Below are 72,089 nucleotides of genomic sequence, written 5' to 3'. Positions count from 1 at the left end.
GTTTCAAGTTGCCCTGGCTATGTATGTTCCCCACACATGCGCCTCATTCCTATGTTACACTAACTTTGTGCGCTCCCTCACCCATGGACAGTGTGCATTGGTGGAAAGATACACTCCATACTTATGCCAGGTAGGTGGAATAGCACTGCACTTGGAGTAGGGAAGACCTGAGTTCAAATATGCCTGAGATACTTCCTAGCTGTACGTCCCAGGCAAGTCACAATCTTTATCGGCCTCAGTTTCCTCATCTGTAAAATGGAAGTAACAACAGAAAAAGCACAAAGTTATTGTGAGGAAATGAGATAATAAGTATACAAGCTGTGCAAATGTTGAAATGCTATATAAATGCTAGCTATTATTATGAGTCGAACAGTATGTAATTGTTATTCTTGCTTTGTCTTCTGTTTAATAAATGTTTTGTTTAAAAGTTAAAAAAACTCAATTGTCCCTAGCACAGGAATGATCACCAACCTGACAACTAGGTCTTTGCCCTTTCTAAAGGAGAAGGGAAAAGGCTGAGGAGTGCCTGCTAAGTGCAGAAAAGGTCTTGCATATCAACCCAGAGCTGAGGCATCATTCACTGACTGTTCACCTTACAAAAAAGGACCAAGCCCAGAAGAAAGTGAAAACAGCCAAGCAGATATGGATTTTCACTATGTCAATGACATCTCTGTAGCTTTTAGAGTTTGCAAAGGCTTTGCATACATTATCTCATTTGAACCTCCTTGACTGAGAATTTTGGACAAGAGACTGGAAGAATTAAAAATGGTTGGATCTCTCAGATCCCAAGCACACTATAATGCCTTATGATAGCCAAGGGTAGAAGGTGGAGAGGAGGTTCCTGGAAAATTAATGAAGAGATCATTATGGAATAAGGCTAAGTCCAGTAACTCTTGCTTCTCTGAGTGTGGGCAGCAGCTACAATAAGCGTATTCTTATTTCCATAATTCTCTGTCGAGTCTCTTATAGGCATGGGGGAAAAATGAAACAGAAAATGGAAACACAATGACTGGCCACTTCAACAGGCCAGAGCTGGTTGTTCTGAATCGTGAAATAACACATTTGTAAACATGTTGAGAGAGAGAGGAGTTTTAAAAGGAGACCTTTTATAGTATCATCAACAAATAAATACCCATGGAATTGACTAAGGAATCAAGTCCTCAGGAAGATTCTCTCAGCATTCTTCTAAATCAATAAAGGAGATAAGAAAATTCACTGGATATGATTTCTAATATCAAGAACTAAGCAAGTCTGAAGGCTCCGCTTGCTGTTTCTCCATCTATCTCCCCAACCTCTCCCTACCACCCTGAGAATCCCACTTTCTGAATTCAGTTTTAAATCCCTCTATCTATATTTCCTTGCTTTACTATTCTTATTCCCTCATCTCTTTTACTTCATTCCACAATTCTATCTGCCCTCTTCCTACCTCCCTACCCCCCCACCCCCACCCCCACCCCAGTTAGATCACAGAATTTAGGAGAATTTAAAAACCATCTAATCCTTCATTTTACAGCTGAAGAGATTAAGGCCGAGTTAAGTGACTTGCCCAAGGTTAAACAGGTGGTAAGATTCAAGGCCAAACTCAGTGTTCTTTCTAAGCTGCTTCTTCTGTCCATCATCACCCTACAGTTACCAAGGGATCGGTTGGAGCAACTAGAACTGACATGCTCTCCACCTCCATTCCAATAATGCTGGATTTTGGTACTTGGTGGTGACATGAGGTTATCTCATCTGGGGTTTTTAATAGACCCCAAACTCCAATGAGTCAACATCATGGCATAGCAACTCCAAACCCCACAGAATGAATGTGATCTTAAGCAGCATTAAGAAAGCCCAGGACTAGGGAGAATTCCTGGTCACTACACACCTAGAACACTCATTCCGGGTAGCACAGTTTAAGGAGGACATTTAAGAGCTGTAGAACATTCTTCAGAAGAAAACCAGGGTGGGAAGGCGCTTGAGTTCATGCCATATGGGGATGGGTGGCAGGATCTGGGCATGTTTAGTTTTGAGAGGAGGGAAATGATAGCCATCATCAGGTGTTTAAAGAATTATCACATGGGAGTAGATTAGCTCTGTTCTTTTTGGCCTCACACAGCAGAACTAGGAGCATTGGGCAGAATTGCAGGAAGCAGATTTAGGCTTAAGGAAAGTAAAACCTGAAAATGAAGTGAGAGGCCAACTGATGTAGGGGAGAGTCCTATGTGGTCCCTAACTGAGCACCAGATGTGGAACCAGCCTTGAATTAAGCCTTTAGTGCAAAGTCTGTGCAAAGGAAGGAACATCACATCTGTAAAAGAGAAAGAAAGACAAGTTTGGCCAGACCACAGAGGGTGTAAGGGAGAATAGTAAGCCTGGGAAGGTAGACAGGAGCCATAATCATTTTTAATGACAAATGACAATTTAAATGACAAATGGAAGCATAGGGCAATGGGTCCCATTTAGCGATTCAAATGATATTCTAAGGAGAGCATGCCAAAAATTCTGTAATGGCACCTTAATATGTAAATAGTTGACCCATTATGTTGCAAATATATTTTTTTTCCTTTATGACCATAAGCATTTGCAAGAAGCAAACATATTCAATGTTCAAGATAAAATTCAATAGTATTACTAAGAAACTCAATTTTGTGATTCCAAAATTTTAGAAAGTACTGAATACTTTGCGATGTTATTTAATTTCTTATCAGAAAATGAACTATCTTTGGAGCAGGCTGTCAAGAATTGTATCAGTGACCATCAGAAATTTTTAGAAGTGACTTTCAATGAATATTTTCCTGAAATTTCCAATAAATGTAATTGGATTCACAAGTCATTCAATACATCTTTTATATCTCTGTTGTTGAATTGACAATGGATGGCAAACAAAATTTAACTGATGTATCAGCAGATTTAGGATGACATCATCCTAAAATGATAGCCTTATAAATATTTAACAAAAAATAAAAAGATGAATCTCCAACTCTCAGCAATAGATCTTGTAAAATTCTTCTACCATTTCCACCACATATTTATGCAAGCAAGCATTTTCTCTTCACTCTTGCTTTTAATCAAAACAGCAAAATAAACAGTGCAGAATTAGAATTGACTATGTTCTTCTGGTATTGAGCCAAATATTTCAAATCTTTGCTCAAATAGAATAATCTGACATTGAAATTCAGTATATATGTTATTATATCATGTCAAACATCTTTCCAAGTTGTAACATTTCATTTAAATTATTATTTATGTTCAACAAAATATCTAGCAAATGAAGAATTGATGTAACATGTCTTTTGGTTCTGATGAATTGCCCCACATTAAATATTTGTAACTATCTTATAATTAGAGTTTTGTCGTTTCAAAGTTTAGAGTTTTCATAATGAAAGACATAATAAAGTTTTATATTTACAAGTATATAATGCAAATCATAAATTGGAGTTTGGAGGGGAAAATGTTATTGTGGTTATAAGCACTTAATAAATAAATCTAAGAGAATCTTATTAGTATATTAAATTACCCTGTGATTTCAGAACATTTTTTTTTGTTGTTATTGTTGAAAAGAGTTCACAGAACAAAAAAGTTTGGAATAACTGGCATAGTAGATAGAGTGCTGAGCCTGGACTCAGAACAATCTGAGTTCAAATTCTGCCTCAGACACTTACTTAACTGTGTGACCCTGGGAAAATCATTTGACCTCTCTTATCCTGTTTCTTCATCTGCAAAATGAAGATAATAATTTCGTTGACCTCACAGAGTTATCATGAGGATCAAATCAGATAGTATTGGATGAAAAAGCATTTATTAAGCACTCACTATATACAAAGAGCTAAAATACAAATAGAGAAGTAAGATAGGCCCTGCCTCTAAAGGAGCTCACACTCTAATGGGGAGGGGGGTGCGGGGTAGAGGTGAAAATAATACTTTAAACTTATTTAAGAGTCTAAAAACTGCACCAAGACTTTTGGGACACCCTATATAGAAAGTTTCAGCTACAAGTCAAATGGAAAGACCCCATGGTGTTTAGGATGCAGCCACAAAGCAGGTGGTCATGTGTCTTCTTTAATGTCACTTATTTCCACTGATAAAATCATGCTGGCTCTTGAAGTTGAGCCATTTGATAATGCCAAGGATTTGGGTGATGAGAATTTATTTTTTTCTCCTGGATTTTTTAGTAGCTGTGTTTGTACACTCATCTAGAGAGAGCTTTGCACATTTTAAAGAGCTATATAAATGTTAGCAATTAATTATTTGATCCCATTGGTAATTGGTGGCTGTTGGAGTTTATTTAGCAAAGGAGTGATATGGTCAACCTTGAACTGAAAGGCCCTGTACCCCACTGGATCCAAGTTGTCTCATTTCTAGTGAGTTACAAGGTGTCACCCCCCGCCTTCAGACTGGGGTTCCTATCTTGGCAGCTATTTCCAAGGAAGGGATCAGAAGAAAAGAACCACAATACACTGAGACGTCAGTCAGTTCTATCCCCAAGGATTTCAATGGCACACCATCACTCCAAGAGCCTCAAGGCCATGTCATTGCTGATTATTTGTGACAATCAGAGCCAGGTTTGAGGGACATCAATAATGCAATACAAGTTTCTCCTTATAACCTCTTATTGCACCTGGTACCTGGCTTCTCTTTTTGGTCTTTGCCTAGTTCTTCTGGTCTCAGATCAGCAGCAAGATGAGAAAATGAGTAATAGGATCTAAAAGCCACAAACGGGGATGATTGGCCAGCAGTCACATCACAGAGTACTAAGTGCAGTGCATACCACAGAGGGCTTCCCAGGTTCCAAAAATCTTGGGTTAGGTTTTCTCCAGGCTTCCTGACTCTATTTAGTCTATATTTATTAGAAAATTGCAGTAGGGCAGGTGTGATCTAACCACTCCAAAAACAAAAAGAAACAAAAACCTTCCAAGATATCCCTGAACAGTATTCAACAGGCATTGTTTGAAGTGCTCTGCTAAGGAACTCACTACCACTCAACGCAGCACATTTCACTGCTGAACAGAACCAAGTAATTCATTTTGCTACTTAGGTCTTGATGGCTTAGAATGCATGTAAATAGCAAGTGTTTTCTGTTCTGGCCAGAAATGTTGACAGTCTTCCCTTCCCAGACTGAGATCTTTGTGTTGGTACATTGCATCCTCTTTTGTCTCAATTCTTACCTATCCCTTAGTCATTGAATGGGTGTTGCCTCAGACCAACTGAGACCCAGAAAAGACCTTAGTTTGGAAGTGCCAAGGTCACCTCCTGCATCCTGTCTATCACCAGTCTTGCCACTGGACTTCAGTGACTCTGGAAGAGAGAGTGAGGCGGATAACTTTGTGCAGCTCTGCCTCACAAATGCAATTCGTGAGCAGGTCAGGACATCACCCTCCTGATCACATTGGTCCTCTTTAAGAACAAATAATACTTATAGAATCCCATTGACTTAATAGTTGACATGAAAGCTTTGATTTAAATGAAAGCCTATCCTTCAATGACCGCAGATGATGTTTTTGTATAAGCATGTCCACTGAGGTGGGCAATGAAAAAAAGATGTTTCTTTGGTCCTGGGTAGATGAAAGGAATCTTCTAATCAGCCTGGCTTAAAGTCTTTTTGGATTCAGCAACATTTACAATGTACAGTCCTACTAACATCAGAGAATTTTGGCTATAGTGTTCTTTTGGGGTATCATCTTTTCTAGAAAAGTCAGTCTAAGGCCTTAAGCGGAATCCATTGGTCAGACTTTTCAATTTCCCTCCCTGTACCAGGCCACAGACTGGATCTTTGAGAAAGATCCCAGCTATGTCATTAACTGACTCTATGATCTTGTGGAAAATTACTTCCCCCTTTGGGGCCTCAGTTTCCTCATTTGTTAAATGAGATTAGCTGAGATAGTTTCTAAATTTCTACCATCTCTCACCTTCTGTGCCTGGGATGGGAAAAGAGAGCTAAAGCTATCATCAGAAAAGACTCAATAAAATTTTTAAAGCTGGGAAAAAAACCCATAATCAGTGCATCAGAGTTCAAATCCTGACTGTGACAATTAATGGTATGGACCCAGGATGGCCTTTGAGATCCCCTTCTCCCTCTGGATCTACGATCCCATGACAAGTCACTTCTCTGCCCTTAATGGGCCTCTGCTTCCTCAACTGTAAAATAAAGGACTTGGACTAAATGATCTCCGAGAGCCCTGCCCGCTCTAAGTATATGATCCTGAGATTCTACGGAGCCTGTTGAGACAGCTAACATAAGAATGCTATCTTCCGACTTACAGTTGAAGAAAACTGAGGGGGGGCTCAGAAACAAGATACTTTTCTAAGCTACTGCTGGTGTCAAAAAATTGATGCTTGAGGTTGGGTTGGCATCTAGTACTCTATACTATGTGTTCTGTGGTTCTACACCTACCTTGCCAACTGCCCAGACACCGAAAAGGATATTTAAAGAATAAAAGCGTACTATATTGCTTTGAATAGGGGTAGAGGGAAGAGGATTCTGTGAAAGGGAGAAAATATTTAAGCATGAGACACTCAGATGTGACAATTTCCATTTGGAACCTTCTATCCAATGGCTCCTCATAAAGAGGTCTCCTGCCTTCAGAGACCTAGGCTGTGATGTTTGGCACCCTCACAGCTCAGGACTGACACCAGGCATTGGGATGCCACTGCATCTGAGCACTTACCCCAGAACCATGCTAGGCATGGGGTTAGACTGTCATCGCAGACCCTCCACAGGCACATCTAGGAAAGTCTGCATTTAATGAAGTCGCATACCCAGGCACCAAGTCGCTAGGCATATGACTCATATTACTCTGCAGAAAAGAGGAATTCTGATAAAAGAGGAACTTTATCTTTGTTGCATTACATTCTTTCTACCAAAGTGCCAGCTTCATCAAAAGGGCCACAGCTTCCTTTTTTAAAAATTAGCTTTAAGAATTTTTGCTTTCACATGCAAAGCTTGAAGCAGAAATGATGGGAAGCTTGCAAGAAAAGCAACTGTTCTACTGACAGAAAAATTGGCAAAATAATGACAGAAATGTTATGCCAAATGTATTATAGACTGCCATTCCCTTAAAGATCCTAATAGTGATGGAAGTTGAGGAATGGCTACTCTTAAGATCTTTACTCTTTTAAAATTTTATTTGTAATATAGAATTAAATTTTATACATATATCAAACATAGATATAATATACACATATTAACATATATGACATATATAATATATTTTGTTATTACATTTAGATATACCTAGATACATTATAGTGAATATAATTTAGTATTTTAAATCCTTCCTCTTCTTTTTTTTAATAAACAGGCAGTTTTTCTTTTTTTATATAGGTAAATAACTGTTTTACAAATAACATATACATATCAATTTATATAAATAATGTAGATGACAAATTTGTTTTAAACATAATTACTATATAAATAAGAAGTGAATTCTACTAAACATTTAAAGAACAATTAATCCCAATACCATAAAAATCATTTGAAAAAATAAGTGGAGTCCCACCAAACTCCTTTTATGAGACAAATATGGTGCTGATACCCAAACCAGGAAAAACCAAAACAGAGAAAGAAAATTATAGACAAATTTCACTAATGAATATTGATGCAAAAATTCTAATAAAATACTAGCATATTGATTACATAAATATATTACAAAGATCATACACTATGACCAGGTAGGAATTTATACCAGGAATGCAGGGCTAGATCAATATTAGGAAAACAATCAGCATAATTAACCATATCAGTAACAAAAGCAACAGAAATCATATGATTATCTCAATAGATGCAGAAAAGGCCTTTGACAAAATACAGCACCCATTCCTATTGAAAACACTAGAGAACATAGGAATAAAAGGAGCTTAACTTAAAATGATAAGTACTATTTACCTAAGACCATCAGCAAGCATTATCTGCAATGGGGATAACCTAAAAGCCTTTCCAATACAATCAGGGATGAAGCAAGGATGCCCATTAATCACCTCTATTATTTAATATTGTATTAGAAATGTTAGCTATAGCAATAAGAGAAGAAAATGAAATTAAGGAATTAGAATAGGTAATGAGGGAAACAAAACTATCACTTTTTTGCAGATGATATGATGTTATACTTAGAAAATCTTAGAGAATCAACTAAAAAACCTACTTTAAATTATTAACAACTTTACCAGAGTTGCAGGATATAAAATAAATCCATGTAAATCATCAGTATTTGTATATATGACTAATAAAGTTCAGTAGCAACAGATAGAAAGAGAAATTTCATTTAAAATAACTATGGCCAATATAAAATATTTGTAGTCTACCTCCCAAGACAAACACAGCAACTATATGACCAGAACTACAAAGTACTTTTTTATAAAAATAAAGTCAGATCTAAATAATTGGAAAAATATTAATTGCTGTGGGTAGACAGAGTGAATTATAATAAAATGACAATCCTACCTAAGTCAATTTATATATTTAGTGCCATACCAATCAAACTATCAAAATATATTTATAGAGCTAGAAAAAATAATAACAAAATTCATCTTGAAAAAACAAAAGTTCAAGGATATCATGGAATCAATTAAAAAAATACAAAGAAGGTGGTATAGCAGTACCATATCTCAAACTGTACTATAAAGCAGTAATTATCAAAACAATCTGGTACTGACTAAGAAATAGAGCAAGTAGATCAGTGGAACAGAATTGATAGGAACAACACTATAGTAAATGACTATAGTACTCTAGTACATGATAAATCCAAAGATTCAAGCTTTTGGAACAAAAAACTCATTATTTAACAAAAACTACGGGGAAAACTGGAAAATAGTATGGCAGAAATTAGGTATAGACCAACATCTCACACTGTATACTAAAATATGGTCAAAATGGGCACATGATTTACAAATAAAGGATGATAGATGATACTATAAGAAAATTAAAGGAGTGTAGAATTGTCTATCTGTCACATTTATGGACAAGGGAAGAATTTAGGATCAAAGAAGATGGTGGTGGTGGTGGTGGCAGTAGGAGGAGGAGGAGTAGCAGCAACAGCAGCAATGGTAATAGTAGTAGCAGCAGTGGTGGTGGTGGTGGTGGGTAGTGATGATGTTAGCACCTACCCCTCAGGGTTGTTGTGAAGATCAAATAAAATAAAATATATAAAACAGTGTATAAACTATAAAGCACTATCTAAGTGCTAGTAAATGATTATTAATGACATAAAGACAGAAGCAAAACAGTCCTTTCTCTCAAGGTGTTTATGTTTTAACAGGGAACCAAAACTCCCTAATGAATGAGAAGATGGCAATGGATGCCCCTATCATAGCAAGTCTTCACACCTAGATGGACTTCATCACAGGATATTGAAAGAAACAGGTAAAAATATTTCTAGGCAATTGTTGGTGATCTTTGAAAAACTGTGGTGAAGGAAAGATCTCGAGATGAGTAAAGGTCACAATTTTCAAAATAAGGGTGTGGGCTCCCCAAACTATAGGTCAGAGAGCTTGACTTTGATTTCTGAAAACATTTTAGGCCATAATGAAGGCAATTACGATTACTAAGACCCAGAATGGACTCATAAAGCAAGCCATAGCAGATTAACCTATTCCTTTTTGATAACAGCTTCTAAGGTCTCAGGAGAATGTAACAGAGATTCTTTACTTGGATTTCAGCAAGAAATATGAAAAAGGATTTTGCTATGGGGGGAGGAGAGGAGGATCACAGGACAGATATAGGACAATTAGGTAGATCCAGAATGATTGAATGAGCAAATTTAAAGAGCCAATATCAGTTTGGATAGAAATCTCAGTGGAAGGCCTCAAGGATCTATCCATGGTGCTGTGCTATTGGACATTTTTATTAATGACTTGGCTGATGGGATAGTTGATGTGCCTATTCTTATAATGACACAAATCTTGGAGGACTATTTGGGGTGGTGATATATAGAAATATTCTAGACAGGATAGAACAACGAATGAAGTGAGAAGGTGAAATTCATTAGAGACAGAGTGAAGTCCTACCCTTTGCTTTGAAAAATCAACTGCACAAGGTCCAAGGGGGGAGGCTTGGCTAGAACAGGGCTCCTTAAATTTTTCTACTCATGATCCTTTTTGCCTGTGAAATGTTTATGCAACCCCAAGTATATAGGTATACAAAATAGATGTACATAACCTTTTTACGCATTGCCAATGTTTTTGTGACCCTTCTGTTCAGTTACATGACCCCATACGTGGCCAAACCCACAGTTTAAGGAGCTTTGGGCTAGAAAACAATTTCATGGGGAAATGATCAGAAATTTTGGCCGACCTGAAAATGCTAGCATGTGAAAGGATGACATGGAAGCTCCCCAGAGTTAACACAGTCTGAATCTGAACTAGAGGAAGTCATCATATACAGAATGAGGGATATCCGAGGAGCACAACTTCTATAGGGAAGGAATCTCAGACGTCAGCAAAGTAATCCTTCTATTTCTCCTTAACTAGTTCTTTATCGTATTTACCACAATCAGTCAATCACAAGAACAGTTAGACTCTACAGTGCCAGGGACTGAAACTTAGTTCTGAGGAATGCAGAGAAAGGTAAGAGACAGTCCCCATTCATCACTTTCCTTACTCCTTTCCTTACCTCATACTTCTCTGAAAAAAACTGAGGCTGTTAGCCTGAGGCCTTCCCTTCTCCCTTGAACCCTTATCTCATATTCTTCACTATCTCTTCTTTACCAAGACTCTGGAGAGCCTCTGTTCAGTTGCCAAAGCATTTTTCCTAGAACTCAGGTCTGACCATGTCACCTTCCTTCTCAATCAATTCCAAGGGCTCCCTATTACTCCAGGAATCAGGTAGGTATAAGGTCTTTACTACTTAAAGCTCTTCCATGACCCATTCCCTTCCTCTGTTTCCAGTTATGTTTTATACTTTTCTCCCCTCCTTACTTGATGTTCATCAAACATGGTACTCCAGTTTCAATATCTGTACCTTTGAACTGGCTATTCCTGCAGTCTAGAATGTTCTCTCTCTGATCTCTCTACCTCTTAGAAACTGCCTGTCTTCCTTAAAGAGAATGCCTTTCTCAGTCCTCTGGATGCTAGTCTCCCCTCTGTGATTTCCTTCCCTCTGTTTTGGATGTGTCTTGTATTAATTATTTATATGCCCTTCCCCCCCCTCCCCCAACTTGACTGAAAGCTCATTGAAGGAAAGGACCATTTTTTACCTTTTTCTGTATCCTGAGTGCTTAGCATATAATAAGGGTTAATTAAAAATAGTGTGTTGGGGCAGCTAGGTGATGCAGTGATAGAGGGTTGGCCCTGGATTCAGGAGGACCTGAGTTCAAATACAGCCTCAGACACTTGACACTTACTAGCTGTGTGACCCTGGGCAAGTCACTTAACCCCAATTGTCTCACCAATAATAATAATAATAAAAAGGTGTTAGGCTGAATTTGGCTTCAAGCCCTTGCCTTAAACAATGCTATTATAGTGCTTATTCCATTATTATTAGTTATGATAATTGTTACCGTAATAGCTAAAATTTCTTTTGCCTGTTAAAGTTTACAAAGTGCTTTAACATCCATATGTGGAAATCTCACTGCTCCCTAGATTGGACGAGCTGCCCCCCCAAAAGCATCTTTTAAAACTCTTAAAGACCATAAAAAGGGAGGAGAAATTGTGGTGCTCTCACTTCACCTTATGCCCCCATACAATAGTCATATTTGGACAGTTAGCAGTATCTGTCAAAGACACACAATGTCTCCCAGTGGAATTAGGGAGGCTTAAAAATTAGGAGTTTAAAATCTTTGAGCTCTTGGAAGAAGGATGTCAATATCAAATTATCTTGAGACTTTGGTTCCTGGTGGAATGTGGAAGGTTTATTTGTATGGGGACCAGAAGAGAACTGCGGAAATTCAAGAGGCTTTCCATTTAAAAGTCGACTTTCGATTCCAGTTATGCAAATTGATTTGAAAAGCATCTGGTCTAGAAATACCCTCCTTCAGCCACAGAATGTGGAAAATCACAGATCCAGCCAAAGGGCAGGATGAGAGGCTTCTTTATGATATTTTCATTCAGGAAACATCTCCCAATTTAGAAGAATCCCAGCATTTTAGACCTGTTGATGCTTGTGGGTGTTGTTCAGAGTCATTTCCCTGACTACAGAGAGGGCTGAGTTGGCGCCTGCTATACCTGCCTGCTATGGTGATGACTGAGAAAGGTGAGGGGATTGCCTGATTCTTATCCCAACCACCAACCCAGGTTATCTTCCCCACACATATACCATCTCTGACTGTACCTGAAATTCCCCCGTTCTTCATTCCCATAGGTTTAAGTCTTGAAGGTCCCTTGTTAAAGAAATTAAAATACTAAATTAAGGTTAAGATGGGGATTCCTAATTTTTTATTATTATTTCTTATTATTTATTTTTATTATTTTATAATTTTTAACCCCCTTTGGCAATCTGGCAAAGCCTATGGGCCCTTTCTCAGAATAATGTTTGATAATGCCTAAAATATGTAGGACTACAAAGAGAACCAATTATACTGAAACAGAGATGCATTTTTTCCCCATCAAGGTAATGACTCCTTGAAATCTATCATGAGCCTTTTGGGAGTCCCAGGACCCCAGGTTAGGTATGAATGCCAGGGTTAAGACATTAACTCCACCTAAGGAGTTAATTGTTTAGCTTATTGATCTGGGTTGTCATTTGCTAGCTTCTATTTTACCTAGCAGAGTCCTGATGGAACAGAGATAAAATGATATATTCGGCCTGGATCTTCTTGTATCCTTTTTGTGTTGGTAAGTATATCCACCAGGGCTTGTTTGCTATCAATAAACCTTTGTAGGAAGGTCAAATGAATATGAAGGATTCCTTGAAATTCTAGAATTTGATTAACATGCCAACTCTCTTGATTTACTGGACATAAAGGCCACCTGTCCCAAGGTGGGCATGATGATGGGCGGTACTAGAGAGAAGGAGAAGGGGGAAGGGAAAGAGGGAAGAGGGAGAGAGAGGGAGGGAGGGAAGGAAAGAAGAAGGGAGGGAAAGAGAGAGAGAGGGGAGAGGGAGAGAGAGGGAGTGAGAAAGGAGAGAGGGAGAGAGAGGGAATGAGAAAGGAGAGAGGGAGAGAGAGGGAGGGAGAATGAGAATAGTAGGAAATAGGCCCTAACAGTTGGGGAGCAGGGAAACAGAAAAGGGCTCCTATAACAATTGGTACTTGAGATGATTTTTTAAAAGGCAATCCGGGTTAAGTGGCAGGATCACACAGCTAGTAAGTGTCTGAGGCCAGATTTAAACTTAGGTCCTCTTGACTCGAGGACCAGCACTCTATCCACCACTGTGTCACCTATTTGCCCATTGAGCTGACTTGTAGAAAGCCAGAGGAATGAAGAGGCCAAATCAAGGAGGGTAAGGCATCCTAGGCATGGAAGACAGCCAGTGCAAAGAGAAATGAGAGCCAGATTATGGAAAGCTTTAAATACTAGGTTGACTATTTTACATTTTATCTAGTGGTGATTGGGTTATTCAAATCACAACTATAAAACTAGGTAACACTAACTCAAGTATTAGCAGCTATTAATAAACACATCAATAGTCTGTAGCGAAAATAGAAACACAGTAAAGACAACAGCATGAATTACAATTAGATCACTAGACTCAGAGCTCTTAGCTGGAGTGGTAGTCACCAGAGCTGGGGATGTATCCATTTTTCCACATACCAGCTTTGTGACCTTGGACAAGTTGATGAACTTCAGTGTCCTTGTCTGCAAAATGGGGATACTAACATCTTCCCCCAGTCAACTCTTATTGCAACACACAAACTAAATGAAATTGCCTATCTGTAAGTCTTTCAGAAGCTATAAAATGCTATGACAATGAGATGTAGAGTTGTTTCTTTCCTTAGAAGGCAGCTAGGTCACATGTGGTATCTGCACAATAAACCAATCTAACCCCCTCATTTTACAGATGGAGATATTGAGACCCAGAGAAGTCAAGCGATTGCCTAATTTCACACAGCCATTTAGTGGCAAAGGATGAGAATACTGATTTCCCCTTTTCTTAACCCAGCACAGTCACCCATTGTGGTCTCCCACAGGCGAGTGAAAACTCTTTTCCTCCTTGTTGGGAACAAGCAATGTGAGATAGACCTTAAACTATTTAAGACATGACATTTGCATCTGGCATTAATGATACTGCTCAAAAGCTGACGGATTTTTCCAGGCCAACCATAAACCAAATTATAGAATATGACAGATTTAAATGTCTTATCCTAAAAGTCATAATCTTCAATAATGAGAGAATAATAGTTAAGCTTGGGTTCATCTTTGACTTCCTAATTATAATCTACACTTGGCTCAGGGGCATTCCTGTTATTTTATCAACTAAGAATGATCATGTCGATCTTTCCCAGCTGCTGGTTAACTGAGGGATGATCTTGGACCTTCCAGTTTCTGCCCTCTCCCCGCCCCTTTATTTCATTTTATTAGCACTGGTTTTCTTCCCAATCCTGTCTTTTTTTTTTTTTTTTTTTTTTTTTTTTTTAGTGAGGCAATGGGGGTTAAGTGACTTGCCCAGGGTCACACAGCTAGTAAGTGTCAAGTGTTGAGGCTGGCTTTGAACACAGGTTCTCCTGATCCATTGCCAGTGTTTTATCCACTGCGCCACCTAGCCGCCCCTCTTCCAATCCTGTCCATGTCTGTAATTAAAGGGTAAAGCTTCTTCCCATTCTTTGATTTAATTATAAAAGGTAAATAAATTCCTGGCAGGCAGTGTGATATTGATGACAGAGAGATCAAGTCTGGAGTCAAGTCTTTCCTTGACCTGAAGGGGCTAAAGGACTTAACCCTCTAAGACTATAAACTGCCTTGCACTCACCAGCTAGCTTTGGGAGGAAGGAGCTTTCTTACCCTGGGATTCTCTGTTCAAATGACATCACAAGTTTGGTTTTCTTGAAGAACTCCAACATAACGAAGTAATGACAAAGTTATCCCTCTCTCTGGCCCTCAATTTCTGCCAACTCTAAAATGACTCTCAAAGTTCTGTCCCAGCCTCTAATATTCCTGTCATTCTAAGATGAATTGGTTTCCATGATTGTCTAACTCAGTTTCCTCCCTTTCAAGGTCATCAGTCCTGTCCTTGGAAGGGGATTCCCCATGTTCCCATTTGCCAGTATTTACTCATTCTAAGAACACCAAGAGAATCCTGAGGTAGGTACTAGTCTGGGGGTAGGAAAGAGAGAACTATGGTGTACAAATACAGTTTCTGTCCTCTGAAGTCAAGATCGAAAAGGTCTCTGTACTCAATGTCAATAGCAAAATATACACATTCCCTGTGGCATGAGGTCTCCTTCCTTCTTTAGTACCTTCCTGCTTTCTCTCCCAATACAGGGCCCAAAATGTCAGTCTCGTATTGAAAAGACTGGAAAGGGGGGGAGAAGAAGAATCTAACTCTACCATTCTTTGTCCACTTCCTCTTCCTCCACCTCAACAATCTAGGTCTACCCCACCTATCATATCTTTGTGTAATTGATCCCCATCACTTAGCACACTGCCTAATACATAGTAGGCAGTTAATAAATGCTCATGGGATGATTGTTTGAACCAAGAAGTTACAATGGGAAGGACACTGAATTTGGAGTCAGGAGACTTGGGGGACCTCAGTTTGAGCTCCAGCCATGCCACTGATTAGCTGTGCTAAGTGTTAAGTGGTGAGGATACAGACACAACAAAGCAAGGCAGTCTCTTCCTTCAAAAAACCTTATATTTTTTAAAAGGGAGATAACACATAGAAAGCATTTGAAAGACAGTTTGAAAATGCCTGGGAAATGAGGTGGATACCTAGTTCTAAATAAGATAAGGGAAGGCTCACTTATCAAAGGCCAGAGTCCCCTCTGTAGAGTCCAAGATATGTTCTCAGTTGACCTTTAGCCTGTTTCCTCATCTGTAAAATGGGAATGACAAAGTTTATGTTACTTAATCTCAGAGTTTGTGGTAAGCATCAACTTACATAATTAGCAAAAAGCACTATGTAGAAATGTCAACTTTTTCCCAAAAAAGAGTAGTAAGCTTTATCCGTTAGTAAACTTTACCCATACTGTCTGGCACTCAAAAATTAAATGAACAGATTTATTAAGCACCTGCTGTGTATGGGACATGGTTCTGGGTGCTGTGAAATTTAGTTATAAGATAGTAATACAAGATAGGTCTTCTCCCTGTGGCATTTCCAACTAGGACTCATTCAACTACTGCAGGAATACCTCCAGTTTTGGAGATCCCACTACCCCCTGGAGCAGGAGCACCTCCTTTTTATACCACAATATTTATTAAGGAACTTTTCCTTACACTGGGGTAAGATTTACCACATCTACCTATGGTTCCACTACAGCCCCAGGGGTCAAGTAGACTACATTTAATCCTTATTCCATGTGACAGTCCTTAGAACCCTTGAAAAGCTGCCATGTCCCCTCTCACAATACCTAGTCCAGGATCTAAGCCTTCTCTTCTCCAGGCTACACATTCAAAGTTCCTTCAGGAGATCCTCATATAGTATGGATCAGAAACCTACTTTCACTACCCTGTTTGCCTTCCACTGGGTACTCTTTAGTTTATTAGTGTTCTGAAATATGGTACCCACTACTATATTATAAGTTTCTTGAGGACAGGGGTTGTTTCCCTTTTATACAGGGTGTCCTAAAAAGTATCAGTGCCCTTTTAAGCTTTAGTGCCTTAACTTTGAGCTTTACTAACTTACCTAACTTTAAGCTTTAATAGCTCAATAAATACTGCACTAAGACTTTTAGGGACATCTTGTTTCTTTATCCGAAATCTTAGGACAGTGCCTGACCCCTTAATAAATGCTTTTCCCATTCATTTGTCTACCCAACACTGAACTCTTATGTGATCTGACCATGGCAAAGTAAATTTCATCTTCTGTCTAGCCCAATATTCTAGCCAGGCAAGATCTTTTTGGATCTTGATTGTCTTCTCCAATGTGGTAGCTCTCTATCTCTCCCCATTTTTTGTCATCTGAAAATTTGATGAGCGTGTCCATCTATGCTTTGTCCAAGTGACTGATAAAAATATTATGATATCAACTTGGAAGGAGTTTTCAAAGGGAGCACTCCCAAGGCTTATGTGCCTGGTCCTAAGATATAACATTTTTTTACCACTCTTTGGGTTCAGCCATTCAGGCAAGTCTGAATGCACCTACCATTTAGCCCATATCTCTCCACATTTATTTAAGTTGCACAAGCATACCTCAAGAAACTTTAATCCATGCTTAATTCCATAAATACCTAGAATCCCTTCTCATTCCCACCTTTTGGAACCTCGGGCTCCCTTTAAGACACCTACTTCCTACAGAAAGTCCTTCCTCATTTCCTTTTTCCCAACCCAATCCTTTTTATTAATGTTCTTACCCTAAATCACTTTGTATTTACCTTGTATGTGCTTTTCATTTACTACCAAGGTATATGTTTTTCCATGCTCCCTGCCCCCAACCCTAGTTAGAATGCAAGGTCCTTGAAGGAAGTGACTGTTTTGTTTCTCTGTTTGTATCCCTAGCAGCTTTTATAGTTGGCTGGCATAAAGTAAGGGCTTAACAGATGTGTGTTGAGTTGAATTAGGCTCAATTGACTATGACCCCTCTCTCTCAGTGGATACGATCTCTCTTAATGTGGGCTAATGTCATATTAGCTTTTGGGGATCCATATATATCACCCTCTTCAGTGCTAGTGAGTTTAGGTGATTTGGGGGGGATATGAAGAGGAGATATTCAGAAAGACCCACCAAACAGTTCTAAAACCTGCAGTTCAAATTTAAATGAGAAATAAGCAGTCAAGTTTGTATACCACCTGACGTGCATGATGTTAAAGGGGCTGCCAAGCTACTTTTTGGTGACAACACCTGTTCCCAGATCTTTTCTTAGATTTCAGGCCCGTGAACAGTCTTGACAGTTTTAAGGGACATATTGTGGGTTCTTTTGTTTTCTTTCCAACCACAGATTCCAAACCAAGAAAGAACTGTATATGATGAAGCTTAACAGATGGAAAGAGCCATTCATGTCAGACTTGCAACATAATCTCCTATTCATTCTCAACACATGTCCTTCATTTCAGGTGGATGAGTTTCCTTTCTATCTTTCCTGTGTGCCCTGACCTCTTAGCTTTCCTCCTGTGCCTGTCTTTCTCTTATTCCCCCGTCTAGACTGCCCATAGTCCTTCGCACCATCCATTCAAAACTTATTAATCCTTCAAGACCCACACCATGAGACAGTGAGACAACAGTGGAATTTTTACTGGGTTTCAGTTAGAGGACAAGGGTTTATCCTCGCTCTTCCAGGTTAACTTAAATGGTTAGATCTCTTGCCCAAGATATATTGTACCCATTTCTTTAGTAACCATAATATATTTGACTCTTCCATGCCCAGGAAGGCATTACCAAAATGGCAAAACTAACAAGTGAAGTGACCTCTAGATGATCCTTAAGTGCCCATCCTTCCAAATGCCTGCTCTTTTTTCCCTTAAGTAACTTGAATATTGTTTCCTTTTAGGAAGCAAGACATACCCAATTTAAAAAAAAATTAGACACAAAGGAAACTCCTCTTCCCCCTTTTTATTTTATTTTATTTATTTATTATTATTATTATTATTATTTTTAAAATATCTATTTTCGCTCCTCACTACCTCCAATTTGAAAGGAAAACAAAGAAAACATATTGTAACAAATATGCATAGTCAAGCAAAACAAATTCCCCCATTGTCTATATCTGAAAATGTATGTCTTATTTAGTAGCTCAAATCTATCACCCCTCTCTGTCAGATGGTGGGTAGTATAATTCATCACAGTCCTCTGGAATCAAGTCATTGTTGGTCAGAATTCTTAAGTCTATCAAAGTCTTAGAATGTTGTTATTACTGTGCTATATTGATTCTGCTCACTTTAAGGTAAGGACCCTTTAAAGAACTAAGAGACAATGATCATAGGTGATGAGTCATTTGACCTGGTTCCAATTCCTTCACTTACAATTTCATCACCTATAAAATGATAGGATTAGACTATCTTTTTCTAAGAGAGAAGTTCTTAACCTTTTTGTGTGTCACATATTCCCTTTTGGCAGTCTGCTGAAGACTATGGACCCTTTCTCCTAATAAGAGTTTTGTCCAGTGCCCAGCACATGGTAGGTGCTTAATAAATGTTTATTGAATTTCTCTAATTATTGGAGATTTAAAACATTTTTTTGATATGGTATTGATAGCTTGAATTTCTTCCTCTCAATTGAAGTAGACTGGTGAGTGGTTTATTTAACTACTTTATCAAAACTAAGTCAGACAGGGGCAGCTAGGTGGCGCAGTGGATAGAACACCAGCCCTGGAGTCAGGAGTACCTGAGTTCAAATCCAGCCTCAGACACTTAACACTTACTAGCTGTGTGACCCTGGGCAAGTCACTTAACCCCAGTTGCCTCACTTAAAACAAAACAAAACAAAACCAAAACCAAAAAATTCAGATATAGAGACATAATGAGGATGGGACAAGCACAGTGCTACCCACAGGACAATGAAATTAAGGGCACTGAAAGCCCTATATAACCCTTCAGCAACAAAGAGCCTGGTTTCCCCCCTGCCCCTCAAAAAGTTAGTTAAAGTGGGAAATGACTTTTTTTTTGCTTTGAATAGAATTTTATTTTTTGAAATATATATATAAAACAAACTTTAACATCAATTTTTTAAAACTTTGGAAATGACTTTTTTCTCTCCTGATCCATTTTGCCACCTGGAAGTCGAGGTGAGGTCCTCCTATCTTCTTTTGGTATAACTTCTCTTCCCCCATCCACAGAGGCTTCATTTTGCCCTAGGATCTCTTCTGCCATAACTACCCCTCCCAAATTTATTTGAAAGTAATATATATTATACCATTTACTCCGAGTATGAAAATTGTTGGTTCTTTCTCTCTGCTTGGGTATTTCTCTTTTCTTATATATGTTTTTTTCAACTGGTTTTGATAAAATTAGGCAAGTTGCCCCTGGGTATTGGCTTTTTCTGGTATTTAGGCCAAGGAAAGGAGTACAGAAATTTTAGTGGATTCATTAAATTATTTAATAAGATATATATTTTATTCCCATTTCTACAAACCCAGTCATCTCACTTTGATTTGTTCTTAGTGGCATGGCTAGATATGGAGGAATGCAGTTGGGGAATTGGCAAAAAAAAAAAATCCCTGGATATAGAGTCAAAGAAGCTGGGTTCAGGTCCTGGTCTTGCCTCTTACCATCTGAATCACCTTGGGAAAGTCACTTAAGTTCTTTGGAACTACTTATCTGTAAAATGAAATGATTGGATTAGATGGACTTTTTGAGCCCTAAAGCCTACATTCCTGTTAATATGCTCTCATTAAGTACTGCCTCCTTCCACTGACCCACTCAAAGACTAATAGAGGATAGTGGAGGGAAGGAAAAAGGAAGTGGCTATCACCTTTTATTTAAAGAAAAATTTATTTTATTTTATTTTTATTTCCCAATGATTTTCCTCCCACCTCCCCCACCTTTACTCAGTGAGATGCCAAGAAAAAACAAAACCCATTACAAATATGTCATGAAGGAAAACACTTTCCTGCATCAGACATGTCAGAAAATAAAAACCAATATACTTTCAATATGCACCATGAATCCATTACCTCTGTATTGGGGGTGGATGATATTTTACCACATGTCCTCTGAATTGGCGGGGTTGGTCATTGCATTGATTAAAGTTCCTAAGTATTTCAAAGTTAATTGTCTTTACAATGTTGTTGTTATTGTCTAAGTTGTTTTCCTAGTTCTGTTCACTTTTCATCAGTTCATACCAGTCTTTCCAGGTTTCTTTGAAACTGTGTTTTCATTTTTTACATCACAATAGTATTCCATCACATATATAAAACATAGCTTGTTCAGTCATTCCCCAATTGATGGGCACTTCTTTTTTTTTTTTAATTTTGTGGGGCAATGGGGGTTAAGTGACTTGCCCAAGGTCACACAGCTAGTGTCAAGTGTCTGAGGCGGGATTTGAACTCAGGTCCTCCTGAATCCAGGGCCGGTGCTTTATCCGCTGCGCCACCTAGCCGCCCCTGATGGGCACTTCTTAAGTTCTATTTTACTACTATAAAAAGAGCTACAATGAATATTTTTACAGATAAGGGTCATATTTTTTGTTGACCTCTTTGGGGTATAAACCTAGTAGCAGTATCTCTGGGTCGTAGGGCAGAGTTTAATAGTTTTGGGAACATAGTTCCAAATTTCTTTCCAGAATAGTTGGACCAGTTCACAGCTCCACCAATAGTACAATAATGTACCCATATTCACACAGGTCCTCTAGCATTTGTCATTTTCCTTTTCTGTCAACTTTGCCAAAGTGATAAGTATGAAGCGGTATCTCAGCATTATCTTAATTTGCATTTCTCTAATTATTGGAGATTTTAAACTTTTTTGATATGGTACTGATAGCTTGAATTTCTTCCTCTCAAAAATGTCTATTCATCTCTTGGTAATTGATCAACTAGTAAATAGATTTTGTTCTTAAAAATTTGACTCAAATTTCTATGTATCTTACAAATGAGACCCTTATCAGAGAAATTTGCTGCAAAGATTTTTCCCCAGCTTCCTGCTTCTCTTTTAATTTTAGCTACATTGGTTTTGCTTGTGCAAAAACTTTTTAATGTTATGTAATTGAAATTGTCCACTTTACCTTGTGTGAACTTCTCTACTCTTGTTTAGTTATGGATTCTTCCCCCATCCATATATTTGACAGGAAATTTCTTCCATGCTCCTCTAATTTGTTTATGATGTTACCCTTTATGTCTAGATCATGTAACCACTGGGCAGCTTTTCTTAATACATAGTGAGATGTTGGTCTATACCAAGTTTCTGCCAGACTGCTTTCTACTTCTCCCAACAGTTTTTGTTGAATAGGGAGTTCTGAGATATTGTGACATAGTTGGGATAATTGGGTTTACCAAATACTAGGCTACTATGCTCATTTGCTGTTGTATACCTAATCTGTTGCATTGATTAACCTCTTTATTTCTTACCCATACCAAATTGTTTTTAATGATTATGACTTTGCAGCATAGTTTGAGACCCAATACTATCAAACTTCCCTCCCTCCCACTTTTTTCCATTAGTTTTCTTGATTTTTAAACTTTTTTTTCTCTAGTTGAATTTTGTTATTTTATCTAGTTCTTTAAAACAATTCTGTGGTATTTTGGCATGAAACTGAATAAGTAAATTAATTTAAGTGACATTGTCATTTTTATTATATTGGCTCTCATTAACCATAAGTAATTAACATTTCTCCAAATTAGAGCTATCTTTATTTATATAAAGACTTATTTGTAATTTCTATTTGTAATTGTGTCCATATAGTTCCTGTGTGTATCTTGGCAGGTAGACTCCCAAGTCTTTTACACTGCCTGCAGTTATTTTAAATAGAATTTCTCTTTCTATCTCTTCCTGATGAATTTTGTTGGTAATACACAGAAGTACTGATCTGTGTGGATTTATTTTATATATTGCAAATTTGCTGAAGCTGTTAATTATTTCAGTTAGTTTTCTAATTAATTTTCTAGGGATCTCTAAGTCATTGTATTATATATACAAAGTGATCATTTAATTCTTTTCTTATCCTTTTTCCTTTAATTTCTTTTACTTATCTTATTTCTACAGCATTTCTAGCACTATATTGTATAGTAATGGTGATAATGGACATCTTTTCTTTATCTTTTATCTTAATGGAAAGGCCTCTCATTCCCACTACAGATAATGCTGGCTCTTGTTATTTAGATAAATACTGCTTATCCTTTTAAATAAAGCTCTTTTTATTTCTATGATTTCTAGTGTTTTTAATAGGAATACCCATTGTATCTTGCCAAAAGGTTTTTTTCCCCCTGCAATTATTGGTATAATCATGATTTGGGGTTTTAAAAATTAATATGGTCTATTTTTTTATTGTTGTTGTGGTTCCAACCCTCCATGACCCCATATGGGGTTTTCTTGGCAGAGATACTGGGGTGGTTTGCTATTTCCTTCTCCAGCTCATTTTACATATGAGGAAACTGAGGCAAACAGGATGAAGTGACTTGCTTAGGGCCACACAGCTAGCAAGTACCTGAAGTCAGATTTGAACTCAGGTCTTCCTGACTCCAGTCCCTGGTGTCACCTATATGCCCCCTGAAGTGAGGAGAGGAAGCACATTCTAGTAATATGGGAAAGCTTATGCAAAGGCAGAGATGGAAGATGGAATGCCAAATTCAATGGAACAATGATCCATTGATTTGACCTCTTTGGGAGTTCAAGTAGCAGATTTAGAATACTGTGAATCAATCTCAATGTTTAGACAAATGGCACAATAAAAGGAAAGCAGAAAAAGAACTCCCACCACCCCCAGAAAAGAGTGGTTGTTACTGCACTCAACAGAGATTGAGGAATCTTCAATTCCATAACTAGTTACTGGGCAGGACTACATCTAAGCCAGTTCCATCCCACCTCCCAGCCACATATTTTTTTTCATATATATAGAGACATACTGGCAGAAACATGTGCCATCACTCATGTGACCTTCCTCTTCCACTTCTTCAGCAAGAGGAAAGTGCTTATTGGCGACACAGCAGGCATAATTGGAAGAGTAGCGGATTATCGCACTTTGGAACATCTCCTCAGCAGATGGGCTTTCATTAGGAAAGGTCTCCAGGAAAACTTGTTTACATTCTTTAAGTGAAACATATACAAAGTAGAGTTTGTTTATGGTTTCACAGCCAATCAGCACAGAGTGGCTGGCCAGAATGAGGTTGGCTTCTCCTACTTTTAGGTTCAACTCTCGTAATTTCTCTTTTCTTGATCTTCTACCCCAACACATCATATTTACTATGCAGGCTATTATGCTCATACTCAGAAACAGCATAGGGACATGTTCCAAGACAAAAATTAAAGTGTCCCTGTTGGTGTCTTTTAATCGTTGATATGATGGAAAGAAACTTGTAATAGCAAAGAAAGAAAAAACTAGGCAAAGGATTGAGAGGATAATGCATAATGTAATCCTACAACCTAAATATCGGAAACAACATTTGGAAGAAGAGACTGCATTCAGGATGTTAATGGCTCTGCTATAAACCTCTGGATCATCTATGACTGTTCTCAGGGGATCAGGTATGTTAGAAGTACTGAAGTTTCCCAATTTCCAAGATGGAAGGTTGTCTTTATTGATACAGGGCAGGGTCATCAGGGTCTTCCCATTGTAGATTGAGGGAAGCTGGTATGGGACAAGTGTGGAATGCTTCATGAGATGGTTAGGTGTGCAGAGGGCTTTCATGACCTTTGCATAGAAGGAGCTGTCATTGACATCCAGGTATGTCAAATGGTTCAAATGAAGTGGAACCTGGCAGGGCTTTAGCATGATGGGGATGACGGGCTTTCTCTCCATACAGTAACGAAAGACAGAGAGATTGGCCTCCAACAAACACCATCTGCTCTGGACAAAGTCTTGGCTAAGGATCAACAGCATCTTTTGACTCTGCTGGATGCAATCGACCATGTTCTCAACTATGTTTTTTCCTGGAAGAAAGTCTCGCTCATGGTAGCAAATCCTTAGATCTGAGTAATCGGCCTCTAGTTTTCTGATGAATGTGTGGGCCCAGGAGGAGTCCATGCTACTGTAGCTCACAAAGATATGGAATGCTTCATTGCCTGTCAGAGAGGGGATGGTAGGAGATACATTTTCTTGTAACTTTTCCTTGTCTGTTTTTTCAATTGAATCCATCTCTTTTGATCCTTCTGAGTGGCATCAGTTATTGGAGAGAACATGTACCCCAAGAGTTAATTTGTGAGGATGTTTGCCATGGACCTGAAAAAGATATCAAAGAGTCATCTAATACATATTCCCATCTTCAATTCAATTCAACAAGATTTGATTAAATGCCTACTAAAGACCAAGTATGGTGTCTGATAATTGGGGTACAAAGCCCACCCTCCTCCCCACAAAAAGAATGGTTATCCCTGGAATCAAGGAATGAATATTCAACTAAGTCAAGCCAGAAAGATATGTAACTATGAAAGCCAAGCCAGCAGGCATTTGGGAAATGCCTACCATGGTCAAGTGACTGTGCTAAGAACTAGAGATTCAAAGAACATTCTACTAGGGTGGGAAAACAACATGGAGACAGATTTATTTATTTTTGCATGAGACTTGTGATTTCATTGGAACTCCCAATGTGGAAACTCTTTCCCAATGCAAATCAGTACCTGTTATGCAACTTATAGTCTAAGAGAATTGCCAGAAAGCACTGAGAATTTAAATGATTTTCTCCAGGGACACATAGTCAGTCTGTGGCAGTGTTGGGACTTGGAGGCAGTACTTCCTGGCTCTGAGACAGCTTTTTATTGCCAAGGGTGGGATCTGACAGAGGAAACAAAGGTTTAAGCTTTTAAGCATATTGATTTATTAAGCAATGCATGCCAATGACATAGCAAATTGTGAACAGGCCTCCCCACCTAGGCACTATACTCTAAATACAGGAAGAGACAGATTTTTATGCTTTAATTGATAACAAAAGCAGGATACTAAGCGGGACGCATAATTAAGTAATTTGATTTCTAATTGAAGGAAAGTTTAGATGCTTTATGAGGTGGGAGAGGGAGAGCAAGCAGGTACAATTCCCTAAAATCATAAGAGGTGTCCCTCTCTCCCACCAATGTCAGTATTTGATCCAAGAAACAAAGAAACAGTAATTGATTAGCCAGTACAGGGCCAGTTTTCAGAGAAGACACATGGATTGTTTAACATATGTAATTGTAAGAAAACCCCTGCAACAATCTTCATATCTGACTGGGCTTCTGTTCAGAATAACCTGGGTCCTTACTTAAGGGTCTCTAAGAAACAGGTAGAGGTGGTCCAGCTTCCCAGCCACCCAGGACTAAGTTCAAACAATGCAATAAAATTTTCTCACAATTGCCACAATTAAATAAAAATGTTCTCACAATACAGAAATTGGATTAGACCCAAAATCGAATAGAAAGGAAACTGAACTAGATCCAGAACTGAGTGACAAGATGGAGTCAGTGTGGTTCAGTCAGTTCCCACAATTCCCTCACTGTCCACTATGCTACATGTCCAGATAATAATAATAAAAATTATATTAGTTGACATTTATAGAGTGCCTACTATGTGCTGTACACCTTACAGTTGTTCTCTCCTTTGATCCTCACAATAACTCTGTGAGATATTGTGATCCCCATTTTACAAATGAGGAAACCGGAGCAAACAGGTTGAGACTTGCTCAGGGACTCACTAGTAAGTACTTGATGCTGGATTTGAACTCAGATCTTCCTGATTTCAGGCCCAGTGCTCTATCCACTGCACCACCTAACTGTCCTATCTCTTAAACATATCCAGAGAATCAAATGATAGTCTGGGACATGATATAAGGGAGGTTATGATACACACAGTCAAGATGTTCTTTCTCTATTTAATCTGCAGCATCATCCCTACTTCAGTTGGACAAATTCTACCCCCATTAAAATGGGAATGCTCACACTGCTAACTGTGGAAGAGAGAGAATATGCTTTATTATCTGTTTAATATAAATCACCTTGACAAGGATTTATGATCATATTCCATTCCTTTATCTATTTAAATGGTGTATTTCCCCTAATTTATATATGTGCATCTTGAAGGCAGGAATTGATTTTTTACCCTCCTAGTGTCTTGAGCTTAGAAGGAATTTTATAAATGCTCATTGACTGACCTTGAATTTAACAAAGGCAGCACAATCCAGTGAAAAGAATGCCTTTCTTGGAGTCAAGAAAATCTTGCACCTAAATCTTGCATCTAATACTTACCATGTGGTCAAGGTAAGTGACTTGGCCTCTCAGTCTGTTTCTTCATCAGCAAAATGGGAATAATAATATTGGTGGAACCTCCCTTTTCCACAGGGTCTTACTCTGATACCTCCGTGTGGCATAAGGGTCTCTGGTCAGTGAAATATAAGCTCTAAAACATCCCAACACCATTGAAAGTCTTCAAGGATGGCCTAGGTAATGGAACAAGTCTCTGAGACAGCTAGGTGATAATAATGGACAGAGTCCAGAACCCAGAATCAGGAAGACTTGAATTCATATCCCTCCTCGGACATTTACTAGCTGTGTGGTCCTGGGCAAGTCATTTTTCCTCCCTCAGCCTCAGTATCTTCATCTCTAAAGTGAGGATAATAGTATCACTCACCTCACAGGTTTGTTGTGAGGATAAAATTAAGTAATTGTATGGCACTTTACAAACCTTAAAGTGTTCTATAAATGCAAACTATTACTATTGTTATTATTATTCTCAAAGGATCAGACAGGGGAAGCAAGGGAATATTAAAAAGAGGAAATCAATTTTAGATTTCCTTGAGATCAAAGGTTAGATTCCTGATGTCGTTAATTAAGTGACTGAATATCTGCTATGCACTGAGGTGAAATCTATTGAATAGTCTACAGTTTTGCTGTTAATCATTTACTATTTTATCTGGTGTGAGTCAGGATGGCATAATGGATAGAGAGCAAGTCAGAAATACCTAGGCTGAGGTTCTGCTTCTCCCAAACATTGACTGTGAAGGACTGAATGAGTCCCAGATCTCTCAGCATCCCAGTCAATTCCCAAAGGCTGAAAGTAGCAGAAAAGGAGCTCATCTGCTTTGAAAAAGCAAGTTCCTTCCTGGGGGCTCCCTACACTAATGAGACCATTTATCCTATTTAACATTCTGAAAGACTACAATTGAGGGCACATTAGACTATTTCCATAGGAGGAATAAACAATAGGGCAGAATGCAATTTCCTTTTCAGCCATTCAGAGCCCAGTACCCTATCTAGATCGTCATGTTAACATTAGCTAAAATTCACCTTTGCAGAAACTCTAGGCTAGACAGTGTTCTCCTTTTCATCCCAGAAAAACCACAAATGTCAACTGAAGTACTGTATACCATCATGTTCAGACTCAAGGCTAGGCATCCTTCTTTACTTTTGTTGGGGGTCCATCCAGAGTGGAATTCCAAAAGAGAAATCCAAAATGTCAGAAACGTCATGATCAATCAAGAAGTTGGCATTTATTTTTACTGTGTGAAAAGTCCTGGATCGATGCACCTCCAACAGGATGATCGTTTCCCAAGGAAAATCTTTTAAAGTTGCCCTTCCATGGATCATTCTTCCCCTAATGGGAAGTAGGTTTTGAAACAAATTATTCTAGAGAATGGATTGTCTATGAGAGGAGAAAATGTGCGGTTTTCCCCAAAGTTAACCAATACCCTATGAATAAATTTGGATCACTGTGATATGAATGTTGCCTCCAATAATAGAGAATACAATGCCATCACATTTGTCTGTCCTATGCAACTTGTCCAAGATGGAAGAGAGCACTAATTGTGTTTCTGGATCTTAATTCTTTCATGCAAGCATCCAGGATTTGACTTGATTGTAGCCTGAGTTTAAAGATACTGGGGTAGGGCAGCTAGGTGGTGCAGTGGATAAAGCACCGGCCCTGGAGTCAGTAGGACCTGAGTTCAAATCCGACCTCAGACACTTGACATTTACTAGCTGTGTGACCCTAGGCAAGTCACTTAACCCTCATTGCCCTACAAAATTAAAAAAAAATAAACAAACAAATAAATAAAGATACTGCGATCTCAGTCAAGATTTGCTCCCGGGGCAGCTAGGTGGCACAGTGGATAGAGCACCAGCCCTGGAGTCAGGAATACCTGAGTTCAAATCCGGCCTCAGACACTTAACACTTACTAGCTGTGTGACCCTGGGCAAGTCACTTAACCCTCATTGCCTCACAAAAAAAAAAAAAAAAAAAGATTTGCTCCCATTTCATAGCATATGTGAAAACACACAGTTATGATGTGAAGAGGAACCAGTCACTGTAAAGTGCAAAAGAACCAGGAATCACAAGTCAGAAATATGTTATAGGTTGGTGCTCTCTCCCTCTATTATTTGTACTCCTTTTGAAGCAGGTACAGCCAAAATTTGTTTGGGGACTTCTTCAGTTACTTATATAGCCCCAAAAGACAGAGAAAATCGCAACATATTGTCATGAAAAGAGGCTTGGACTTGGATCCTGGATTCAAACCCAGGTCTTCCTGACTATGTGACCATAAACAAGTCATTTAACCTGAGATTGAGTCATCTTAATCTGCAAAAGATGGACAATAATACTTGTGTGGCGCAGCACAATGTGATGGAGGACTAGATTTGCACTCAGGAAGACCTAGGCTCCACTCCTGCATGTGATCCTAGCAATTCACTTAATTTTTGAGTCTCAGTTTTAGCATCTATAAAAGAGAAATAAAGACTCCTGTAGTACCTACCTCATAATCTTCTTGTGAGGCACAAAGGAGCATTAATAGATAGAATAATCTTCAAAAACCTAAAAGTGCCATTTAAATACCAGTTATTTTAGCATTAGAATTATTTCCCAGGGGGCAGCTAGGTGGTGCAGTAGATAAAGCACCAGCCCTGGATTCAGGAGGACCTGAGTTCAAATCCAGCTTCAGACACTTGACACTTACTAGCTGTGTGACCCTGGGCAAGTCACTTAATCCTCATTGCCCTGAAAAAAAAAAAAAGAATTATTTCCCAGGGTTGTGTTGAGAAATGCTCTAGACAACCACAGAGTATTTGATAAATGTGAACTCTCATTCTGATTATTATAGGGAAAGGCAGAGAAAGAATGAGAAAAGACATATTCTCTGAGTAGTAGCTACCAATCTATCTTAACATAGGATCACTGAGTTAGAGATGAGGTCCCTTCTGAACCTCAGAGACCATCAAGCCCAACCCTTATTTTCTTCATCTGTAGATGAGAAACCAAAAGCATAGTGGAGGTAAAATGTCTTGTCCAAGATCCCATGGGTAGTAAGTAGAAGAATTAGGATCTAGACTCTGGACTGGTGGCATCATGTCCAGTACTCTAAGTTCAGCCTTCTGTCCACATACCTCAATGGCACATGTCCGCTGACTCCAGATCCATTCTTCTGTTTGTTACACCATACTTTCTCCCACATTACTTAAACCAATCAATCAGAAAACATTTATTAAGTACCTACTGCATGCGAGTCACTGTACTAGGCATTGGGGACAAAGGGAAAAAGAAAGTACTCCAAGGTTTGGGTACAACAAAAGGAGATGGGTAGAGGTCACTTGGCATGAAATTAGGATTAGCACCTGGTACACAAGGCTCCAAAAACCCCTATAGGAAATTAAATACCTGGATTATTTCATGGTTTGTCATAATTTTTCTTGTGCCAGTGCCATGCTCTCGTATCATTTGCCCCATCTGGATTCTTCAGAACAATTATAAAGAATGCTGTAATTTGACATTAAAGCCCGTTGGGAAGAGATGGCATCCCCTTCTGCTGCTGTCACTGCATTTTCTAAAATGTGACACATCGCTATGCAGGAGGAATTTATTAGGAGCATGGCTCTAGAAATTACAATAAAATCAATTAAGATGGATGTGACCACCCTATTCACTCTCTGAAAGTCCATGTATGTGTGTGTGCGTGTCTGTCTGTCTTTCTGTGTCTGTCTCTGTCTCATACACACACACATAAACACACACACACAAGCTACTTTTGAAAGGCATTTGGTATCTTAGCATTTTGGAAAAAGTACTACCTCTGGAGTCAACAACTAGCTGTGTGATCTTTCAAGTCATTTAATCTCTCTAAGCCTCAGTTTCCTTATCTGAAAAATGGGGTTAATGATGCTTTTACTTGAGGCAGTATGCCATAATGGATAGAGTACTGGTTTTGGAACAGAAAGACCTGGGGGGAATCATAACCCTGTTTCTAGGAGACTGGGTGACCCCGGAAAAATCATGTAGCCTCCCAGTGGCCCAAGCAATTCTCTAAGACAGGGTTTCTTGGCCTTAGCTCCATGAATTTTTTGTTTAAAAAAATATTTCTATTACGGTATTTCAATATAATCCATTTCTTTTGTAATAGGATGTATTTTCTTTTATGCTTTTAAAAACGTTGTAAGAAAGGACCCACAGATTTGGCAAACTGCCAAATGGGATACACTCAGCAAGATCTGCTTAAGAGCCTCTGCTCTAAGACTAGTACAGATGAGTTGTCAATCTATATCAAAGGAGGGAATTTCTACAATGGGAATTCTCCACATGGAACAAATAATAGATCTACAAATATACTCATTAACAGCAAAAAAGAGAGAGAAAATCTTGTCCTACCTATGTCATGAGGTTATTGTGAGGCTCGAATAAAATAATGTATGTAAAATGTTATGGGGCAGCTAGGTGGCGCAGTGGATAAAGCACTGGCCCTGGATTCAGGAGTACCTGAGTTCAAATCTGGCCTCAGACACTTGACACTTACTAGCTGTGTGACCTTGGGCAAGTCACTTAACCCCCATTGCCCTGCAACAACAACAAAAAAACCCAAACACAAAACAAAATGTTATGTAAACTTGAGACATTATTATCCTTTTTTTTTTTTTTTTTTTTTGCAGGGCAATGGGAGTTAAGTGACTTGCCCAGGGTCACACAGCTAGTAAGTGTCAAGTGTCTGAGGCCGGATTTGAACTCAGGTACTCCTGAATCCAGGGCCGGTGCTTATCCACTGCGCCACCTAGCCGCCCCGAGACATTATTATCCTTCACTTAAAAACTGCCCAGACCAACCCAAAGGGTGTTTATTCCTTGTATCCAAAGGACACAAACCAGAGTGGCCTATGTCTTTAAAACAGATCAGGAAAAGTTCCATGATGCCAAATAAAGGGTAGAGGCATAGAGTGCAGTGGGCCCTGGCTTTCCCATCCTTCTACAAGCACCCATACTGTAGTCAGCATGAATCACCTGGCAAATGTCCAGGAGGTTTGCCTCCTGGAACTCAGATGTTTGTCTTCATGGTCTAACTCCTGGAAGGCAGAGGCCATGTTTATAGTAGGCACTTGGTGAATTTTGGATTGAATCATTTTGACCAATGGAAGCAGAGGTTGGGCACTAGCCCTTAGAGCTAGTAGGGATTTTCAAGATGGTAGTCAGAGAATGCAGTGTGAGGGGGAGCAGACTGTTGTCTTAAAAATCACCAACTCTCAGGGTGAGGAGAGACCTCAGCAGTCACCTATCTTGATCCACACCTGCTGCAGAAATCCCTTCTCCAACTATTCTGACAAGTCAGTTCAGAAGCCCTATAGAGATAGGAAGCTCTCTAACTCCAGCTGTCTCATGTTACATGTTGAGACTTAGAAAGAGGAAGGAACTTGTCCAAAGTCACACAGCGGAACCAAGATTGGAACCCAAGTCTTCTTACTACAGAGTCAATGGTCTTTCTATTCTACCCCACAGCTGTTCATAAGCTGTTTTTATATCCAGCAAGAGCTGCAATGGTGTTACTTAAGAGAATCTAACCTAACTAATCCATCACAGGAAAAAAAGAGCAGGCTTCAAACCAACCTTGATTAAAAAAAACAAAAAACATTGGATCTGGGGTTTCATTGGTGAGGGGGTTAGAAGTATTCTCTACCAAAGCAGATCAGCACTTTTAAAAAATTTGATTTTTAATTTATGGAATAAAATAAGCATTTCCATAATATAGTGCAATAAAAAAGATGATTGTGCACAAAATTGAAAATATACTCTGCACAACTTGCTATTCCTTTCAAATACGCAACAAAATTATCATATAAATTTCTTTTCTTTTTTTTTCTTCCCTCTCCTCCCCCCTCCCTAGAGATGGCTACCATTAGACACAAATGGGTAAATATATATAAAATTATTCTATGTGTACTTCTACTTATCAGTTCTTTCTCTAGATGCAGATAGTGTCTTTCTTCATATGTCCTTTAGAGTTGATTTGGGTATGTATAATAAACATATAACTTATTCACTCAAAGTCTATCTTAAAATAATATTGCTGAGGGCAGCTAGATGGTGTAGTGGATAAAGCACCAGCCCTGGATTCAGGAAGACCTGAGTTCAAATCCGGCCCTCAGACACTTGACACTAGCTGTGTGACCCTGGGCAAGTCACTTAACCCTCATTACCCCGCCCCCCCCAATATTGTTGTTACTGTATACAATGTTCTCTTGATTCTGCTTATTTCACTCTTCATTATTTTGTGCAAGTCTTTCCATGCTTTTCTAAAATCATTGAACTCATTTATTATAGAAAAGTAATAAACTTATCATTAGAAAGAGTTGCCTGGGGAGTCAGGGTGGGAACACTAGGAGGTTTAGGGAGTTGCCATGGGCCATTCAAACCAATTAGGGAAAGGGTAGCACTTGAGTGAGGGTCTTTCTGACTGCAAAGCCAGCTCTCTTTCCATTATACATCTCAACCTGAATCCACCTAACCTAGTAAAACAGTCTTCAAAAAACCATTCCCTATTATTGTGCTATAAGAACTGACAAACAAGATGATTTCAGAAAGGCCTGGAAAGGCTTGTATGAACTAACGTATAGTGAAGTGAGCAGAACCAGGAGAACATTGTCCACAGAGACAGCAATATTGTTTGATGAAGAACTGTGAGTGACTAAACTATTCTCAGCAATACAATGATCCAAGACAATCCCAAAGGACTAATGATGAAATATACTATCCACCTCCAAAGAAAGAACCAATATTGATTGAACACAGACTGAAGCATGCTATTTTTCACTTTCTTTCACTTTTTCTTTTATTAGAGTTTTCTTGTACAAAATGACTAAAATGGTAATGTTCTATATAATTGCACACATATAACCCACATACGATTGATTACCACCTTGGTGGGGGGAAGGGAAGGGAAGGAAGGAAGGATGAAGTTTGGAACCCCAAACTATAAATAAAAATGTTTATTATTAAAAAAACACATTTTCCAAAAAATTCTAATCTGGTTGTATCTGCTTATACTAGTCTTCTTTCCCATCTGCTGTTCCTGCCTTCTCACCCTTGTTATACATCCCATTCAACAGTTCAGAAAACTTAAAAATATGTCTCATCAATTACAGGCAGGTGAGCCCATCATCACACATCCATAGTCAGAGATAATGAGTATTGGAAGGGACCATAGAGGGCATCTAATCTAACTGTTTCATGATAATGGTCAAGAAGGTGGCCCAGAGATATAAGTGATTTGGCCCAAATCTCACAACCATACCCTAAGAAAGAAGCATCTAAAGATATTTAATTTCTTGAGTACCAACCTGATTTCTTTCAAGGACCAATCAAATTAGAGAGTCATAGGATCATAGATTAGAGTAGGAGGGGACCTCTTGATTTTATGGATGAGGTTAAAAGGGACTTGCTCAAGGTCACTGTGGACCCAGGGCCTCTGATGCTAGATCTAACATTCCTTCCACTGGGCCATTTTTTCAATAGAGGCTAGTAGAATAGTCTAAGACAAAGGAAGTAATAACCATGGCTAACGCTCACACAGATCACTTTGGGCTATAACATCACAGAAGTTTGCCTGTATTTTCCTGTCCCTGTTATAGCCATGCTTCCCAACAAACATGAGAGTATATAAAGCTATTGAGGAGAATATCCTGACCAACAAGATTCCTTTCTGGCATGGAGAGAAAGAAGCTCTTCTCCCAAGCTCTCTGTCCATTTAGGCTAGTCCATAGGGTCATAGAGAAATGGAAAGGACCTTGGGCATTACCCTAGTCCAATTCACATATTTTACAGGTGAGGAAACTGAATTTTGGAGTCATGAAGTGACTTGTCCCAGGTCTCAAAAGTAATAAAGGGCAGAGCCAGAATTTGAAACCAAATACTCTGAATCTAAATCCAAAACACTTTCCTCTATTTCATCCCCCCCACCCCTTTCTTCTTACCTTAGGATCCAGAGGAAAAACACCCTCAAAATCCTCAAAACATTGAATCTGTCAATATAATTTCTATTCCATTTCCCACAGAGGGAAGAGCTAAATAGGTATACTTGGATGGATATCATATAGGTTAAAAAGACATCCCAAAACATCCTTCACCATGCCAGGGACAAAGGTCCCTCAAAGCAACACAATGTGGTGAGAGAAACACCAGACTTGGAATCTGAAGCCCTGGGTTCAAATCCCAGCTCTGTAACAAACTACCTCTGTGATCTTCAACAAATCACTTACCCTCAGTTTCCTTTTATATAAAAAGAGAGAGATTGTACTTGATGAAATCCAAGGTCCCTTTCAACTCTAAATTTATAATCTTATAAACTTCTAAGATAAGTGTTTTTAATCTGAGGTCCCTAGATAGATTTGGGGGGGAGGGTCTGTGAATTTGGATGGGGAAAATTAAATGTTTTCATTAGTTTCTAACTGAAATTTAGCAACATTTTAAAATTATAAATTTAAAGCCAAAAAAAGTGATTCTGGGGAGTCCACAGATTTCATGAGACTGCCAGAGGGGTCCACAACACAGAAAAGGGGAAAGAGCCCTTCTCCAAAGTCACTCCTAGCCCTAAAATTCCAGAGATCCTAGGTCACATAGCTTTCCTTCTCTGAAACACCACACAGCTCCAAGATTTCCACACTCCTAGGAAAAAAACCATAATTCCCTTGAAATACCTTTTACCATGAGTGGACCTGTCATTCACAGGATTAGGGTTCCCAAGGCAAGGCTCCCAACTGTTTTCTGATCTGTAAAAATGAGAATCATATGAATAACAGCCACCCTTTCTAGCTTTTTAACAGGACCTTAGAGGGAAAACATCAGACACCCTCATACACTGTGATTACTCCAGTTTTTTCCCAGGTCAGGAAGAGAACATTATCTGCCTCTTCCCAGGTCAGGAAGAGAACATTCTCCTGCAAAAGGGCATTTCTCTATCAAAAGTCCAGTTATGCTCAATACCCTGCAAAGCAGACAAGATGGCAAGAACAGGGCAGAGAAGAATGCCCTGGCTGGATTTGTCCTACCTGTTGTCCTCTGCACCTATTGGAGGAAAGCAGAATGGGTCACTTTCTCAAGATGTCTTCATGGCCTCACCAAGCTGCACGAACCCCACATTAGTGAGGAAAGGTCACTATTTCCCTATCCGCTGAGCCAATGATGTTCCCACAGAGGAGAGTTTCTGGATCAAAATCACAGAGTGCAATTTGTGGCCCCTGTTGAAAACTGAAAGCAGGCCTGTGGCTCAGAGACCTTAGTATAGGAGAAGGAAATGCTTGGGGAGGGAATAAGATGGTCTGTGGTCAGACTCAGGGAAGACGAACCTTGTTTGCTTGCTTTGAGTAGAAAGAGTGATTCATGGAAGAGTGGAGGAGGTGGATAATCTGGTCCAATTTCAAGGGGGAGGGGGTTAAGCACAGGCTTCCCTTTGGTCTATGATGCTTCCTTCCCATGTAGTTCAAGGATCCAGGGGAAGACAAGATGTCCCTTTCCCTCTGAACTCTATCCACCCCTACCCAGGAGACATCACTGCCCTATCTTAGTCTCAGTTGCCTTGACAAATCCTCCCCAAGTGGGGCTTGACAGGCCTCCCGTCTGCAGCACTTTAAATGCAGCTGGCTGGCAGCCAAAGCCCCAGTGGTGTAAATGGGAACCAGTGTCAAGCAGGCCCCAGGCTGGCTTCCTTTCACTTGAAGAGGTTGGCTCCATGCCGTCTGCTATCAGGCTGCCCTATATGAAAGCCATATGGACAGCAAAGGTCACGGTCAGTGGCTGCCAGCAGCCATGACCATTGTTGGCTTTCTCTGCCACCATGTAGGGGGCAGCATCCACCCTTCAAAGAGTGCCCCGGGCTGGCCCAGCTCGTCTCCTGGGGCAGTGATGCCTGGAGAAGAGAAGAATATGAGACATAGGAGCTGTCCCCAGGTATTTAAGGACAACCCTCTGGAACAGGGACTGGACCTTTTCTGCTTAACTCCAGAAGGAAGAACTAAGTAGAAGTGGTGAGAAAGACTGAGTTAGATTCAATATAAGGGCACATTTTCTAGCAGAGCTGGTTCAGAATCAATGGACTATCCCAGGAGGTGGCAGGTCTCCCATGAGAGGTCTTCAGCCAAAGGTTGTCAGGGCAGTGGAGGGGGGGGGCGGGATTGTCATATGTCAGAGACATGACAGCAACATCTGTAGTATAGATATCCCTTTGAAAGTCCTTCCAACTCAGACATTTTCTGATTCTTCCTTCATCTTCCAAAAGAGAAGACAAGTGGTTCTTCCCTGATATACACAGAAGAAAGAAAGAAATAGAATTGATGCTCACTCCCAGCCAACAGGCAGGGTGGTTGGTAGGCATTTGTGAGAGCATGAACCTAGCAAGGCAAGAGTGTGCAAGGTGGAAGTGTTCAGTTATACACAGCTAGTGGAGGAGCTCAACCCCACTCTGGAGATAGGAGGAGGAACCACATTTGGGGAATATGGACCTCCTGAGGGACAGTCCCTCCTGTCCCTCATGAGGAATAGTTAGGAAGCAACATGGTGTTGGAGGGAGAAGTGGAGTCTGAGAACCTGGATTTGAATCTCCATTTTGTCACTTTCTGCCTATATAACAATGGACAGGCCACTTATCCTCCATTAGTCTTCATTTCTTCATTTGGAGAGAGACAAACAGACAGAGAGAGAGAGAGAGAAATAAAAAAGAGAGTATTTATTAAGCACCTCCTACGTACCAGGTATGATATTAAGCTCTAGGGAAACAAATACAGTCAAGCAAGACAGTTTCTACCCCCAAGTAGCTTACATTCTAATGGGAAAAGGTAACACCCAAAGAGGAGCAGGAATTTGAAGACTAGGGGAAGAGGAAAATGTGGTAGAAAGGAAGAAGGAGGTGTCTGGAGAGCCCATGTGTGAGTGAAGTAAGGCAAGGCTGAGGTCCTTCCTAAATGGTAATTCTGAGGAGAGAGTCACTAATCATGACCAGAGGGTATAAGAGTAGAGGGTTTTCCATGGTGGAAATTCAGCAAGCAAGGAGGAAGAGGAGTCCAAGGGTGAGTGAGGTAAAATGAGGTGTTTAGACTAAGTGGCCCACATGGTGCCTTCTAGTTCTGTATCCTCTGATGCTGTGATTCTGTCATCCACTTTCCTAATGTGTGGATTACACCCTGAGAATCCTAGGAAACCAGAGCATCCAGTGTATATTATTAAACAGTTATTAAACAGTAACTGACCAAGAATCCCCTCTTAATGTACTGGACAAAGGGTCACCCACAGTCATTGTATAAAGATCTCCTGAGGGGAAGAACAGAATATCAAAACAGCTCATTCCTCTTTGAGACAACCTTAATCATTAGGAAGTTTTTCCTTCTACTAAGATGAAGTCTTCCTCTCCACAACCTTGACCTATTCTTCCTAGTTATACTCTCTGGAGACAAGCAGAACAAGGCTAATTTGTCTTCTACTTATGAGACTTTCAAATACTTGAAGACATTTAATACTTTATGGCGCCATTCTCCTCTGACTGACTGACTAAATGTTGTCCCAGACCGAATGGTAAATTCCTCAAGGTCAAGGTAGATGTTTCCTGACTTGTAAGCATAATATGACACATTACTTCTCAGTAGTAGGTACACAATTCAGTTGTTTTTCAATCATGTCTAACTCTTTGTGATCTCTTTTGGGCTTTTCTTGGCAAAATACTGGAATGCCTTGCCATTTCCTTCTCCAGATCATTTGACAGATGAGGAAACTGAAGCAAACAGGGTTAATTGATTTGCCCAGGGTCACACAGCCAGGAAGTACCTGAGGCCAGATTTAAACTTGAGAAGATAAGTCTTCCTGACTCCGGGTCCAGCACTTTAGCCACTGTACCACCTGTTTCAAATCCTTGTTAATTACTGTTATATGAGCTACATCTAACACGTTGGTCCACTCTTTAAATTGCAGATTTAGAGGCCATCTATAGTCAACCCTTTTTATTTAATAGATAAGGAAACTGAGGCCCAGAGTGGCTAAGTGACTTTCCCATGGTCACACAGCTAGTAACTATAAGAAGTAGGATTTGAATCAAGTCTTCTTAATCTAGAACCGGCATTCTTTCCAATGTGCCACCTTTTAATGTGCCTCCAATGGAAATAGTCTTGGCCCTGGGAGAGTGCTAATATCCTTTGAAAATTAACTGATGCTTAAAGTCACAGGGACTTGAAAAGTGTTAGAATCATATACTACTAGAATGGGCCTTGGAAGAACCATTTGGTTCCCCCTACTTTCCTAGTCTGATCTTGAGGCAGTGTTATATAGCAGATAGAGTTCCGGTCTTGGTCTCAAATTCCACCTTTGACACTAACTGGGCGAGCCAGTGAATCTTTTTGAGATTCATCTATAAAATGGAGATGATATCAATAATAGCAACCTCACAGAGTTATGAGGCTCCAATTAGATAATAGACATAAAGCATTTTGAAGATTTTATAGCACTCTAGATGTGCCTGTCATTCTTTTCATCTCTTATATGGAACCTATCTATAGAGACTTCATCATAAAACTTGGGATAGTGTGAGCCAAATGACCCTTCTTCCTTCTCTTCTCACATTGGAAAACCTGGCACAGTTGGTTATTTTTAATGGTTTATTGATAGTCGTGTTTTTCACATTGTAGCATCCCAATGACCAGCCTTCCTTCTTGACAATAGAAATTTCTCTTGTAACAAAGAAGCAAGACATGGAGTCATGAAGATGTGGGTTCAACTCCCTCTTCAGACACTTAGCTACTATGTGATCATGAACAAATTATTTAACTTCTCTGATCTCTAGTGTCCTTATCTGCAAAATGAGTGGCTTGGATTAGATGGTCTCTAGGGTTGCTTGCTACTTTGAATCTACGATCCTTAGTACCAGTGTCTTCCATGTATTGATTAGCTCCAGTTTCTCCTATATATATTTTGTTTGTCCATAACTCTTTATATGTTATCTCCTCCATTAGATTGTGAGCTCCTTGAGGACAGGGACCATCTTTTGCCTTTTTTCTATTCCCAGTGCTTATCACAGTGCCTGGCATATAGTAGGTACTTAATAAATGCTTGTTGACTCTTGACAGACCAACTGATCCTATGAACTGATTGGCCATGTCTAACAACACATGCATCATTCTGCACCCATAGTCCACCACCTTGTTTCCTGGCACAGATTGTTTAGAGGTTTAGGGGCAGGAGATTATCACATGGGTAATGTCTGAACACCATTGGACTATACATATCACTGTGACTGCTTTATGATCTGAATTGACCCTTTTACTACCTGTGTGACCTTGATAAAAATCACTTAACCTATGATAGATGATTAATTGGACCCCCACTCTATTCCAATCAGTATTCATCAGTTTGATACGATTCCATAGGGTAGTGATTATAAGTTCTGTATATTAGCCCCTGGAGCTGTGAACTGCAGATTGTAAGTTCACTTGCTTAATCATAGGGAGTAAACTAGAGGACCTCCACCCTTCCTTTTGCCTTGTTATGATGACCAAGTCCAACATAGTAGAGGTGACTCAATTACACAGAAGGTCCCCCAACTATTTTTGTTGCCCCTCTGTGCCTCATCATACCTCTATTGCCCAATATAGGGAGATGACCATGATCATTTGACCAACAAGTGGCTTTGTTGGCCTGTGGCCTGCCCATCTACTGGCCCATCAGCCCATGTAGCTGTTTTGATATCTGCTTATCAGCCCAGCCCATGGGTCTGCTCATTAACTTGATAGGACCTCCTGAAAGGTCAAGATAGGTCTGTCAGGTTCTGTTCATTAGCCTGTTTTTCTACCAGTGGGATTCTGTATTTTGCGTATACACTCCTAGAGGGTCAAGGGCAAGGTCTATCAACCAATGAGATTCTGTATTTTTAATTTGCTTCATTTGTAATGTCTGGGTATCAAGCACTATAAAACCAAGGCTCTAAAAATAGGGAATATAGCAGATCATGAAGATCTGAGGTCCACTTAATTATAGGGTGCCATGGACCCTTTAATAAAGTGACACTGGTTCAGAGCTCTGCCTCGGTCTCTTTTATTGTAGGTCTGCTGCTTCTTAAAGAGTCTGTGTGTCTTTTTGGTCTGTGGCTATGTTATCCATGTTTTGTGCATTTTATCTGAGCCTTTTTCTGGTTGTGTGATTCAACCAAGGAAAGAGGCTGTAAAAGTAAACTTTCCAAAAAATCTCAAAAAGAAAAACAAATATCGTTTTTCTCTGTTCCCAACACTGGCCATGTTGGAAATAGCTGAGATGAAAAACAGATACAAAAGTTTAATTTGGAAATAAGCTACAAAAACTAACTGGAAACCAAATTTGTGAAAAAAAGAATAATTCTTTTGTTTCTAAAGTTATAACTTGGATGTTTTGTGGCTAACATTGACAGAAAAGGAAAAATGAGAAGTTCAAAAGAGGATTGTAAAAAATAGGGACACTAATGCACTGTTAGTGGGGTTGTGACTTGTCCAATTATTTCTGGAGAAATATTTGGAACTGTGCTCATTGGGCTAGAAAATTGTGTATATCCTTTAACCCAGCAATGTGCCCTACCAGGTTTGTATGCCCAAAGAAAGCAAAGAAAAAGGAAAAGAACCTATATGTACAAAAATATTTATAGCAGCTCTTTTGTGGAATTGGACATTGAAGGGATGTCCATCAATTGGGGGAATGACTGAAACAGATGTGGTAATGTGATTGTGATGGAAATGATAAGCAGATGGTTTTCATAAAAAAACTGGGTAGACTTATAGAACGGATGCCAAGTGAAGTGAGTAGAACCAGAGAATATCATACATAGTAACAACATATTGTAACAATGATCAGCTGTGGAAGAATTAGCTACTCTGACCAATGCAATCCAGGGACAATTCCAAATGACTAATGATGAAAATGCTATCCATCTATAGAGAGAGAACTGATGAACTCTAAGTACAGATTTGAGCATATTGTTTTTCACTTTACTTTTCTTCTTGCCTTTTTTTTTGCAAAATGGTTAATATGGAAATATGTTTTTCATGACTTCACACGTATAATGAGGATCATATTGCTTTTCCTTCTCAATGGGTGGAGGAGGGGTGGGGAGGGAGAGAATTTAAAACTCAAAATTTTTTAAAACAAATATAATTTTTTCAAAGACAGAAAAAAGAAAAAAAGCATAGGATTTGGGGCAATTGGAGAAGGACAGGTAACAACACATAGCAAACATCATGCCATTGGTTTGAGAAGATCAAGTCACACCTCTGGGGCTACATTATTTTTTTTTAAAGAGCAGTTAACAACAAGTCAAGTGTTTGTAGCACTTCAGGTCCAGGAGCTCCAAAGGGAGATAGACTCTTATTCCTCTATGAGTAGAGAGGGCTGGGGAAGGGGAGTAAAGAGTGAGCTTGGAGGGAGTATGACACACAAACCCTTCCCCCACCAAATGCCAATTTTAGTGAAGATACTGAACCAGTAGGATTCAATGGCAAGGAGCAAACCAAAGGGCAACTCATTGGGCATACAGCAACCTTGCTTCTGATGCAGGAGAAGGAAACCAATTTAAGTTGATTGGTTTGCCTAAGTTTTATACCCACAATAGATAACCAAGGTAGGATTTGAACTCAGGTTCTTTGAGTACAAATTTCATTACTCTTTCCACTGTGACAAGGAACCTCTAGCACAGGCATTACTGTGTAAAAGAGATGCCACATAAACCTGGGAATTCTTGCTTCTGAGTCTGCAAATGAGAAGTTCTCCCTAATGCTGCTCTTGTTCCCATGATGCCTTTGTGCCCTTCTCATACAAGGAAGACCTTACCATTTTTAAGCCTCCTGCCAAGTAGTCTCGCAATCTAGTCCCAAAGTATATGTCCTTTTTGGCCTCCTCTCCACTCTCATAACTCCCTAAACTCTCTTCTTCCTGGCTTAGCTTTAATGAAGTGAGGCTGGCTGCCTTTGCTTGTACTAAACAATTCCTCCCATGCTAATATAAAACAGTTCATTCACAGGGATGTCAGCCCCATGAACAACAAATATGAATCTGCCTGTATCATAAATCTTCAGTTACAACCCTGAGAGTCCACAAAGGTCTCTCTTCCTCTGAGGCCTGCCTGACTCATTCAGTCCTGAAAGGCTTTTGTAACTGATCCCAAAATTCTAATTTACTGAACAAACATGATATTTTTCATCAAATTCTTCCACATTCACTCATTTCCTCTGCTCCTCCAACAGGACTGGGGTTTAACCAAAAACAATCAAATGCAGCCCTTGACAAAGAGTTTCTCGCCTCCCTCTGAGGGTCCTAATATGGGTTTGGGAAACAGCCAGGCTGCCTTTCCCTCTTTTCCCTGGGTCATAACCCTATCTAAGTTCCCATAGAACTTGTCTAGAACCATGTTCCAATTTCAACAAGCCCCTTGATGGCAGCCCAATGGAACAAACTGCATAGCAATGAACTTTGGCTACATAAGAAAGGGGATGTGCCTGTAGACCCTCAGGAGGATCACAAGTCTGTTCTGTAGACATCAGTAGATGGCTAGGTCAGCTGAGACAGGAGTGAGGAAAAAAATTGGTGAGGGAAGATAAAGAATGGATAAGTCTATTGACATAAGAAGTGTCCAGGCACCAAATAAACATGAACTTTGGACAAGCCAGTTATTTCATTTCATTTCTTTCTTTCCTCCTTCCTTCCTTCCTTCCTTTCTTCTTCTTTTCTTTCTTTCTTTCTTTCTTTCTTTTCTTTCTTTCTTTCTTTCTTTCTTTCTTTCTTTTCTTTCTTTCTTTCTTTCTTCTTTCTTTCTTTCTTTCTTTCTCTTTCTTCCTTCCTTCCTTCCTTCCTTCCTTTCTCTCTCTCTCTCTCTCTCTCTCTCTCTCTCTCTCCTCTCTCTCTCTCTCTCTCTCTCTCTCTCTCAGGGGAGCAATGAGGGTTAAGTTATTTGCCCAAGGTCACGCAGCTAGTAAATGTCAAGTTCTGAGGCTGGATTTGAACTCAGGTCCTCCTGAGTCCCAGGGCCGGTGGCTTTATCCACTGCACCACCTAGCTTCCCAACTATCATCTTTAACTCTTATTTCTCCCTCACCTCCATATCCAATCAGATTTGCCAATTCTACATCTCCCTTTCTCTCCAGTCATATACCTTCTCACCTAGTTCAAGCCCTCATTACAGCTCACCTGGGATATTATGACCACCTTTTGATTGGTCTTCTGAATTCTGTCATCTTCCCTCTCCAATTCATCCTCTAAATGGACACCAAATTATTATTCCTAAAATATATCTGGCCAAGTCACCCTACACACACACACACACACACACACACACACAGAGATCCTCCATGACTCCCTATTACCTCTAAAATAAACCACAGCCTTATATGTAAGACCTTTAGAATCTGGTTCCCACCTACCTTCCATATCACCTCCCTGCAATTCATTTTCTGTTCCAGGCAAACTGACCAGTTAGCTGCTTCCTGTATTTGCCACTCAGATCTCCAAACCCTACACCTCTGTACAGATTATCTCTTATATATGGAATATACTATTTCCATGTATTTGTCTTATAGAATCCCTTGTTGGCTTGCTTCAAAGAACATGTTGGGTACCACCATGATATCTTTCCTGATACCCCAAGGTTGCTAGGTCTCTCACCCTCCTCAGTCAACCAGTAAGCATTATTAAGGATCTGGTATATATGAGTACTCTGCTATGTGCTGGGGATACAAAGACAAAAAATGAAATTATCTTATTTTGTACTACTTGTTATTGCTTGCAAGAATCCTCCTACTAGAATGTAAGTTCCCGGGGGCAAGCTAGGTGGTGCAGGTGGATAGAGCACTGGCCCTGGATTCAGGAGGACCTGAGTTCAAATCCAGCCTCAGACACTTGACACTTACTAGCTGTGTGACCCTGGGCAAGTCACTTAACCCTCATTGCCCCTGCCTCCCAAAAAAAGACACACAAAAAAAGAACTGTCCAGATGCCAGCTCCAACGTGAGGTCTTTCCTGATCCCTGACCACCCCCACCCTTCCAAGCTCAGTGATTAGTGCTCTCAGTGTATCTGTATAGATGGAGCTTGCCCACTCCTACCCTGAATGGGAGCTATTTGAGGTCAGGAACTTTTTCCTTTTGGTTGGTTTGTTTTTTAGCCTTCCTATCTTCAGCATGCCACACCATGCCTTGCCCAGAGGAGAAGCTTAATAAATTCATGTGAAATTGAATATTATTGCCTCTTAGCCCTGCCCTCCATCAACTCTTATTCTCCTTTCTAGTTTATGATTCTAGGAAGCCTTTTTGCAGCAATACACACAAGGGACCCTGCAGCCTCTGCTTGGAGTCACCACCTTCTTCACAGGGTCCCCAGGAAATTTATGTCCCCTGTTGGCCAAGGCCAGAGCTTGCTGCCTCAATCTTCCCCTAAAGACAAACTAAACAAGTTCCCTTCCCACTCCACCTCAAAGTGGAGCTATTTATGTCAGCAGCCAATTCCAAGGACCATCTTTGCTTCCCCAGCTCTCTGGTGATTTCAACTTTTTTCAGTAACCTTTTCCTACCATCAATTTGGTTGAGTGCTTTGGGACAGTTACTGCTTCGAATTTATCCTCTCGGAAAACATGCACCACCTGCCAAATAGATATGAGGCTGGACAGATGTGCAATATAGAATCCAGCCCTACAATATACATCCATAGGAAGCAAAGTCTGACAGCATCTTACATCATCTATTACTAGCTTAGGGAGAAAAAAAGGAGGTAGACCTGGAGAACGTAAATGAACTACAAATAAGTAATTTTTCTCCTTGGCTGGATTCAGAAGGGGAATACATTTTAATGCTGAAATCTACATATGGAAACTGCCCACTGACCCAAATATGGAGGCAGCCAAGTTGTACGCTGGGATAGAGTGCCAGTCCTAAATTGGATGCTTTTGTTGTTGTCCAGTCATTTCAGTCATGTCCAATCTTTGTGATCCCATATAGGCTTTTCTTGGCAAAGATCCTGGAATGGTTGGCCATTTCGTTCTCCAGCATATTTTACAGAGGAGCAAACTGAGGCAAGCGGGGTTAAGTGACTTTCCCAGGATCACATAGCTAGTAAGTGTCCGAGGCTGGATTTGTACTTATGAAGATAAGCCTTCTTGATTCCAAGCCCAGTGCTCTATCCACTGTGTCACACTCAAGAAGACCTGAGTTCAAGGGGGCAGCTGGGTGGCACAGTGGATAAAGCATCAGTCCTGGATGGACCCAAGTTCAAATCCAGCCTCAGACACTTGACACTCACTAGCTGTGTGACCCTGGGCAAGTCACTTAACACTCATTGCCCCACCAAAAACCAAACCAAACAAACAAAAAAACCTTCTGTTTGCCTCAGTTTCCTCATCTGTAAAATTGAGATAATAATAGCATCAAATGAAATAATATTTGTAAAGCACTTAGCACAGTGCCTAGCACATAGTATGTGCTTTATAAATGTTTTTATTGTTATTATTCTAAGTTTCATGGTAAGGATGAGGTTATGTATCAGATCTCCTTATTTCCCATCTATGATTTTTCTGATAAATTGCACTGAATCCATCATCCTGATTCTCCAGGCATCAGATAAAAAGAATGTCACATTTACAGGGACAGGGACTGGATCTCTTTCACTGTTAGGGGAACTCCAAATGAGGCAACTACCTCTACCAATGTAAGTTAGCTCCTCCTCTGAAACCCACAGTCTTAGAAATGGGGCCGGCCCACTGAGGGTGCAATTAATAGACTTGCCCAGAGCTTCACAGCTAAATGGTGACAGAGGTGAGGTGTGAACACAGGTGAGAGCTAAAGTCTCTTTCATGTCAATGTAAGGGCACACAATTCACCATGTAATGAAAGAGCATTTCATTGAAATTATAAGGAAAATGGGGGCCAGCTAGGTGGTGCAGTGGGGGCCGGCTAGGTGGCACAGTGGATAAAGCACTGGCACTGGATTCAGGAGTACCTGAGTTCAAATCCAGCCTCAGACACTTGACACTTACTAGCTGTGTGACCCTGGGCAAGTCACTTAACCCCCATTGCCCTGCAAAAAAGAAAGAAAGAAAGAAAGAAAGAAAGAAAGAAAGAAAGAAAGAAAGAAAGAAAGAAAGAAAGAAAGAAAGAAAGAAAGAAAGAAAGAAAGAAAGAAAGAAAGAAAGAAGGAAAGAAGGAAAGAAGGAAAGAAGGAAAGAAATCATAAGGAAAATAAAACAAAACTTAGAAGAGCTGCCTTAGAAAACTCGGCTCTTAGATCTCTCATATGCCGTATTGCATCTTGGGTTTGCATTCAGAGGACCTGGGATCAAATCCTGGCTCCCCATACTCACTGCCAGTATGACCCTGGAGAAGTCATTTAGTCTCTCAGGATCTCAGTTCTTAACTATGTAAAATGAGGGGATTGGATTAGAGCAGGGGTTCTGGGTCTATGAACCTGGATGGAGGAAAAAAACTCACATCTTAATTTTCACCTTCCTCCAAATGAAGTTTAGCATTTCCTTCAATTATTTAAAAACCTGCATCCCAAAGGGCTCCAGGACACACACACACATACACACTGAACTAGATGAATACTTAGGTCTCTTTGGTCCTAAATCCTGTCAACCTCATTGTTCTACACTTTTCTAATGTGATTATGGTATAATGTGTACCTTTTGTTTCTTATTCCCTTATTCTTCAATAAACTCCTGGACAGTGGAAATCCTCCCAAGCCTAACACAATAAGTGTTTAACAGGGCTTTAAAAGTTCTATTTTGTTCCATAAATTAAAAATAAAAATTTAAAAAGCCCTATCTGTTCTCTTTCATAGATCTGAGGCCAGTGTTGTCTCATATCTACAATAGACATGAGTCAGTCAGTCATCCTCAATGGGATGCCAATGTAGTGACAGTCCCTGGGTCAAGAGGACTGCCTTGTCATCTAGGGAATGCCCTCAACCATCTCAATGAAAATATATGGGGAAATGTCCCCAAGGTCAAAAGAAGGCTTTGTACTTCAATTCTGTTAAGTTGACCCAGGCAGTATGGACACCTGGTTTTCCCAATAATGCCTCATAGCTCTAGTGATAAAAGACCCCAAGGTGGGAACTTGGTCTTACTGAGTGTCACCTTCTTTCCTTGTCTCATCAGTCTTACACACAGAGCATGATCCAAGGCACAGTCTCCAGCTTCTCCACCTTAGCAAGCTGCAGCTCAGATGGAGCAGCCACAAACCCTACCATCTTTTTGCTCCTTACACACTCAGGGGAAGGCTTATTTACCTCTCTCACATGCAAAAAACCTCCTCTACAGGGAGCTCTGTTTTAAGCACTTCAGTGGGGTTGGTCAGATCACTCAAGGTTGTCCACAATTTTTACTAGTTACCAGCATCTTATCAGGCTACCACTCTCCCAAGTCAGACAAGGAGATGGAGAGAAGAGGAAAAGATTTTAGCCCAACCTCTATAAATCTTAGCTGCTAGGTGGCACAGAATGCTGACATTGAAATCAGGAAGTCCCAAATTAGAATCCTGCCTCAAACACTTACTAGCCATGTAATGGTGGCCAAATCATTTGACCTCTTTCAAGCTCAGTTTCATCATCTGTAAAATCATTTGACCTCTTTCAATCTGTTTTATCATCTGTAAAATGGAGATCCCATGGACTTGTTTTGAAAATCAAATGAGATGACACATATAAAGTGTTTTGCAAACCTTAAAGCACTATAGACATGCAAGCAAAGTATCCGGTATACAACAAGTGCTTAATAAATGTTGATTAACTAATAACTCATGTTATTATTATAACTTACAGAGAAGGCTTCAGAGGCCATTGAGTCTATTCAATTAGACAAGTGTTCACTATTACTGAAGCAGTGAAAGGGGTCCACACAGGACTGAGGTTTATTTTCTTTCTTCCTTCCTTTCTTTCTCTTTCTTTCTTTTCTCCTTCCTTCCTTCCTTCCTTCCTTCCTTCCTTCCTTCCTTCCTTCCTTCCTTCCTTCCTTCCTCCCTTCCTTCCTTCCTTCCTTCCTTCCTTCCTCCCTTCCTTCCTTCTTTCCTTCCTTCCTTTCTCTTCCAATGTCAAATAATTTGTCACCGGTAGATCACATTACTGCTGATTTTATTTTCCAACCTTAGGTAGGCTGGATCTTGAAAAGAATTGTTGCAGTGAATGTCGGCGATTTTGTAAACTCAAAGCGCAATTCATTTCCATCAATCAATAGACTAGCATTCCTTAAGTCTTACTCCATACCAGGTACTGTGCTACCTACTGGGATTGCCAAAATAGAAATGAAACAGTACCTGCCCTAAAGATGATGAAACTAAGGCCCACAGGGAGAAAATGACTTGCCTAAATATCACATAGCCAGTAAAGAACAGATTTAGGTCTAGGATTCATGTCTCTTGATTTCCAACCCCTTGGTTATTTTACTATTCCACTGTGCCTGGTATAGAGACAGACGCTTTCCTATGGTCTCCCAAAGGCACGCTCTGGAATGTACCACCTTAAAGACTAAACAGCTAGTTGTTTGGGGCAATTCAATCAAATGGCCCTGCCAGCAGAACCTGGACATAGTCCTGTGTGAAAGTGAATTGCCTCTCATCAGGGTGTTACTGGTAAGGAAAGAATTCAGGTGATTTTGTGAAAAATGAAATCAGCCAAACCACTCTGTTGGAATCTTATTTAGAAAATCCCAAAGAAGAAAAGAATATGACTAAAAGGCTGGAATATGAGACTACAGGAGCAGGTAGGGAAGTGGGTCAACATGGATTAGCTGGGGAATTCACTGAAAAATTACTAAGCATGCCAAGTTTGAACACTGTCAATCAACCAAACAAGTATTTGTTATTATTATTATTAATAATAATAACTATCATTTATATGGCATTTTTAAAGTTTGTAAAAGTGATTAGCACATAGTAGGCACAATATAAATGTTTATTCCCTTTCCTTTCTCCCTTTTGAAAATGGTTTCCCCTCTAAACTTCACACTCCACATTCTCTCCAACTAGTGAGTGTAGTGAATATAGTGCCTGGCCAAAGGACCTGAGTTAAAATCCAGTCTCAGACACTTATTGGTTATCTGACCCTGGGCAAGTTATTAAACCAGTTTCCTCTTCTGCAAAAATGGGAATCATAATAGCACCTGTCTCTCGAGGCTATCATGAAAATCAAATGAAGTGATATTTGTAAAGTACTTGGCACATTGCCCGACACATAGTAGGTACTTAATTAACAATTATTTCCTTTGTTCCTTTCTTCTTTCTCATCACCCCCCCTCCCCTTCATGGGTTCATTTGCAATCTCTATACACATTACTCTCAGAGAAAAATCTTCAGATCTAATATCTCTCCTAATACTACAATCTTTCATTACCAACTGCCTACTAAGAATTTCCACTTAGATGTCTCATTGGCATCTCAAACTCATCATGTCCTAAACAAATCTCACTTGTTATCTGAAGTGAATGAAGATGTGGACAAAGTGCCTTACAGACACTTTGCAGACATAGGAACAATACTTTCAAGTGCTATGTAAATACAAACTATCATTATATTCCAACAGGGATTAATTTTTATATAGTCCATTACTATGCAGGCATCTCTTACTACAAAATTCCTGTATATCTTTGCTATGTTACTCTTTTTTTTTTTTTTTTGGCAGTGCAATGAGGGTGAAGTGATTTGCTCAGGATCACATAGCTAGTAAGTGTCAAGTGTCTGAGGTTGAATTTGAACTCAGGTCCTCCTGAATCCAGGGCCAGTGCTTTATCCACTGTACCACCTAGCTGCCCCCCCCACACTATGTTATTCTTAATACTAAAAAGATGACTGGTAACTGTCATGCTTTAAAATATTCAAAATATGTAAAACAAAATATAAAACATGTATTATATTATTGAAGCCTCACAAAAACCCTGTGAGGTGGAGACATAGTGGTCATTATCTCCATTTTGTAAATGAGTAAATTGAGACTAAAAATAGTTGAGACTTCCCAACATTCAAATAGCTATTAAGTATAGAAACAGGTTTTGACCTGTCTTCCTCTAGTACTCCATCCACCTTGACAAGCTGCCAAAAGTAAAAATGTAAGTTCCCTAAGGGCAGGGACTTCCATCTTTGTCTTCCTTTTCCCAACACTTAGCACAACACTTTGCACATACCAGCACTTTTATAAATGCTTATTGAATTGAAAAGAGCCATGATTTTATCAGTACAGATCCTCTTTTGTAGATGCAGATTGGATCCCTTAGTTGATGGTCTTCATGGATTTCTGTGTCCAACAAAGACAAGGAGAAATAGTTAAAGAATTATGAATTTACTGACAATCATGAAAGCCTGGATACTATATTTCAAGAAATCACAAAAGAAAACTTCATGGGACTATTAGACCAGAAAGCAAATTGAAAATGGAAAGAATCCAAAGGCCAGCTTATTGGGGAGAATTGAGCACACCCAGAAATATATTGCCAAAATCTAGATCTTCCAGGACAAAGAATAAAATGTTTTAAGCAGCCAGGAAAAAAATACCAAGGTACCACAGTAAGGCTCCCAAGATGACTTAGCAATTAATAGAAAGGAAAGAAAAGCTTGGAATATCATATGCTAAAAGCAAAAAAAAAAAAAAAAAGCCTGTAAATGGGGCGGGGCATATCTTAAAACAACATGGTATAATTCTACAGAGTTAGAAATGTACATGTGAGTTGGAGGAGGCGGAGGGAGGGAAGGGGAAAGAGAGAGAGAGAGAGAGAGAGAGAGAGAGAGAGAGAGAGAGAGAGAGAGAGAGAGAGAGAAATCTTTAAAACATTCCTGTTAAGAAAACCAGAAATGGGGGGCAGCTAGGTGGCGCAGTGGATAAAGCACTGGCCCTGGATTCAGGAGGACCTGAGTTCAAATCCGGCCTCAGACACTTGACACTTACTAGCTGTGTGACCCTGGGCAAGTCACTTAACCCTCATTGCCCAGCAAAAAAAAAAAGAAAAGAAAAGAAAACCATAAATGGGTAGAACTTTTGAAACATCCATCAAGAGATAAAAAATATCTAGCAAGATAAGTGTCTTGGAATATTTTCAAGGGGGTAAACAGTTATGTTACATATTTATAGGGGAAGAAGCAATAATGTTCCTTCAGAATCTCACTCTTGAAGGAACTAAGAAGGTAAAAGCAGGGAATGGATATAGCTTATGTTATTTTATTTACTTTAAGAGAATATAGAAAAGAGAGGCAGGGAAAGGAACCCTTAGAAAGATATGAGAAAGAGGGAGAAAGTATTTCTCATACTATAAGTATATCCAAAGACAAATGTACAGAAATGGAGATGAGGAGGGGGATCAGGCATCTCACAAGCTTAATTTTGTGAACCAGGCAATTAAAAAGTCAAACACACATGCCCAAAAAGCTTATGGTAAGACCCAGTGATCTGGGTTTGGATTGGATGAAGAAAGAAAGGATAAAGGAGTGGAATAAAGCCACAAAAATTAAAGCTTGCTAGTGTTAATTTCATTCCCTTTCTTTTTCTTCATATTGACAGGGTTTTAGAGAAAAGAGAAAAAACATTAAAATAATATGGAAGAAAAAACACATCTAATAACCATATGAAAGGGAATTAACTCAGAAAATTGAGAAAAATATAAGAATAGAATAAAAAGCAAAAAATGGGGGGCAGCTAGATGGTACAGTGGATAAAGCACCGGCCCTGGATTCAGGAGGACCTGAGTTCAAATCTGGGCTCAGACACTTGGCACTGACTAGCTGTGTGACCCCGGGCAAGTCACTTGACCCTCATTGCCCCTCCAAAAAAAAAGAAAAAGAAAAAAAAAAGAAAAATACAACACTAATTTATGTTTAAAAAACAACACTATAAAGTATTGGAGAAATGGACATTTCCTAATTATGCTAAATAGTATCTATTTTTTTAAAAGTTAGCATTATCTTTAATGGATAAACGTTAATAACCTTTCCAATAAAATCAGGGGTTAGGTAAGAATACCTATTGTAACCACTGTTATTTAATACAGTTTGTAGACATGCTGGCAAAAGGACAGGGGAAAAAATTGGGGGAATAACATAGGAAAAAAAGAAACAAAATTTTCAGGTTTGGCTGATGATATGTTGGGTTACTTAAAGAACTCTAAAAAGTCAAACAAAAATAATTAAAACAATAATTTCAGTAAAATAGTAGCAGTATATAAAATAAACTCATAAAAAGCATAAACATTATTAACAAAATGTAATGGGGGGGCAGCTAGATGGCGCAGTGGTTAAAGCGCTGGCCCTGGATTCAGGAGTACCCGAGTTCAAATCCAGCCTCAGACACTTAACACTTACTAGCTGTGTGACCCTGGGCAAGTCACTTAACTCCCATTGCCCTGCAAAAACAAACAAACAAACAAACAAACAAAATGTAATGGGGAAAAAGAAAAGGAAAGTCCATTGTAAACAACTACAAAGTATATAAAATTTCTGGAACTCTACTTACCAAGATACACTCAGGACTTAAATGAATAAAGCTATTAAACATCCTTTAAGAAATAAAGGAAGGGAAGCAATTGGGAAAACATTAATTTTTTATTGCTGGGCTCTGCCAATCTAATTAAGACAATGATACTACCTAAATTAATTTGCAGATTTGTGCCCCACAAATCAGGGTACTAGGAACCTTTCCAATGCCTTCTCTATGACACTCATCTTTAATTCTTCAGAGGAATTGGTGTTCCAGGTCTCCTTGCCATCTAGCAACATCAGTAAAATGTTTGAATTGAAAAGATTGAGCTTTACTTTCATGGGAAGCTTAGGGTCAATCAAAGAGCATTGCAATTTCCTGAAAACACTCTCTCCTGCTGTCTTTCTCTCCTCTTCTTTTTCAACTCTGGGCCCAGCTCCATGTCCCTCTGTACCATCTGTCTCAGATATACAATCTCTACAGGGTGTCCATTTAAATGTATGTTGAAATCTGGGCAATAGACATCCTTCATCTGCTTGGACTTTCCCATGCGAATTGACAGGTCAAACTCCTCAAAATGATTACAGAGTTTTTCTTTAAAAATGAAGTATACATAACAGAAGTTGGTATTTTCATATGCAAACATCTTTCATGTTCTTTATATGTTGAGATCTTTTTGACAATTGTTAATAATAAAAAAGAAAGCTGAATTTTTAAAAGGCATTACCTGATAGCCAGTTTCCTGGTGACATGTTTCTCCAATCTCATCTAGTTTGGTTCTTAGATGACAGCCCAGAGTCAATTGCTATGCCTGTATATTCTGAAGCCATCTTGCCTGGAAGGATCTGCCAGAAACTGTGCTTCACAGGTACTGCTTTTTAGAAGCCAGGGCCACTTCCATGCTGTGAAAAATAATATGAATAGAACTATTGTAGGGCACTCCAATGTTGTTAATCATTAATGATTTGCAGTTTCCAGAAACTGATATTTGCCTAACTTTCCAGAACTTGATATTTGAACTTTGATAGAGCAAGTGGTATATTTCAGTTCCTTTCAAGTCATTCCTGGTAGGCAGACACTAACTTCAGCTTTCTATAGAATTGACTCTATCTTTTGGTTTTTGGTTTTTGGTTTTTGGCAGGGCAATGAGGGTTAAGTGACTTGCACAGGGTCACACAGCTAGTTAAGTGTCAAGTGTCTGAGGCTGGATTTGAACTCAGGTCCTCCTGAATCCAAGGCCAGTGCTTTATCCACTGAGCCACCTACCTGCCCCCGACTCGATCTTTTGATAAACAAGATTAGGGACAAGTTGGAAATCCTTTTCTTTGTTTACAGTATTTTTCCACCAGCATTTACTAACAAACTCTGACAGCGAGGTCATCAATATGGAGAATGAACAAAAATGGACTTGGGTTGGCTATCTTCTGCTCTGTATGCTGGGTATGAAAAGAAGTGAGTATGGGCCATTCAAAGACTGTTCTGTGGATGTCATCAGTGGTGAAAAGAATGGAAAGCAGAACAATGAAAGGGATAACCAGCACAAATCAACCTATCAGCACCCTTTCATTTCAGATGTCAGAAGAGGAATAATGGAAAGTATCTTAGCATTCCAATTGTTAAACACAGCTAATTAGAATTCTTACTCAGCTTCCCTAGATAGCAATCTCTTCTTTGACTTCCCCTTCAAGTTGGGTCTACCATGTTGTTTCTGTTTTACATGCAACAGAGACTGCACGTTTTATCTCTCTCTGTGCAGCCACTGAAAATATGAACCTCTTTGTCTCTTGTAGTCCCCAAGGAATTTGAATAACTTGGTCCAGCTGCCTTGAAGGAAGGCAAAAAATGGGGGCGGGAAACAAGTGGAAAAATGGCAGGAGAGTTTCCCTGATCTTTAAAACCCATCAGGAAATACTATGCAAGTGGTAGGCGCACTGACCAGACACTGGGGGAGAGAGGAAGCAAGTAGGACTGAGTCACCATAAGCCAGTCTGGAGCTGAAAACAGAGACTTGTCTGAGTTAGTCTTGAAGGGAACATTCTCATGCCCTTGAGCCCTTTTGTATGGAAAAGCAAGGGCTCTGGGACTAAGAATATATAAAGGAAGATTTCGATACATCTTTAGTACTGGGGTTTGGGGCTGTGCTTTAAGCTGTAAATACCATCAAACAAGGCAGAGAGGCTCCAGCTTGATTCCATACAAAGTGGCAGCTACAAAGTCAAAGCAGATCTCTGCATCTCACCCTAGGGAAGGTGATGAGAATCATCTATTGGAGAATGGTAAGACTGTAGAAGCCAAAAGAAAACTGAGAAAAAGGAGGTAGTGCCACAGATGTGCTGAGTGCTGAGCTATATGAGAAAGAGCCATGGAAGATAGTGAATGTGGTACAACCACCACCTTTTTTTGGGGGTAGGGGGAATGGGGCATTCATTATAGGAGATGGAGAACAGAGTAAAGGGGGCCAATGATTGAAGATACCTGGCAAGAGTTGATTAAAAAAATAGTGTGTTTCGTACATGTAGGAACCCTTCAAGGTGACCACTGACATGCAGGAGCAAAACCTTTTTTTATGAAAATCCAAGTAAAGTGGGGGAGAAGGGAGGGAGAAGGTTGTACACTGGTTGAGGGGGTTTTCTTGACTCTCTAAGGTCTCAGATATGAGTCCTTTCTGTGCCCATCAATTTCCAAATGAATTTTTAAGAATATTTTAGCCTTGTGAGTCTAATTGCTTATAAGAGAAACTGGTGGCTTCTTCTGAGCAGAATGCCAGGCACTAATATCCTTGGGTAATCTGGGTGACAGCAGAAAAACAATGAAAGGAGTGGTTTCCAAAGGATTCCATCACCTTTTCTTGTCAGGAAGGATCATCTGAAACAAGTCAAAGCCCGCAAGCCACAGAAAAAATGTGACATACCCAAGGTTTTGCAGAAGCAATGGCAAAATTGGAAGGGGATCACAGAACACTTTGGGCCACAGCCCATTGCTAAACTCCTAGTCCTGGCCCTTCCTCCCTTAACAAAAAGCCAGAGTGTTGTACGCGGTCCCTTTGTAAATGGGCTCAGCCCCACACCTGCTCCTTCTGTGGGAAATGTTCTGATTCCCTTATCCTACAACTAACTCCACAATGGACAACATTCTCTTGGACCTGCATTCTTTGCCTCCTTTTTCCTACTCTCCCTCTATGGAAAAGTCTCTCCAAGGTGCCCTCCTCCACCCCTCTCCCCCAAACCAATCAATAGGCATAACAGGTCAATGGAAATTCCCTAGGAGAGAATATAAGACACTCATAGCTGTTCTGCTCTATTAAAACCCAACTTTGTATAGATTGTTGAAATGCCTTTTGTTACCGCAATGTAGACATAAGTAGTAAGATGAAACAACTTCCCCTCCCCCAGTCATCCGTCTGTTTCTCTTTGATTTTCCATTGACTAGACAGTGTGTCTCCTGCCCCAAACTGACTGGCATTTCCTCATCAGTTGGACTCCCTATTTAATATCACTGAAAACAGAAGCCTTTCTGAAGTCTTTAAGTACTCAAACATAGGACTGGAAGAGGAAAACCCAGCAGAGTTTTTCCAGTGGTTATATTAATTTTTCACAGCTCAGCAATTTCCCCAGACATCTATATCTCCTTTATGGAGAAAAAGAAGACCCCTCCTCGCTGCTGTTTAGGCTCCACACCATGTCCTTCTGTCAATTCTTCTCTTGTAGAAACACCTTTTGAGCTTTGTTTAACTTGAATAATATAAGGCATCTGTCTTAGCTTGGAAAAAACATGTTATTTATATGGAAATTACAAGATGCACTCTCAGTGCTAATTAGGGCTATCCAGTTTCCTTGCAACATTCTTTAAGGTTCAAAGTAAAGGAAGGCAGCATAATACCTCATGAGATTTGGCACTGAGGAGACCTGGATTCAAATCCTACCTCTGACATGTTTTCACTAGGAAAACCTGGGTAGGTACCTTTACCTTTATGAGCCTCAGTTTCTTCCTCTGGAAAGGGGAAATAATAATTATTCTAGTACCTACCTCATATGGTAATTGGGAAGGTGGATTGAGCTCATGCATGGGAAGGGCTTTGCTGACTTAGAGCACTAAATATGTGTTCAGTTCTGTTTTTTGGGTTTTTTTATTCAGCAAGAAGGTGCCACATCATACCATCAGAGAGCTAATCAAAATCCCTTGCCCTTTGTTTCCTTTTTTTTTTGCAGGGCAATGAGGGTTAAGTGACTTGCCCAGGGTCACACAGCTAGTAAGTGTCAAGTGTCTGAAGCTGGATTTTAACTCAGATCCTCCTGAACCCAGGGCCAGTTCTTTATCCACTGCACCACCCAGCTGCTCTTGCCCTTTGTTTCCAAAACCCATTTTTCTGTCTGGAGTTTGGGGTAATAAATAGCATATAGTAAGTTTGGGGGCAACAACTACTGCATAATAAATGCTTCATAAATCCTTGTCACCTTCCTGCCTTGAAGATAGGATCAGGGAAGTGCTGCCTGGTATTAAACCTATCTTGTGCAAAGGCCTATGGGGCAGGAGAGACAACAATGTAGGCTCAGTTCCTTCATTAAATAATTTCAATAATATGGGTTTTAGTGAGTGAACCAGACTTCTAAATAATTAAAATGTGATAATGTGTCAATTGAGTAGAATATTCTCCTCCAGATAGAGCTTCCATCTGGGAAGGTCCCTAGAGAGCTCATTGCCCCCCTTGAGATCAACACCCTACAAAATGTCTCACTTCATTATAGCCACGACTCTGCTTGTGCAAGGGAATCCATTGTTTGTGAAGTGAATAGAATGTTGATTTTAGAGTCAGGTGAGACATGGGTTCAAAGCTGATCTCTGACACTTCCTCACTGGGTGACCCAATGCAAATCCCATAACCTCTCTGAGTCCAGTTCCTCCACCAGCTGCTATAAATAAGGACAATAATTCCTGCCATGCCTACCTTGCAGGATCATTGTAAGGCTCAAATGAAATGATGTAAAGCACTTTGTACCTTCTAAGGCACAGGAGAAATTCCAGGTATTATTTTCTTAATTAGACCTATGATTTCCTCAGTGAAGGGAAGTCCTAGATATGTCCTAGATAATGTAGGTATGACTGTAACTTGGAGTCTGAGAGAATTGCTCATAGCACCAAGAGCCAGAGGGTAGTTTGCCCAAAGCAACATTTGTTTACCCAGAAAATACAAATATGTTCAACAAATCTATTATTAAGCATTAACATGAATTTTAATATAAAATGATAATCCAAAATTATGTTTTCATAGGGAGAAAACTTACTGGAAAGAAAATGAGAAAACATTTCTTTCCCATTTTTTCTGGGTCATTTCATTGGCAGGGAGAATTGCAATTTCCTCTTATCCAATAAAAAGTCTGGCTCACTCACTATGGTGGATGATACCACCCATATTATTGAAATTATTTAATGAAGGAATTGAGACCTACATTGTTATCTCTCCTGTCCCATGAACCTTTGTACAGGATGGATTGAATACCATGCACCACTTTCCTGGTCCCATCTTCAAGGCAGGCAGGAAACAAGGATTTATGAAGTTCTTACTATATGCCAGGTACTATAGAATACTGGGGATACAAATACAAGCAAAAAAAAAGGAAAACAATTCCTGCCCTCAAGAAGCTTACATTCGAATGGGCAAAAAGAATACACAAGGGAGTTGAAAATGGGTGGGAAGGAGAAGGTACAAATGTCAGGGTACAGTGTCAATATCTGGAAAGTTAGAAGCAGAGCCAGGAGAATGAAGGTTAGCCAGTCTGAGCTCTCCTCAAAATGCAGGCAGGCCCCTGGAGAAAGTCACCAATGGAAGAAGGAGCATGGAGGAGGGATATTCCAGGGTGAGATGGCCACTGGGGCTTGGCATCCTGGAAAGTCAGAAACATAACCAGGCAGGGAAGAGGGAATGTGGACCTGAACAAGGGTAGTGGTGGTATGAGCTGGAAGAAGGGACACAGTAGAGTAGAATTAACAAGATTAGGCAACTCATTAGATATGGAGGATCAATGGGCATTTTATAAATGCTTGAAGGAATGGGTTGGCCAGTACAGTATTTCTTCTGTACTGAGAAAATCACTTTATTCCATTTCTTGCTTTCAGTGTCAAATGTTGCAGAACCCCAATGTAACATGGCTCATTATTGCACAGATTCAAATATGTCATGGGTCACATCATATCTCCTGAACCATAACTCCAAACCAAAGGAAACTAATATAACAAGGCTAGCCTACAGTGCAGCTGTTAGTCTTGGCCCCTGATAGCAGTTTTATAGGATAGGATAACAACAAATCCTGTACATGCCAAAGTCTGTATCTTATGAAGCAGTCTCTTAGAAACTACCCAAAGTACACGTCTGTAAATACTGGAGTGTATTTCAACCAGTGTAGAATTATCTTCAAGTCTATTTTTCTAGGAAATCCCTTATATTCTTTTTTTTTTCTTTATTATATCCAACCCAAACACCTGAGGTATTAACTTTCTTCCTGTATTAGTCATTCCAAATCAAGACTACTTCAAACATCTGGAAAATCCATCTCTTCATTTATCACACCATCTCTCACCTTTATCTAAGCTTGTCTTGTTTGGGTCCTTGTGATAAATACATGTCATGTAACCTTTGTCTAAATGGAATCTAAGAGAACTTTTCATCTAACTTTCTAGTTTTACAGATAAGGAAACTGAGACTTTTGGTGGTAGTACTTGCCTAATGTCACACAGGCAGCAGAAAGTAGCAGAAATGGGATTCAAACACCATTCCTATGATTCCAAATCTAATTTTCTCTCCATCAGGATAATAGAATTCAAAGCTAGAAAGGACCTTAGAGATTATCTGGTCCAATTCTACCTCCTCATTTTATATGGGAGGAAATTGCTGAGCCCCACAAAAAGGGAAATGACTGGTATGAGGTGCTGTGTAGTAAATGATAGGGGCAGGATTAAGACCCAAGTGATAAGACTATGAACACAGTGCTCCTTTTATTAGACTATAGATCCAAAGGAAATTTCTTCCTTCCTGTTCCCTATACCTCTCTTTGGTTTTTCTTGCCATTATCATATTTTCAATGGCTTATCCCAGTGGCCCTATCATAGTTGTCTTTTACATTTTACTATACTCCGATCTGATCTAATAAGTTTGAGCATAGTATTTTCATTCAATCAATAGTCATTTATTAAGTATCTTCTCAGAGCCATTCTATGCTAGATGCTGAGTATGCAAAGATTAAAATGAAATAGTTTCTGTCCTTGAGGGAAACAACATGATTAGAACAAATTAAAAATAAATACATGGTAGTTTTGGAAGGAAGGACTGAATCACATTTGATGAGATGGAGATGAACTATAAGCTGCACGTCGATGGGGCTGCCCATCTTAGTGTGATCACAACCTCCATTAAGGATTCAAAGTCACTAAGAGCAGCAAACTTCCTGAAATGGATCCACCAGTTTTGGTTTACTAATAATTCCTTGTATTTGTTGCCATCAAGGAACTTTGCAAATAGATGAAATCAGATCCTTCAAAGTATCAACATAAACATGTCTGCATTGAGCTTTTTCCTTTCAAAGGACTTTTATATCTCTTGCCTCATTTGATCCTTAAAACCTAGCAGGTACACAGGGTGTCCCCATTTTAGCAAAAGGTTCAGAAAGTGTAAGTGTTTTGCTCAAATGAGGTCACACAGGTAGTGACAGAACCATGGCCAGTTCCAAGGTCTCCTGGCTTACAGTCCAAAATGCTTCCCACTACCCAAGTCTTAGTCCCAGAGAACCATGGTCTCCAGGAAACTGGCTTGTTTTGTCAAGAGTGTAGAAAGAACCTTTTTTATAAACATAACCATACCCTGTATGATGAACACTCCTTTTTTAAAAAATAACAAACTTTTTAATTAGTGAAGGTGCTCAGCAGCAACAGGACCACATCTGGAAACCCTTAACAGTTTCATGAGAAATATGAAAGGCATCTACTTTTCTCTTTTTACTCTTGAAAGTTTCTTTATAAAATAAGACTAACTCTAGGAGACTGTTGCCAAAGACAATTGAGAAGAAAGAAGGCTCTTAAAAACCCAGAGAAGGTCACTGAGGATAGTGAGGGCATATGGGAAGAAAGCCACAAGCAAAAACCACTCACTGGTGGATCTGTGAATCAGTCCAACCTTCTTCCCTGGCAGGCAGACCAGCAAAGGAAAATAGTAGAATGATAGAAAAACCAATAATGGTCCCAGAGAGTATGTATGAAACAATCCCTCAGTCTATACTCCTCATGTCACAGTGGTAGGTAGCTATTAAGATGGCAGACAACATCTCATACAATCACTGCACTGGACACTTTTGTTCATTGCTTTTCTGCATACAGAGAAATGTTCACTGTAGATGGGGTGAGTGTTTCCAGAAATGTTAATGATGTCCAAATAAAAGGTAAGTACTTGCCCATACATACTGGCTACATTTTCTAGACAGGTCAAAGAGGTAAAATGATTCCATTGCTTGATGGAAAGTATTCCCAGAGCCCCTTGCAATAATGACCTTAAAGAGAGCAGGACATTGCTTAGTAGAGATCCCTAGTCACCATGATGTTCGGTCTTCATTTGGAGCTTCATGATTTGATACAGGTTTGTGCCACATGTTAAAGTAGCAATGATTTTTAACAGCTGTTTTCCATTTGGGAGGATAAATGTTAAGTGGAAGCTTGTTAAACATGAAATACATTAAAAATCAAATGTGGCATGAGAAGGGTCTGTAAGTGTACTGACAGTATACACAATATGGTTAAGTCACCATTGCTTCTGGAGAGAACTAAATGGTGCCCAAATTATGAAAAGGTGAAGACACCATGATTCCCTCAGTGACACTGCATTTTAATCCTTGGCAGCCTAAACCGTCTAAGACAGAGCATGCCTAATGAGTCTTTGATTCTGAGGCCCAAGAGTTGGCATAGCAAAGTAATGTTAGAAATAGGAAAATGTCAAGATATGGTTGGCCCTGGAGTCAAGGTCCTATGCTTTGTTTGCACTGGGTTCAAGTTAGCAGAGCAAATCACTGTCCTGAGCTGGAGAAGTGTATGACAATCCACTCTAGTATCATAACCAAGAAAATACCAAATGGAGTCACTGAAGAATATGACACAACTGACAGAACTGCACAGTAAGTTTGTATTAGGTTGAGCAGATTAAGTGAAAGGTTCTAGGATAACAAATTGAAAAGAAGTAAGGTATCTAATCATTGGGTCTGATGATAACAAGATGGGACAATAGACACTTTGCCCCAGGGTACCTAATTTATAGTGTTGACAGCACTTGTAGTCCTTAGGCTCATTAGAGTGAAGTCTCTTTATCCTGACCCATCCTGGCAACAGCTTTTTGCTAGTTTCCTGGAGTCTCTGATTTTCCCCTAAGTGGAGCACTGTCCTCTACACTCTTTACCTGTGGTGCTTACCCTAGGCACAGGTCTGTACCTGAGGGGAAAGAAAAGGACAGGTGTAACCCACATGGGTCAGCCCAACAGTACCCTACAATCTCTTTGACAACATATGGACAAACCCTAGTCATTACATTTGACTCTCTCTGCACAGCACCAATAAAGGTTTAATGAACCAAGAGCAAGAAAGCTGTTCATGAAGTCTGAACATCTTTGTTTTTATCTTTCGCTATGAGAAGACTGAATCAGGTGTCTGATCTGGGTTTTCCAACATCTGAATGTTAGTCTTGGCTCTCTTTCCTGATCATTCAGCCCTGGGTGGTTTCTGTCAGTCAGAACAGCAGGCTCATCTTAACAAAGAGCAGGATACTGCCTCCAAGAAGCAGCAACCATTACACTATTGAGCTTTAGGGACAAGCTCATCAAGGTTAGCTGAACTTTCCTCCTATGTGTAAATAAAAAGCACAAACTATAACAAGACATAACAAACCTGGCCAATGAGCAAAGAAAGCAGCCACCTACATGATAGGACTTGAAAGGCTATAAACTAGGGCCTGTTGCTCCACAAATGCCTGTTATTTCACCATTGTAATTTCATACTTTTGAAATAACGAAGGTCTGTTTTCAAGAATTCCATGTTAAATCATAAATTCCCCTAGGTAGAGATCACATCTTAACCCCAGCCAACATAGAGCTTAGGTAAAAAACATTTCAGCAAAGATTTACAGCAATGGGATTTAAATGGGCCCTAAAAAAGAGGGAGGGTAGAATAGATTGAGTTGGGAGTGGTGGGCAGAAGGGAAGAAAGAAGCTGATAATGGAGGTAGGAAGTTACCAAAGAGAAACATCTCCACAATTTTGCCAAACCCGTTGCTCAGGATTGGATCTCTATTTCAGAGCTTTTCATCATTATTCTGCTTCCCTCCCTCGGATCACATATGAGGCATTGTTAATTCACCTTAACTACTTATCTTTTCCCAAAACCCACCCCTCTTCGGAAATTTCCTATTTCAACATCACCATCCTTCCAGTCTCCTAGTTTTATGACCTTGGAGTCATCTTCAACTCTTCACTCTCCCTCACTACCCTTTCCCCCCCATCCAAATCAGTTTTCAAATCCTATCAATTCTACCTCCACAGCATGGCTTACATCTTCCCTTCCTTTCTGTTCAGAGTCACCATCCTAGTTCAGGTCTTTATTACCTCTTACCTGAATTATGTCTATGGTCTTGTTGGTTTCCACCCTTCTTGCCTGAAAACATACTCTGATCTCCCCAATTCTAACAAGTCCTTTCCTTGATACCCTTATCCCATCTAGTTACCATTGCCCCTCTTCCCTTTCTGTTAAACTTTTTGAAACCATCTTTATTACCACATCTTCACTACCTACCTTTTCTCAGATCCTTTCAATCTGGTCTCTGCCCTGGCCATTCCACAAAAATTTCTCTCTAAGAGGTCACCAAAAGTTTCCTTATTCCAATTCCTAATATTTTTCCAGTTCCCATCCTCTAGAACATCTCCAGAGCTTTGGAAATTGTTGAGCACTCTCACTTATTTACTTCTCTCTCCTCCCTCCCAAGGAGGCTGCATGGTTCAGGGGAAGGAGCGCTAATACTGGAATCAGAGGAATTAGGTTCAAGACCTGCCTCTAATACTTTCTTCCCCTCTATCTCACTCTGTCTGTCTGTCTTTGTGTGTCTCTCTCTTGCTTTTTCCTGTCCCCCCCAACTCTCCCCAGTTTCTCCTTTGATAATATCATACACCAAACTCTACAATTACAACCTCTATGTAGATTACTAGCAAATCTATATTCACAATTCTGTCTTGTCTTCTGAGTTCCAGAACCATATCTCCAACTGCCAATTGGACATCTCCATTTGGCTATCCCAATGCCACTTTGAATATGAGATGTTGAAAATAGACCCTAGGATGACAATATCTTTGCACTAAAGCTATAGCAGTTCTCTTTGACTTTTCGAACTCCATCTCTGGCATTACCATTAAATTTTGTCTCATGTTAAGAACTTTAGGGTTCTCTGCTCCTTCCTGCACTTCACCTGTTATATCCATTGAGTTATACCAAGACCCACTCATTCCAACCTTTATCTAGCCCCTCTCTTTTAGTCCCACAACCACATGTGATCCCTTGGTATAGGTCTTCATTACAATTCACCTGGATTAGCTCAATAGCCTCCTAACAAGTTTTCAGTCCTCTTCTTCTTTCCTATCTTAATCTAGCCTATATACCACAGCCAGAATAATTTTTTTGTATATAGATATGATCATGTCACTACTCTGTTCATAATCTTCAGGGGATCTTGCTTAAAGCCTTCATTCCTTTTCTTGTCATTCAAGGTCTTTAAGAATTCGGTGCTATCCAACCTTTCTTGTCCAATTTGATGATACTCCATTGTATACACTTTGTGATCCAGCCAAATGGGACTGTAGTCAATACTGCTCTTCACTCTTCCCACTACCACCCCAAATGCCCTTCATTTTCCCATCTCTGTGCCTTTGCTTATATTATTTCCTAGGGAAACTGGAATAATACTTGTGGTAAGAACTATACAGGATCATAGACTTGGAGCTGGAAGGAATCTTGGAGACCATGTACTCCAATTCCTTCATTTTACAGATGTGGAAACTGAGGTCCAAAGGAGTTACTTGATTTGCCCACGATCACAAAGGTATTAAGCCTTAGAAGTGAGATTGGCATTCAGGGGCCTCTAACTCCAGAGTCAGTGCTCTTCTTTATAGCACACTGCCTCCTATATACTATGACAGTTAAAAGAATTTGTGTTGGGGCAGCTAGGTGGTGCAGTGGATAGAGCACCGGCCCTGGAGTCAGGAGGACCTGAGTTCAAATCCGGCCTCAGACACTTAACACTTACTAGCTGTGTGACCCTGGGCAAGTCACTTAACCCCAATTGCCTCACACACAAAAAAATAAAATAAAAAAAAATAAATCAAAGAATTTGTGTTCTCCAAGATGTGGGTAGTCTCAAGGTCACAACTTATCCAAGCATTCTCAAAAAATCTAATTCCTATCCATGTCCTTCTATGAGTTCTTCCCAGGTAGTCTGCCCAACATGTTGGAGCCTTCCTTTAGACTGCTTGACATCACGCAACTGCCAATGCAGCTGTCTATCTCTTATCCCTTACTTCTGTCACATAAGTCACATTAGCTGGATCTTCATCAAGGTTGTGCCTCCTTACCATAGTGTCTGCCAAGTCTCTGTCCTGAGCCCTGTTCTCTTCTCCCGCTATATTACTGCCCTTGGTGATCTCCAAAGCTCCCATGGATTTAATTATCATCCCTAAGCCAATGATTCTCAGATCTATGTGTCTAGTCCTAACCTTTGTAATGATTGGAATGATGCCACCTACTGGAGACTTGCTGTGGGAAAGCTCCGCCATGAGGAAAATGCCTCAGAGGCATTGTGGCTTTTCCTTGGCATCAGGAAATGACGTTTACTCATAGGTGCTGTCTATCAAGGCTACAGCCAATCAACTTGAGGAGCCTCCTATTTTCTGGGAGGAGACAGGAAGGAGGAAAGGGAGCCTGCGCGGAGAGCTCTCAGGCTTTTGGGTTCCTGACTTGATGGTGGTGGCGGCGGCAGAGGACTTCACAGGAAATTTGAGGAAAGATAGGAATGCCAGGCTGTTGGAATTCTGTTCTCAATCTTTTTCTTTCTATTTTTCAATAAACCCTTAAAAACCTAAACTCATTTTATCAGTGATTTTAGTCAGTTTCCCCCAAAACTGGGGGAACAAATTAGAATCCACATTTAGAATCTTAAATTACACACCTTACTCTTGACCTCCAGTCTCAAATTTCCAACTGCTATTGGACATTTTATACATTCTAAATTCGACATCTCATTCTTAACCCCCATGTACAATCTGTTGCCAAGTTCTGTTGATTCTGTCAGCATGACACCTCTTACAGATGCTCCCTTCTCTCATCTGACATTGTTACCACCCTAATGAAGGCCCTCATTGACTCAAGCCTGGGCTATCAGAACATCCTGCTGGTTGGTTTTCTTGCCTCAAATCTCTCCCCAATCTAGTTCATTCTCTCCTCAGATATCAACATTATCTTCCTATATGGCAGGTCTGGCATATCACCCCCAACCAGTGACTCCCTATCACTTTAAATATCAAATATAAAATCCAAAGTTTGCCTTTTAACACCTTTCATAACCTGCCCCCTTCATTCTTTGTCAGTTTTCTTATACCTTACTCCCACATACTTTGTGATCCAGAAACACTAGATTTTTTATTCCCTTTCACAACAATCTCAGGACTCTGGGCATTTTTCCTGGTTGTCCTCTATGCCTGGAATGCTCTCCTTCCTTATCTCTGTCCTCCTGCCTTTCCTGGTTTCTTTCAAGCCCCAGCTAAAATCCCTCTTTCTACAAGAAGCCTTTCCCAATCTCTTAATTCTAGTACCTTCCCTTTATTGATTATCTCCAATTTACCCTGCTTATCTCTTATTGTTGCTTCCATATTGTCTTCCCCATTAGATTGTGAGCTCCTTGAAGGCAGGAACTCTCTTTGCCTTTCTTTGTATCCCCAGTGCTTGGCACAGTGCCTGGAACATAGGAACTCAATCAATGATTATTAACTGATTAAAAGAACTTACTTTCTACCATACCAATAAATGATTTAGTACATAAATGATAATTTGGGGAGAAAAAGAGCACTACCAACTTAGGGGATGAGGAAAGGCTTCCTATATGAGGTGGCATATAAAATGAGTCTTGAAAGAAGCTAAGGATTTTACAAAATGAAGAGAGAGGATATGTTTCAGGTATGATTCATAGCTTGTGCAAAGGCATGGAGGCAAGAGATAAAATGTTAAGTTCAAGATGTAGTCCAGGAAATAAATAACAGAGTCTAAATTTGAAGCCAGGTCCTCCAATGTCAGATCCAATACTTGTTCCTTCATATCTTTCTCTTTCCCCATAGCCAGGCAAGAAAGCAGGTAATAAGCATCTTTGTTGTTGCTTAGTCATTTTTCAGTTGTGTCCAACTCTTCAAGACGCCATTTGGGTTTTTTTTTGGCAAAGATACTTCAGTGGTTTACCATTTCTACTTCCAGCAACAAGCATTTGTTAAATGTTTACTATGTGTAAGTGCCAGCAATATAAATAGAAGAAAAAAAGAAAGCTAGTCCCTAACCTCAGGGAGTTTGCATTCTAATATGAGAAGACAACATACAAACAGGAGATGAAAAGTTGGGGGAAGGGGAGAGGAAGATAGTTTTGAAGCCCAGAGATACAAAAGTAGAACCAGGAGGGGAATAAAATTCAGTCAACATGGCCCAATCATATTATCAAATGAGATAATATTTGTGAGATGCTTTAACACACTCACCACCACTGGCTTCATAAATACTTGTTCCCTTCCCCTTTCTCTCTTCCTAAAATGTAAGTTCTGGGAGGACCTTGGCAGCAACATTTAGAAAGTTTTTCTCTTTTATTGCAGGGCAATGAGGGTTAAGTGACTTGCCCAGGGTCACACGGCTTGTAAGTGTCAAGTGTCTAAGGCCATAGAAAGTTATTCTTTATCATTATTATACTGACATCAAACACACGATTCTTTTTTGTGTATGAAGCTCCTCACAAGAAAGCCAAGGTGGCATTCAGGGTTTTCTTTGAAGTTCCACTCATCCAGAATTGAATCACAGAATTTCAGAGTTAAAAAAGAACTTTAATCACCATCTAGGAAAAACAAATCTCCTCCATGATATACCCAACAAGTGACCATCCAGACTTTGCTTGAAGCCCTCCAATGAGGGTGCGCCTGCTGTCACACAAGGATGCCCACTCTACTTTTTAGAATTATTAGAAAGTGTGTTTGAAGCCTAGTATCTGTATTCACTTTCACTCTTCAAAACTGGTAGATCATTTCCTTCACCTCCATAGATTGCAATCCTTCTATAACTTAGTGCATGGTCTTTGTACATAGGGGTGGCTGAGAATTTCCCTTGGGCAACTGCTTCCAAATGGTTCAAGGGAGCCTGAAAACTTCCCCCAAGTGAAGTTGCATTGGCCTCTTTCCACTTGAATTTGAAAAGTGGACAAGCCCAGACTTCTACAGACCCCTTGCCAGAATGAGAGGAGTGTGAGGTAAATGCTATAATCCATTATTTACTTGGGAACCCAGAATTCCTTCTTTGGTCCTGTAAGCCCTGTTCTCCAAGAAAGACTTTACAAGAAGGGAACATAACTGCAGCACTCCAAAAGGAAATGTTCTTGTGTTTCTCATCTCCCAAAACAGTGTATTAAAGCAGCTGGACATTTTATTAGTGGTAATTCAATAGGAGGTAGTCATGAAAATGACTTTCATCCACTAAGCAGCCCTGTTAGAAAAGTGCTTTTCAATTGGCTAATAAAATGCAATCCTATATTCAGAAATCCTTCTGTTGACATATGCAAGGCTTAGAATGAGGGCTCAGACAGTTTCTTAACCACCTAATGATAACTGCTAGTTGTTTCATGAGGCATATTTTCCCTTCAGTCTAACATGAAAGCCTCTTGCCCAATGTTTCTGCAAATTGAACTAGTCCATCCCTCTGATTTCAATTGCATAACTTGTTGCATCTGTTCATGGTTATTACACATGGCAATGGCCCATCTGGTTTACTTTTGCCACTTAATTAGGCTTATTGAAAACATTAGCTATTAATAATTTTACCCAGAGAAGGGGTGGGGAAAGAATTTCCTCCTCAAAATAAAAAGCAACCTCTATGTGAATTTGTCTTCTATCTGGATAATTAAAGCATTTAATGTTTTCAGTCTAAAATATTTTTTCATGACAAAAAAAACCTCTATGGACCAGTATAACAGGATTCAAGGAATCAAAAAAAAAAGAGGGGCTGGGGGAGTCAGTGGCAATGTAATGATATAGTTGACACTATGAATCATTATTACAATGAAGTGCCATATTTAATAAAGCACTTGGAGTCAACATTGCATTGAGATTGGTGAGTTAGAGGGTCTTCATATGTATCCATCTGATGAGGCCCTTTTGTGTGAATGGATGGAATGTGGGCATGGGAGAAGAAATATATTAAAAAGTTCAGAGGTATAAAAACTGTGGTTCTGTCTGAAAGGTAGAAAAATATGTCAAATAGCCTGAAGGCAAGATACTGCCTTTAGGCTGGATCATTCTAAAACTGTAACACATTCTCCAGAGAGATACCAGGAAGCTGACAACTGCAGAGACAGGAGCTGAGAGGGAGAGCACCAAAGAGAAAGGGAAAGGAAAGCCCTTTATGTGGGCCAGACACAGAGAGACATCACTGCTGCACAGACCTAGGAAGGGAGAGAGACACTGGTGGAAAACTACAGTACCAAGAAGAGGCCAGAACCAAGGGGCACTTTGAGACAGATTCATGGTGAGTTGTGTGGACTGTGTAGATGGGAGGGGTAGGGGAGGAAATTCAATTCTCCAGTAACCCTGAGTCTTTTTTTCATAATGTGTGGAAAGAGTGCTGGGACCTAGGTTTGAATTTGGACTCTACAAGTTATTACCCATGTGGCATTAGGCAGGCCATATATTCTCTTTTGGCCTCAGTTTCCACTTATGTAAAATGTGGAAGTCGAACTAAGTTTCCTTCTAGCCATAAACTCATAGCACAATAAAGTAGTAACTAGTTAGGTTTCTAGAAGGTTGGGTAAGATCCACCAGAGGATAAGATTACTTGATATCCAACCAAAAAAGGTGATATTTTTTCCAGCTGCTTACAGACTAGAATACATACCTTTTCTAGATTCTCCTATTGTATTAAATAAAAGTGGTTTTGTTTTATGTCCTTGTGAACCTATGTGCTTGACAGGAGAGCTGATGGACCTTTCTGAGAAAAGCAAAACAAGACAGAAGTCTCTAGTTTCCATTTATTTGAACAAGAAATTGGTCAAGAGATTTGGGAATTGCCCTCCCCCTCCAAAAAAAATCTGTACCTAGATCAATATGACAGGAGGAAGGAAAGAAGGGACTTACCAAACTCTTCTTAGTGCATGTCTGCTACGCAATTTCTTTTCTTTTCTTTTTCTTTTCTTTCTTTCTTTCTTTTTTTTTTGCAGGACAATGAGGGTTAAGTGACTTGCCCAGGGTCACACAGCTGGTAAGTATCAAGTATCTGAGGCCAGATTTGAACTCAGGTCCTTCTGAATCCAGGGCCGGTGCTTTATCCACTGTGCTACCTAGCTGTCCCATGCTACACAAATGTTGATCAGGAAGGAAGGAAGGAAAGGTAAATACCTGTGACAGGGATGGAACAAAAGGAAGAGAAGAGGGGCAAGAGAAAGGAAGAAGATTGTCACTTATAAATCACAAATATTAGGCAAATTCCTTTTTAAAATCACCTTACTTGTAATGAGGGGAATAGGGTAGGGGGGGATAGGAAAAATACAAAGAGAGAAGATGGAGGGAAATGTGATTAACCATCATAACCATGAATGTGGTGATGAACTAACCCATAAAATGGAAGAGGATAGAAAAATGATTAGAAAGTAGAATCCAACAATATGTAATTTACAAGAAATGTGCTTGAAATATAAAAATTCACAAAGAGTTAAAATAAGAACTAAAGCATAATAAATTATGCTTCAGGTAAACTCAAAAGAAGCAAGGGTAGCAATCATCATTTCAGTCAAGACTACAGTAAAAAGAAACATGATATAAAGAAATAAGCAAGGGGCAGCTAGGTGGCATAAAGTGAATAAAGTGGCATAGTGGATAAAGCACTGGCCCTGGATTCAGGAGGATCTGAGTTCAAATCCGCCCTCAGACATTTGACACTTATTAGCTGTGTGACCCTGGGCAAGTCACTTAACCCTCACTGCCCTGCAAAAACAGAAATAAAACAAACGAAAGAAATAAGCAGAAAGCTACACTATGGTTAAAGTCACCATAGATAATGAATCAATATCAATACTTAATATATATTCACTCAACAGCACATCATATAATTATTTAAAGCAAAAATGCATCAAATTACAGAAACAGATAGTGAAACTATCATAATGGGACATGTCACCCCTTTCAGAACTAGACAAATCTAACCAAAAAAAATTTTAAAGAAGTTAAAGACTTCAATAAAACTTAAGAAAAATCAAGGACGATGTATCTCTAGTGATTACTGAAAAGGACCAGAAAGAAGTCTACAAAGCACTTAGCCATGTATGGCACCTATACAGAAACTGACCAAGTATAGGACTAGAAAAGCATCACAGACAAATGCAAGAAGGCAGAAATATTAAACATATGCTTTACTGACCACAAGATAATAAAAAGTGTGTCAAGTAGAGGACATTTGAAGAATTAAAATTAATTGGAAACTAAAAAATGTAATCCCAAGAATTGGTGGGTCAAAGAACAAAGCAAAAAAACAATATAAAACTTCACCAAAGAAAATGAAA

The 72,089-nt window shown here is 39.6% G+C and overlaps 1 protein-coding gene across 5 annotated transcripts; it reads right to left on the bottom strand.

Moving 5' to 3' along the window:
• Window positions 1-19,620: 19,620 nt before the first annotated feature.
• LOC122739740 lies at window positions 19,621-54,094 on the bottom strand. Of its 5 annotated transcripts, XM_043981399.1 has the most exons (3): window positions 35,852-36,350; window positions 23,501-24,813; window positions 19,621-20,261 (listed from the first exon to the last, which is right to left on the bottom strand). In XM_043981399.1, exons 2-3 carry the CDS (start codon window positions 24,727-24,729, stop codon window positions 20,258-20,260), a joined length of 1,233 nt encoding a protein of 410 aa, XP_043837334.1. In that variant the 5' UTR covers window positions 24,730-24,813; window positions 35,852-36,350; the 3' UTR covers window positions 19,621-20,257. The 5 variants fall into 5 exon arrangements, with proteins under 5 accessions (XP_043837334.1, XP_043837332.1, XP_043837330.1 ...); XM_043981397.1 differs by lacking the exons at window positions 19,621-20,261; window positions 35,852-36,350 and adding an exon at window positions 53,961-54,094 and having other exon boundaries at window positions 23,009-24,813; XM_043981395.1 differs by lacking the exon at window positions 19,621-20,261 and having other exon boundaries at window positions 23,009-24,813.
• Window positions 54,095-72,089: the final 17,995 nt, after the last annotated feature.

Source organism: Dromiciops gliroides, chromosome 2 (genome assembly GCF_019393635.1).
Source record: "Dromiciops gliroides isolate mDroGli1 chromosome 2, mDroGli1.pri, whole genome shotgun sequence".
Lineage (NCBI taxonomy): Eukaryota > Metazoa > Chordata > Mammalia > Microbiotheria > Microbiotheriidae > Dromiciops > Dromiciops gliroides.
This window is presented reverse-complemented; position numbering and strand designations above follow the sequence as displayed.

Excerpts from the sequence above, each read along its gene's own strand:
- LOC122739740 (XM_043981397.1), bottom strand. The coding sequence starts at position 24,729 with ATGGATTCAATTGAAAAAACAGACAAGGAAAAGTTACAAGAAAATGTA.